This window comes from Phoca vitulina, unplaced genomic scaffold (genome assembly GCF_004348235.1).
Source record: "Phoca vitulina isolate PV1807 unplaced genomic scaffold, GSC_HSeal_1.0 scaffold20, whole genome shotgun sequence".
Lineage (NCBI taxonomy): Eukaryota > Metazoa > Chordata > Mammalia > Carnivora > Phocidae > Phoca > Phoca vitulina.
The window spans coordinates 19,068,307-19,139,036 of record NW_022589723.1 but is presented as its reverse complement, the minus strand read 5'-3'; the positions used below and the strand labels follow the sequence as shown (position 1 = coordinate 19,139,036).

General features: G+C 40.7%; 4 protein-coding genes across 6 annotated transcripts in view; 3 read left to right on the top strand and 1 right to left on the bottom strand.

Moving 5' to 3' along the window:
- Positions 1–11,663: 11,663 nt before the first annotated feature.
- On the top strand, positions 11,664–49,533 carry LOC116640576 (RNA polymerase-associated protein LEO1). The gene is made up of 12 exons (XM_032417653.1): positions 11,664–12,044; positions 21,574–22,326; positions 24,583–24,687; positions 28,192–28,286; positions 29,235–29,380; positions 30,127–30,211; positions 36,064–36,158; positions 36,728–36,862; positions 37,995–38,130; positions 40,309–40,495; positions 42,310–42,407; positions 49,295–49,533. The coding sequence occupies exons 1-12, from the start codon at positions 11,987–11,989 to the stop codon at positions 49,397–49,399; spliced, it is 1,998 nt and encodes a 665-aa protein (XP_032273544.1). The 5' UTR covers positions 11,664–11,986; the 3' UTR covers positions 49,400–49,533.
- Positions 49,534–51,923: 2,390 nt separating this feature from the next.
- On the top strand, positions 51,924–55,455 carry LOC116640785 (RNA polymerase-associated protein LEO1-like). Its single transcript, XM_032418007.1, has 3 exons — positions 51,924–51,977; positions 53,885–53,970; positions 55,153–55,455. The coding sequence occupies exons 2-3, from the start codon at positions 53,890–53,892 to the stop codon at positions 55,300–55,302; spliced, it is 231 nt and encodes a 76-aa protein (XP_032273898.1). The 5' UTR covers positions 51,924–51,977; positions 53,885–53,889; the 3' UTR covers positions 55,303–55,455.
- A 967-nt stretch (positions 55,456–56,422) lies between these two features.
- On the top strand, positions 56,423–67,482 carry LOC116640784 (RNA polymerase-associated protein LEO1-like). Of its 3 annotated transcripts, XM_032418004.1 has the most exons (6): positions 56,423–56,538; positions 57,665–57,759; positions 58,268–58,402; positions 60,534–60,669; positions 61,570–61,729; positions 66,776–67,482. In XM_032418004.1, exons 3-6 carry the CDS (start codon positions 58,317–58,319, stop codon positions 66,829–66,831), a joined length of 438 nt encoding a protein of 145 aa, XP_032273895.1. In that variant the 5' UTR covers positions 56,423–56,538; positions 57,665–57,759; positions 58,268–58,316; the 3' UTR covers positions 66,832–67,482. The 3 variants fall into 3 exon arrangements, with proteins under 3 accessions (XP_032273895.1, XP_032273894.1, XP_032273896.1); XM_032418003.1 differs by lacking the exon at positions 56,423–56,538 and having other exon boundaries at positions 57,324–57,759; XM_032418005.1 differs by lacking the exons at positions 56,423–56,538; positions 57,665–57,759 and having other exon boundaries at positions 57,924–58,402.
- Positions 67,483–69,697: 2,215 nt separating this feature from the next.
- The window catches only part of LOC116640522 (tropomodulin-3-like), a 69,249-nt gene continuing 68,216 nt past the window's right edge, over positions 69,698–70,730 (bottom strand). The window contains exon 9 of the mRNA XM_032417564.1: positions 69,698–70,730. This exon is cut by the window's right edge and continues 1,847 nt beyond it. The gene's annotated coding sequence lies outside the window, so the exon portion shown is untranslated.

Below are 70,730 nucleotides of genomic sequence, written 5' to 3'. Positions count from 1 at the left end.
TCTTGGAATCGAGCCCTGCATTGTGCTCTCAGCTGGGAGTCTGCTTGTCTCTCTGCCCTTCCTCCCACTCATGCTCACTCTCTCTCTCAAATAAATAAAGCCTTTTAAAAAACTATTTTATTTTTAAGTAATCTCTACCCCCAATGTGGGGCTTGAACTCACAACCCCAGGATCAAGAGTTGTATGCTCTATCAACTGAGCCAGTCAGGTGCCCCTACAATTCAATATATTTTTTAAAGATTTTATTTGTTTGTCAGAGAGAGAGAGCACAAGCAGGGGGAGCCGCAGGCAGAGGGAAAAGAAGGCTCCCTGCTGAGCAAGGAGCCCGACATGGGACTTGATCCCAGGACCTTGGGGGGTCATGACCTGAGCTAAAGGCAGACGTTTAACCGATTAAGCCACCCAGGCATCCCACAATTCCATATTTTTAACTATAGTCACCATGCTGTACATTACATCCCCAGGACTTATTCATCTTATAAATGGAAATTTGTACCTTTTGAGCCCCTTCACCTATTCTTCTCCCGCTTACCCTCCTTCCTAGACTCTGGCAGCCCTCAATCTGCTCTGTTTCTATGAGTTCTTCTTCTTCTTTTAATAGCTTCCACATATAAGGGAGATCATATAGTGTTTGTCTTTCTATGTCTGATTTATTTCAACTTTGCATAATGTCCTTAAGTTTCATCCATGTTGGCTATGGCAGGATTCCCTTATTTTTTTTTATTTTTTATTTTTTTTTTAAAGATTTTATTTATTTATTTGAAAGAGAGAGAGAGAGCACATGAGAGGGGGGAGGGTCAGAGGGAGAAGCAGACTCCCTGCTGAGCAGGGAGCCCGATGCGGGACTCGATCCCGGGACTCCAGGATCATGACCTGAGCCGAAGGCAGTCGCTTAACCAACTGAGCCACCCAGGCGCCCAGGATTCCCTTATTTTTTATGGCTGAATAATATCCCATTGTATATTTACCACACTTTCTTTATCCATTCATCTACTGATGGACACAGGTTTTTTTCCCATGTCTTCGCTATTGTAAATACTGCTGCAGTGAATGTGAGGGTGCAAATATGTCTTTGAGATAGCAATTTCATTTCCTTTGGATATATACCCAGAAGTGGAAATCATATGCTAGTTCTATTTTGAATTTTTTGAGGAATCCCCATACTGTAAAAAAAAAAAATCCCATTTTCTAACTGGTTTTGGCAATCCAACAATATATAATGCTCCTCTCTTCAATACACATTCACCTACCTAATCCTTCCCACTATTTCACTGCATGACTGCATTATAATTTATTTGAACAATCCTCCACGGATGGGTGTTTTGGTAGGTTACAATTTGGGGCTATTATAAATAAACTTTCAGTGAACATTTTGTTCATATATACTTGCATATCTGTCATTTTCTCAGGATAAATATCTAAACATGGAAATGTTGACTCAAAGTGCATATCCATTTACAATTTAAATAGATGATACCAAATTGCCCTTCCAAAAGGTTGTCTTATTTTTATACTGCCTTCACCAGTGTATGACAATGCCCTGAAAAACATAATTTTTTTTTTAAAGATTTTATTTATTTATTTGACAGAGAGAGACACAGCAAGAGAGGGAACACAAGCAGGGGGAGTGGGAGAGGGAGAAGCAGGCCTCCCGCCAAGCAGGGAGCCCGATGCGGGGCTCGATCCCAGGACTCCGGGATCATGACCTGAGCCGAAGGCAGACGCTCAACGACTGAGCCACCCAGGTGCCCCTGAAAAACATAATTTAAATGATTGCATAGGATTTCAGTTTATGGATGTCTGATAATTTATTTGATCCATTCCCTACTATGGTGTTTCCAATATTTCTCAATTCTATAAATAATGCTATAATAAAGACCCTTGTACATTTCCATGCAAATCTCTTATTTTCCCAAGATAAAGTCTTTGATATGGAATTAGAGAGTCAAAGGTAAGAATATGTTTATGGCATTTTGATACATATTATCAGATTCAGGTCAGTATTTGGAACTTAAGGTTTTTAAAAATCTACTTGCTGCAAAAAAGAAAAAAAAATTCTTCTAATGACTACTATTGCTTTTGGAGATAAAGTCTCGAGGCTCTCGAATACCTTTCCACTATTTTCCTTTTGTTTCTTCTTTAGCATTTTAGACCCAGGATTCTACCCTATTCCCCCTTCCAAATTTTGTTTCTGTGTTAAATGGCAATAAAAAGTATGCATATGTGTGTTTGCAAGTTGGAAAATTAAAGGGACCCATACATCAATATGAATCATTATTAACCTAAAATGTAAGCCATTTATGGGATTAACCCTGCCTGTCATTTCCTTAATGAGTAAGAAAATAAATTGCAGTCAAGAAAATAAAATCTTTACTGGATTCTAGGAAAATTTCATCTTACGGAGCCCAAGAAAAAAATGGAAATTTCCCAAAAATGTAATACTTTATTCAAAGGTATCACTTTATCAGTGGATACATAATAATCAGATACAGAAAGAATTTTCTTGGTGTTTACCAGTGTTAAGAGTACTGCTTTTGTTTTTGTTGTTTTCTAATTGGGAAGAAAAGAGAAACCAAATGGATAAGTACTTCTAAGTTTTGTTAAAGTAAGTGTTTTTATTATTATCTAAAGTTAGTGTTTTTCAAATCTCTTTTCTTCATGCCACTGTCCCTCCCCTAGCCAATTTTTTATTAAGGAAAAGCTGATAAGGGTGTGTGTGTGTGTGTGTGTGTGTGTGTGTGTGTGTGTGTGTGTGTGTTCTAGCCCCATTTTGCTGATGAATGAGGTCTCTCCAGGGTATACCATCACCATCTTGTGGCCTTTTGCCATATTACCGCTAAGGTTTTAATACGGGAATGCTTTTTTGCAATTTCAAGTGTGAAATACAGTGTACCTCCTTTTGGTGATCCCTCCGTGGATGAGATAAAATATGCTGAGGGCCAGATACCGGCTGCATGCCCGGAGTTCCCACTCTACAGTGAGATGCTATCTTTGCATTTGTACTGTGTTCTCACCTGATTCTAAAACAACCAATTGAATAAGGAAATCTAGTGAAGAGATTGATTAGCTTTATTGTAAAGTGACATTTTCAGTTTTGTTTTAGGTTTGAGCCCAATCTGTTTTGGTGGTTCCTTTTGATTTGTAAAAATACTGGTTGGCAGGGTAGTTGGTAAATCTCCTAACTTTTTTGTCTGTCTCTTTGATTATAATGTTGGGAGTGCTTTCCCACTTTGGTTTGAATATTCTCCCTACCTTAGTACTACTTTATTATGTTATCTAAAAAGAATTTTTTTCCCCATTCTCTACTCTTGTGGATGGTTCCTCCTTTCCCTTTGTCTCTTTAATCTATTTCTCCTTCCCTGTGCTTCTCATTTTGCTTCTTTGGTATCCTTGCCGCAATGGCTTACTCGGCTTCCTCCACTAACACCCACAAGCACAGCGCCCCGCCTCCCCTTTCTGTGTCCTCCTTTCTTTGTTCCTTTAATTCCTTCCCCCGGTAGTCAGTCGGTGTTCCGGCTCGTCTAGTGTTGAGTGCGTCAACCTCGTGTGCTCGCTGCATAGGTCTTTTAAGGACGTACCTCCCTGGTAACCCTGAAGCTTCAGGGAGAAACCTAAATCCTACCTATTCAAGGAAGACACTCTCTAAACCAACTTAGACTCAGGAGGAAAGGTTTCAAAAGGACAACCTTTGCTTCAGTCCTAAGAAATGGATAATTACCTGACTCGTTATTTTTCTTTTGTTCTTTTTTTTTCTCAACGTAAGTGCAAATTTTCATAGGCAGTGTACTGGGACATTTTCCAAGCTCGTATTTGCTATCCAAACTCTCATTTGCATAGGGAACAATTACTGACTAGTGCTTTGGAGTTGACACTTGATTAATGATGGTGAGAGAAAAGAGATGTGGGAAAAGGGCTGCTATCATTTTGGAAAACAGCTTAAATTTTACTATGAGATGTATATTTCTGTCTTTTTCTTGGTAGCCTGAAAACTCTTCCATGAGGTAATTAGCTTTACATTCAAATAACTTTTTTTTTTTTTAAGAGAGGACCTGGAAGGGGGGGTGGCGGTGGACAGAGAGGGAGGGAGAGAGAGAATCTTAAGCAGGCTCCAGACCCAGCATGGAGCCCAACTTGAGACTTGATCTCACAATGCTGAGATCATGACCTGAGCTGAAATCAAGAGTCAGACGCTCAACCCACTGAGCTACCCAGTCATTCAAATAACTTTTATAACTCCAACTGAGTAAACAGAGCTTCTATAAAAAATTACTTGAGGCCCACTGTGGATTATCACAATAACAACAACTGTCATTTATTATTAGCTGAAGAACCCAAGATGTACTCACTCTTCAGAATCTGAAGACTTCTATGGTCATAGGATCCTGGATACCAAAGTAGTAGGAAAAATATAGTTGAATGAAGAATGTACTTCTTAAAGAAAGATTTTTCCCCACTTACTCTAAAACTAATAAATGTTTATTGTAGAAAATTTAGAACACATAGAAAAGAACAAAATACACTAGTCCCCTCGTTGTCTGCCCCTAGTGAATGCTATATTGACACTCTGACTTTTCATGTACATATGTATCTAGATAAAGTACAACTTATAAATTAGGCAAAGTAAGAGATTAACAAAAACAACCAATAACTAGCATTATTAGTAATGCTGTAGAATTAAAATTTTTGTGTTCTTTCATTATTTATTGCAACATTTTTTTTCCTGCAGGATGACTATTTGTAATCTTCAGTTTGTTTACTCATTTTGCTGTTTTGGGTTTCTGATCTGTTTGTGTTAATTAATATAGAATTTTGTGTGAGTGTGGAGCTTCTGAAACAACTTTCACTCTTCTGACAACAATAAAAAATGTTAGTACAAAGAAATAACTAATAATAAAATAACAATTATAACAATGTACTAATAAAAGTTATGTGAATATGGTCTCTCAAAATATCTTACTGTGCTGTCCTCATTCTTCTTCTTGTGATGATGTAAGATGATAAAATGACTACATGATGAGTTGAAGTGAAGTGAATGACGTAGGCACTATGATGCAACGTTAGGCTCCTATTGAATTCTGAGGACACGTCAGGAGGGGGATTGTCTACTTCCCTCCCGATGCAGTTGACTGCGGGTACCTGAAACCTTGGGAAGTGAAAGCAAGAATAAGGGAGGACTACTGTAAAATAAAATCTGAGCATCTGGAGTTAACTAAGCAGTACTGACATTTTGGTATCTATCCTCTTACTATTTTTAAATTAAATTAAATTTAATCTTGAACACAGCCACTGGGTATAAAATTCAAATGTTTCGAAAAGTACATAGTGAAAAGTGAGGTTTCTCTTCTCCTCTCCACCAGTCCCTTAGCTCCTCTCCTCTGTTTCTGCTTCTGTTGCAGTCTTCCAGAGACAGTGTATCCATTTACATGTTATATACACACATTTAAAATTTGATGGTAGCTTTATGGGCGCCTGGGTGGCTCAGTTGGTTGAGTGACTGCCTTCGGCTCAGGTCATGATCCTGGAGTCCCTGGATCGAGTCCCGCATCGGGCTCCCTGCTTGGCAGGGAGTCTGCTTCTCCCTCTGACCCTCCCCCCTCTCATGTGCTTGCTCTCTCTCATTCTGTCTCTCTCAAATAAATAAATAAAAAATCTTTAAAAAAAAAAAAATTTGATGGTAGCTTTATATACACACTATTCAGAATGTTTTTTCCTCTGAACTCATGTGTCTTGGATCTTTCCATATGAAAACAAAAAAATAGTCCTCACTAAAATTATGAGTGTGTGGGTGACATTTTAAAAGTCAAATACTACACTAAACTCAGTGTTTACATAATTACGACCAAGCAAGTCTTATTAGCTGTGTAACCAAGGGCAAAGCTACTTAGGTTCTCTGTGTTTCCTTCAGGTTCCTTATGTATAAAATAGGAATATAATAGGATTGAATACTTAGTTCTGGCCCAGAAGCCCTTATTCACAATTCTGAAAACCAAAAAGCTCTGAAATAGAAAGTAGGTAACATTTGGTGGCAAATGCTGCATGAGGAACTGACCTAAAGCTATTTAAAGTTCTGTTTATCCCTCTTAGTTTGGATTTTTGTACATTTTACCATAGAAATTTAATTTTGATTTAGGATACTCCTCAGACCTAATTGGATGTGTTGAGTAATAAATTATATATGTGCTCTATTCCCTTTCTAAAATCTGGGAAAGTATCTGAATTTTGAAACACATATGGCTCTAAGAGTTTTGGATAAAGAACTGTGGACCTATATAAAAAGCACTCAAAACCATGCCTAGCACAAGGCATAGGTATTATGTGTTATGTTATTATTATTACCAGCTGGGCTACATAGCACTCTGTATGTACATTCATTTTCTTTTTCTTGGAGGTAATAATTGCCTTGGTTTTCTGTTTGCTTAGTTTTAATGTGTCAGGTACAAATATTTTATATACTAATTACAGAAAAATACCCATTCAAAATATTCAAACAAATCAGATATAAATATACAAAACTGAAAGTGTATTTATTCATAAATTTATTAGTATATTCCTTTATTGTGTCTCATCCTCCACCAAAATGCAAGTTTCTGAGAACGAGATGCTTGTCTATTTTCTTCTCTGTTGTATCTCAAGGGCCTACAATAGTTTCTGGCATAGAGAACACACTTAAATCCCTATTGGATGAGTGAATGTAGCAGGTATTCTATTAGCTTCGTTTTCTTCTCAGACTGTTCTCTCTTGGAGCCTTCTATCCTCTTGCTCCATACAGGACCAGCAGCCTTCTAGAATAATAGGGATTCTTTTTGCCTCTTTCTTTCTTTCCTTTTTTTTTTTTTTTTTTTATTAGCCTCCACACCCATCATGGGGCTTGAACTCATGACCCTGAGATCAAGACCTGAGATCAAGAGTTGGTCGCTCCACTGACTGAGCCACCCAAGTGCCCCATCTTTTGCCTCTTTCCAATCTTGGGTTTCCTTTTTCCCTAAAGCTTTTCTTTTCTTTTCTTTTCTTTAAGATTTTTTTTTTATTTATTTGACAGAGAGAAACACAGCAAGAGAGGGAACACAAGCAGGGGGAGTGGGAGAGGGAGAAGCAGGCTTCCTGCAGAGCAGGGAGCCCGATGCGGGGCTCGATCCCAGGACCCTGGCATCATGCCCTGAGCCGAAGGCAGACGCTTTAATGACTGAGCCACCCAAGCGCCCCTCCCCTAAAGCTTTTCTCTTCGTTTAGTTCATCATTTTGGTGGGTCACAATTCATAGATTGTAAAATGTTTTAGTAATTCTTCCAATTGCCATTGCTATATAACAAACCACTTCAAAACTTAGTGTCACTCTGCCACAACACCCACTCATTGTATTCTGGATTCTGTGAGATAGGAATTTCAGAAAGGCTCAGCTGGGCCTTTGTGGCCTGGGGTCTCTCACTGAGGTTGTATTCAGATGGAGCTGGAACCACAGGAAGTCTACAGCAGCTGAGGGCTGGTTAGGTCTCTCTCTCTTTAAGGTATTTCTTCTTATGTAGTTGAGGGCCTCTCCATTTTGTCTCTCTGTGTGTCTAGTTTGGGCTTCCTCACAGCATGGCAGCGTCAGGGCAATTAAACTGCTTACATAGAGGTTGGCTTACACAGAATATCATTATTCTTTCCTTGTACTTAATGATAGGTTGGTGGGTATAGAATTCTAGAATGGATCATTTCCCTTCAGGATTTTGTTTTCTTTCAGAAGTATTGTTGAGAAGTCCAATGTCATTTTCATCCCACATCCTTTCTATGTCAGCTGATAAATGTTCTCTTTATCCACAGTGTTTTGGAACTTCATGTAAATCAGGGCATAGATTTGATTAAACCAATGGAAGTTTTGCTTGGTTGAATTTTAAGTTCTGCTTAATTTTATATCCTGAAAACTGGGTTCCTTCCCATTACTTCAATAATCTAGCTTGAATCAACCTGAGTCCATTTGGACTGCTTTAACAAAATACCACAGACTGGGGAGCTTATACATAACAGAAATTTGTTCACACTTCTGGAGGTTGGGAGGTCTAAGATCAAGGTGGCAGAGTGACTGTGTTCTGGTGAGAGCCCTCTTTTCTTCCTGCTTCATAGCCAGGACCTTCTTGCTGTGTCCTCACATGTTGGAAAGGGCTAGGGAGTTCTGTGGGGCCTCTTTTATAAGAATACTAATCCTATTGATGAGGGCTCCACCTTCATGACCTAATCACCTCCCAAACTTCCCCGGGAGCCTCTTAATATCATCACTTTGTCATTTGGATTTCAACATGAATTTTGAGGGGACACAGATATCCAGACCAAGAAACCTTGCCTGACTAACCACCATTCATGTTGATCATTTTTTGGCTTTCCATTCTTCAGCACCTGTATGTAAAGTTTTGTTTTTCTTTTTAAGATTTATTTATTCAAGAGGGAGGGAGGGAGGGAGGGAGGGAGGGGGAGAAAGAGAGAGAGAGAGAGAATGAGTGGGAGGGGCAGAGGAGAGAATCTCAAGCAGACCGTGCACAGAGGATGGAGCCTGACATGGGGCTGGGTCTCAGGACTCTGAGACCACAACTTGAGCAGAAACTTTGAGTCTGACACTCAACGGGCTGTGCCACCCAGGCACCCCAACCTGTACGTAGTTTATAATTTACTTCTAAAACTTAAATTCTTCAGATGTTTTAGACTACATGTTTCATTTCCCTCAAACTCTTTACATATATATACATATACATATATATATATACATTTTTTTTTACATCCCCATAGCACTGATTGCAGGGCCCCAATACAGTAAAGAACCTAATAAAGGCAGACTATGAGTGAATGCTTCACATATTCCAAGAAATGAGCTGCCCCATTGTTGACTTACTGCTATAGACAGAAACTGCAGGACTTCTCTCTTCCTCTCTAGTTCAACAACCGTCCATTTTATTTAATTTTTAAAGAATTTTTATTTATTTATTTGACAGAGAGAGAGCACAAGCAGGAGGAGTAGCAGGTAGAGGGAAAGGGAGAAGCAGGCTCCCTGCTGAGCAAGGAGCCAGATGTGGGGCTCGACCCCAGGGTCCTGGGATCATGACCTGAGCCGAAGGCAGTCGCTTAACCAACTGAGCCACTCAGGTTCCCCAACCTGTCCCTTTTAAAGGCTAGCTCCTGGGGCACCTGGGTGGCTCAGTCGTTAAGCGTCTGCCTTCGGCTCAGGTCATGATCTCAGGGTCCTGGGATCGAGCCCCGCATGGGGCTCCCTACTCATGGGAAGCCTGCTTCTCCCTCTCCCACTCCCCCTGCTTGTGTTCCCTCTCTCGCTGTGTCTCTCTCTGTCAAATAAATAAATAAAATCTTTAAATAAATAAATAAATAAAAAATAAAGGCTAGCTCCTTCCACAGTATTCAGAAATAAGTCACATGATCCTCCTGTGGAGCAGCAGTTTACCATAAATGGAGTGAAATTTCAACTAATGCGTTGTTTAATCAAGCTGTTGTTTTCCCTCCAAGTCTTTAAGATGTTATACTGTTTTGCAACTTGATGTTAGCATATATTCTACAAGTCTTAAAGGTATTGTTAACCTTGTAAAAATGTCTGTAATGATACAATAATTGTGTTGTGTTGTGTAATCAACCTGGTTGAGTCTCTGTTCTTTGGGGATATCGTGGTGTCTCAAAAGTCACAAGTCTGAGGATCTATCTTCACCTTATAAAGGCAAAAAACAGGGAAAAAGAGACAACCTCTTAAAAATTTGGAAACAAGGTAAAGCTGCTCTGCAGTTGTTTTATTTAATTACACATCTAATAGATGAAATTCTCTATCCCTGGGAGCAAATCAAGAGATAATCTTAACACCCAAATTTAAATTAATCAAACACAAACCCAGTAGGATGAACTTCTCTGTCTTTGGTAGTAAGTGGAAAGATTATTTTAATACTCTAAACATCAATGAAAGTGACCTGAGTGTAGCCTCAGGCAAGCAGTACATCGATTGTGATTGATTTGGCTGAAATCTAACTGAATATATTGTATTCTGTATGAAGAAAGACAATGAATAGAAGAACAATGATCAGGATAAGGTATAACAAAAACAACAAAAAAAATTAAAGAACCAGAAGTTATTTGTTTTCCAGTATTCATATGAAATAAACACAAATTCTGTTAATCATAAATATAGGCATGGTGATTCAGTAGGCCTCACTATAATTCAATTTGGTGAGATTTAATAAGTGCACTTTTCAAAGATAGTACTCTGAATGAAAATGAAATTGAATCACAATCAAATAGAATACTTATTTTTCCAGTATTCCTGAAAGTTTTAAAGTGATCCCATCTACCCAGTCTTACATTTTCCACTTTATACACAACAGCTCTAGGATTGATAACATACCAGGTCCCACCTCTTGCCAATTTGAACCCTGTCAGGCACTCTTATTTGCAACAAAATTTTATCTCATAATCTCCAAACTAAAAATCCATTGTTGCCTGTCCAACATCAAAACTCTTATATGAGACTAATAAAATAATAATTTAACACAAGATGTACATTTTTAAAAACCAAAATGTAAGCTTTCTAAAAAAGACCTGATCTTTAACATGAGCAAGTCACTTCATTTCTTTAAGCTTCTATGAAGCAAGAGGGTTTACCTAGCACTATTGTGAAAATTCTCTTACGGTCTGATTTTATAACGTACAATGATAGCCACACTTCCTACCAAAATAAAACTTTTGCCAGCAAAATAAATACAATGGAATCCTCTGAACAGGGTTTTTCTAGCTCCAGTTTGCAATCCATTAGTAAAACATGAGAGCATTTAGTGGGCGTACCGCTTGCGGGCATTAGAACCAAAACAAAAGCTGAAATAGAATAAAAGAGAATAGTAAATCTCAGACTGTATTTTAGCGGTAAAGGAAGTACTGTTTTGTGAAATACTTATTTCATTTTATACATTAAGTGTGTACTGGGTTAAGATGGAAAATTTGTTTGAGATACACTGCTCTAAAGTTGCAGTTGTCAAAAAGCGGTCCGAGGAAGACCCTTTCAAGGAGTCTGAGAGATCCTCCCTCTCCTCAATTACGTACATATCTGTATGAGGCCAGATTTTCTTCATCCAAATGCTTCAACCAAAACCTTTCTCAGCAGATTTAATGTAGAAGCAGCTATGAGAATGGAGCGGTCTTCTTTAGAATCAGGCAGTAAAGATATAAAACGATTCCACTCTTCTTATTTTTTGGTTTGGGAAACAATATAGTCATTTAAAATTTTAAAATGCTATTCACGGGGCGCCTGGGTGGCTCAGTTGGTTAAGCGACTGCCTTCGGCTCAGGTCATGATCCTGGAGTCCCTGGATCGAGTCCCGCATCGGGCTCCCTGCTCGGCAGGGAGCCTGCTTCTCCCTCTGACCCTCCCCCCTCTCATGTGCTCTGTCTCTCTCATTCTCTCTGTCTCAAATAAATAAATAAAATATTTAAAAAAAAAATAAAATAAAATAAAATGCTATTCATGTTAATGTTTGTTATTTGAACACTTTGAATTTAAATTTAATATATGAATATAATTAATTGCTTTAATTACTAACACGGTAAATAGCAATAGATATAACCTACACGAGAAGCGCTTTGGAGCTCTCAACCATTTGAGAACAGCTGGTCAATATGAAACAAAGGACTTCAGGCCTGACTCGTGGCAGGTTTGACTCGGTCTGAGGCCCTTCAGCCGAGAGCCTCAAGCACCACCCACTCCGCGGACACCCAGACGGGGGACGCCCCACCCTCGGCGAGAGTCCTTGCAAACAGAAACAGATATCGACGGAAAGGGCAGGATTTGTCCCCTGTGTAGACGTATAACAGTGCACAAGTATAGGTTTCAATTGCAGGGGAAAACAGGTCACAGAAGGAAAGGAAGCTTTTAGCGAATCTTTGCGACACTGTCGCGTTTCGTTGGTTCCGTGCCGTAAAAGCAGTCGCGGAGCCGCCCCCAGCCGAGGCAGCGGCAGACGTGCGGGGCAATGGCGGATATGGAGGACCTCTTCGGGAGCGACGCCGACAGCGATGCTGAGCGTAAAGGTGGGATCGGTTGGGCTTCAGGGGAGGGGGTGCGTGTAGGGGCTTCTGCGGCGGGAGCCCGACGGCGGTCCAGTTCCGGGTCTGCGAACCCTCAGGCACTGCGGACCAGTGGTGCCGCTTCCTCCACTCCTTCCTCAGCGCCCCCTGCACTCCCGGCGGTACCAGCCTCCCAGGGCTGGCGGGAATGGAGGGACAGACAGTGTGAGCCTCGGGGTTCTTGGTGTCCGTGGAGCATGCGGTGCCTGGGAGCGTGTGGGGAGGAGGGGGGCGCGGGGCAGGGGTGGCGGCGCGGGCGAGCCTGCGCAGCCCGCGTAGGAACCTTGGAGTCCAGCTCTGTCCTGTCTTGCAGAGGCTAGCGCAAGTAAGAGCTGTTTGTGAATGAATGGACATTAGGTGCTCGGGAATATGGGGCTGGGATGGATGAATTTACAGAGGGGTTGGGAAAAGCCACTTGATTGAAACCAGAGTGTAGCGTGATGCGGAGTTTGAAATGTCTGGGTGAGGAAGACTGGCAGGATACCGCGATAGGACTGTACATAGGCGTTACGCACCGGAGACAATGTGTCTTCTGAGAGCCTGTGCAGAAACTGGAATTTCTTAAGTCTATGGTATTAGACTGGAGAGCGTATGGGATCAGTGTTTGGAGAGGAGAGATAAAGGATTTGTTGATGAAATGAATGATAATTGGTGCATGGAAATATTCCTGGCACAAGGACTGTAGATAGTTTGAGTTTGAGATATGAATGAGAGTTATTTGAAGTGAGAAAGCGCCCCAAGACCAAGTTCAGAATTCTTGCAACCCTCCAGGCTCAAAGTAACCTATCTTTTTTCCTTAGCAAAGTACGTTATTGAGGTTGCTCTTTTTTCCTCTAACTCCAATTTATTGTTTTTTTGTTTGTTTTGTTTTGTTTTTAAAGAGTGTAGTGAAGGGAGCATTAGGTGGAAATGTAAAGTGAGGGCTCTATGGAGATGCGCGTCCAGGAGGTTCTAGTCAGGATGAGTCTGGAAGTATAGAGTCCTGTATACTCTTGTTCCATTATCTTTGTTAAGGTTTTCATTTTCCCCTCATTTTTGTCTCCCTTTTGCCTTTCAAGGCACAGTTCCATGTGAACTCTCCCATGACTCACTATCATGAAATTGTTCATTCAATAAATACTTATTGATCCCCATATTATGTTCCAGTTACTTTGCTAGGTGTTGGGGATAGAATGATGAAAAGATTGTCTCCTCTTGCCCCACCAGCTTAGACGGATGTTTAATACATATTTGATAAATAGTTGGATGGGTAGAAGCAGTAGTTTAGTAAGTGTACCCTGCATTGCTTTCCTATTGCAAACTCAGTGTATGGGTAGTGACGTATGGAGGCGGTTGCTTCTCTGGGCTTCATGTTTTACTTTCTTGTGAGTCTGTTGCTGCTTTCTTCCATGTTATCATTAGGTAATAGGATATGATAGGATTTACTTCCAAATCTGTCCTCGAAGGTTGCTATTGGTCTTGAAGGTAGTATGGATGTGACAGGGTAATTCCGGTTAGGCCTAGCATATTTCATTATTCAATGACAGAGATAATAACTAAGAGAGTTGTGGAAAATAACTACACCTGACAAATTTCTTGCCATAACAATAGGTAGAATCTCTACCTAGGCCCAGCGTGTTTCTATGTGCAATTGTGCCAGGTGTCTTTAATTTCTTTCAACAATGTTTTGTAGCTTTAATTGTTTAAGTCTTGCACCTCCTGAGTTAAATTTATTCCTAAGTATTTTATTCTTTTGGATACTATTGCAGGCAAATTTGTTACCCTAATTTCATATTTGGATTGTTCATTGCTAATGTATAGAAATACAACTGATTTTTGTTCATCAGTCTTGTACCTTGCAACCTTGCTGACTGTATTAGCTGTAATTGTTTTTTGTGTGTGTGCATTCTTTAGGATTTTCTGCATATAAGATCATGTCATCTACAAATAGAGATCATTTTACCTTTTCCTTTCTAATTTGGGTAGTTTTATTTCTTTTTCTTGCCTAATTGCCCCAGCTACAACTTTGTGTACAATGTTGAATAGAAGTGGTGAGAATGGACATCCTAGTCTTGTTCCTGATCTTAGGGAGAAAGCATCCGTGCTATCACAATTACATATGTTAGCTGTGGGTTTTTGTAGATGCCTTTTATCAGGTTGAGGAAATTCCCTTCTGTTCCTAGTCTGTTGAGTAGTTTTATCATGAAAGGGTGTTGGATTTTGTCAAATGCCTTTTCTGCATCAATTAAGATGCTCACTTTCCTTTATTCTGTTAGTATGGTCATATTAATGTTGAACCACCATTGTATTCCTAGGATAACTCCCACTTGGTCATGGTGTATATCCTTTTAATGTGCTGCTGGGTTCAGTTTCCTAGTATTTTGTTTAGTATTTTAGCATTTGTATTCATAAGAGGTATTGGTCTGTAGTTTTCTTTTTGTGTGACATCCTGCCTGACTTTGGTATCAGGGTAATGCTGGTCTCAAAGAATAAGTTAAGTGTTCCTTTTGCTTCAAGTTTTTGGGAGACTTTGAGGATAGGCATTAATTCTTTAAACATTTGATAGGATTCACCAGTGAAACCATCTGGTCCCGGGCATTTCTTTGTTGGATTTTTTCTTTTTTTAAAGATTTTATTTATTTGACAGAGAGAGACACGGCAAGAGAGGGAACACAAGCAGGGGGAGTGGGAGAGGGAGAAGCAGGCTTCCCGTGGAGCAGGGAACCCGATGCGGGGCTCGATCCCAGAACCCCGGGATCATGACCCGAGCTGAAGGCAGACACCCAAGGATTGAGCCACCCAGGCGCCCCTCTTTTTTTTTTTTTTTTTTTTTTTTTGAGTAGGCTCCACACCCAACATGGGGCCTGAACTCAGGACCCTAAAATCAGGAGTCACGTCACATGCTCTACCAGTTGAGCCAGCCAGGTGCCCCATGTTGGAAATTTTTTGATTACTGATTCAAACCCTACTTGTTACAGGTCTTCGCAGATTTTTTATTTTGTCTTGAATCAGTTTTGGTACTCTGTTTCTAGGAATTAATCCATTTCATCTAAATCATCTAATATGCTGGCATAGAATTGTTTATAGTATTCTCTTTTAATCCTTATTTCTGTAGGGTTGGTGTTAATGTTCCCACTATCAGTAATTTGAGTCATCTTTTTCTTGGTCTGTTTGGCTAAAGGTTTGTCAGTTGTGTTAGTATTTCAAAGCACAAACTTTTTGTTTCATTGATTCTTTTATTTTTCTCTTCTCAATTTCATTTATTTCTGCTCTAATCTTTATTTTTCCTTCTGCTTGCTTTGGGTTTAGTTTTCTTTATCTAGTTCCTTAAAGTGAAAGGTTAGGTTATCAGTCTGAAAGTTTTCTTTTCTTTTCTTTTTAAGCTCTATGCCCAACGTGGGGCTTGAACTTATGACTCCGAGATCAAGAGTTCCATGCTCTACCGACTAAGCTGGCCAGGCTCCCCTTTTCTTTTTTAATGTAGGTGTTTACAGCTATAGATTTCCCTTTCAGCGCTGCTTTCTCTACATCCCTTACCTTTTGGTGTCCTATATTTTCATTATCTGAAAATATTTTTAATTTCCCTTGTGATTTCTTCTTTGAGCCCTTGATTGTTTGAGTGCATTGTTTAATTTCCATATATTCATTTTCCAGTTTTCCTTTGGTACTGAATTCAGTTTCATTCCATTGTGGTCAGAAAAGATACTTCATGTGTTTTCAACTTTCTTAAATTTATTAAGATTTGTTTTGGGTCCTAACATATGGTCTATCCTGGAGAATGTTTGATGTGCACTTCGGGGGAAGAATGTATGCTCTGGTGGTGGTGGAGTATTCTATTGTTATCTATATGTCTGGTTGCTTAATAGTGTTTAAGTCCTCTGTTTCCTCATTGATCTTCTGTCTAGTTCTGGCTCTTACTGTAAGTGGGGTATTGAAGTTTCCAACTATTATTTTTGGACTATTTTCCCTTTGTTCTGTCAGTTTTTGTTTTTAGGTGCCTATATGTGTGTGGTTTTTTTTAAATTTTTTAAATTAACATATGTATTTGTTTCAGGGGTACAGGTCTGTGATTCATCAGTCTTACACAATTCACAGTGCTCACCATAGTACTTATCCTCCCCAGTGTCCATACCCAGCCACCCCATCCCTCCCACCCACCTCCCCTCCAGCAACCCTCAGTTTGTTTCCTGAGATTAAGAGTCTCTTTTTTTTTTAAATTTTTTTATTGTTATGTTAATCCCCATACATTACATCATTAGTTTTAGATATAGTGTTCCATGATTCATTGTTTGTGCATAACACCCAGTGCTCCATGCAGAACGTGCCCTCCTCAATACCCATCACCAGGCTAACCCATCCTCCCAACCCCCTCCCCTCTAGAACCCTCAGTTTGTTTTTCAGAGTCCATCGTCTCTCATGGTTCTTCTCCCCCTCCGATTTCCCCCCCTTCATTCTTCCCCTCCTGCTACATTCTTCTTCTTTTTTTCTTTCTTAACATATATTGCAGTGGGGGGTGGGGGGGGAGGGATGGGGTGACTGGGTGATGGACACTGGGGAGGGTATGTGTTCTGGTAAGCGCTGTGAATTGTGCAAGACTGTTGAATCTCAGATCTGTACCTCTGAGATTAAGAGTCTCTTATGCTTTGTCTCCCTCTCTGGTTTTGTCTTGTTTCATTTTTCCCTCCTTTCCTCTATGATCCTCTGTCTTGTTTCTCAAATTCCTCATATCAGTGAGATCATATGATACGTGTCTTTCTCTGATTGAATTATTTCACTTAGCATAATACCCTCTAATTCCATCCACGTCATTGCAAATGGCAAGATTTCTTTTTTTTTTTTGATGGCTGCATAATATTCCATTGTATATATACACCACATCTTCTTTATCCATTCATCTGCTGATGGACATCTAGGCTTTCTCTGTAGTTTGGCTATTGTGGACATTGCTGCTATAAACATTGGGGTGCACGTGCCCCTTCAGATCACTACATTTGTATCTTTGGGGTAAACAGCGCAGTTGCTGGGTCGTAGGGTAGCTCTATTTTCAACTTTTTGAGGAACCTCCAGAGTGGCTGCACCAGCTTGCATTCCCACCAACAGTGTAGGAGGGTTCCCCTTTCTCTGCATCCCCGCCAACATCCGTCGTTTCCTGACCTGTTAATTTTAGCCATTCTGACTGGTGTGAGGTGGTATCTCATTGAGGTTTTGATTTGTATTTCCCTGATGCCGAGCGATGTTGAGCACTTTTTCTGTTGGTGCCTATATAACTGTTATATCTTCATGTCAGATGGACACATTTTTGATTTCATAATGCCCTTTTTTATTTTATAACAATTTTGTCTGAAGATTTATTTTGTCCAGGGGTGCTTGGGTGCCTCAGATGATTAAGCATGTGCCTTTGGCTCAGGTCATGATCTCCGGGTCCTGGGATTGAGCCCCACGTTGGGCTCCCATATCAGCGGGGAGTCGTCTTCTCCCTTTCCCTCTGTCTCTCTCCCCTGCTCTTTCTCTCTGTCTCACATGAATGCATAAAAAATCTTTAAAAAAAGATTTATTTTGGGGTACCTGGGTGGCTCAGTCGGTTGGGTGTCTGCCTTCAGCTCAGGTCATGATCCTGGGGTCCTGGGATCGAGCCCTGCATCGGGCTCCCTGCTCAGCGGGAGGCATGCTTCTCCCTCTCCCGCTCCCCCTGCTTCTCCCTCTCCCGCTCCCCCTGCTTGTGTTCCCTCTCTCACTGTCTCTCTCTCTGTCAAATAAATAAATAAAATCTTTAAAAAAAAAAAAGATTTTGTCTAATATTAGTATGACTACTATAGCTCTCTTTTGGTTATTATTTACATGAAATATCTTTTTTCATCTTTTCACTTTCAACCAATTTGGGTATGTGGTTCTAAAGTGAAACCCTTGTAGAAAGCATAGATGGATCATTTTTAAAATTCTGCCAATTTCTGCCTTCTCATTGAAGTTAATCCATTCCCATTTAAAATGATTACTGATAAGGACTTATGCCATTTTGCTATGTTTTTCTTAAGATTTTCTTTACTTTTTTGAGAGAGCACAAGCGGGCAGAGGGAGAGGGAGAAACAGACTTCCTGCAGAGCAGGGAGCCCGATGTGGGGCTGGATCCCAGGACTCTGGGATCATGACCCGAGCCAAAGGCAGACGCTTAACTGACTGAGCCACTCAGGTGCCCCCGTTTTGCTATTTTCTATGTGTCATATCTTTTTTTGTTCCTCAGTTCCTATATGATTTCATCTTTTAAGACTGTCTTTTAGGGTCCTGTTGATTTCCTTCCTGTTTATTTATTTTTTTTTGTATAGTTTTTAGTTTTCTTAGTTACTTTGGTGATAACATCTTAATTTATAATAATCTATTTTTAATTAATACCTACTTAAGTTTAGTAGTATACAGAAACATTTTTTTCTACATAGCTCATTCTCTCTTGCCCTTATGTTATTGTCACAGATTACATCTTTATACATTGTCTTCCCAGTAATGTGGTTTTATAATTGTTTTATGTTACTATGTTTTAAACCTAATTAAAAAAGGAGTTACCAGAAATACATTGATGTTGACTTTTATAATTACCTTTTTAGTTACCTTTACTGTTGTTGTTTATTTCCTCATGTGGATTCAAATTACTGTCCTTTTATTTCAGCTAGGAGGGTTTCCTTTAGGAGGCAGGCCTACTAGCAACCAACTGTTTTTGTTTATCTGGGAATGTCTTAATTTTGCAAATTTGTTTTTATTGAGGTGAAATTCATATAACATAAAATTACCATTTTAAAGTGAGCAATTCTGTGATATTTACAATGTTTCCATCTTTTGACTGAATAGTGCTGCTATGAACATTTGTGTACAAATATTTGAGTGCCTGTTTTCAGTTCTCTTGAGTATATACATAGGGGTGGAGTTGCTGAGTCCTATGGTAATTCTTTGTTTAACTTTTTGAGGAACAAGTAAGTAAACCATTTTCCACAGCAGCTGGACCATTTTACGTTACTACCAGCAATGTTTGAGAGTTTCATGTTTTTCACATCCTCAGCAACACTGAGTTTACTTTTTTTTTTCTTTTTAAGTAGCCTCCATGCCCAGCATGGAGCCCGACACAGGGTTTGAACTCACCACCCTGAGATCAAGACCTGAGTTGAGATCAAGGGTTGGACCCTAAACCGACTGGGCCACCCAGGCACCTCCACATTTTTTCTTTTTTTAATGTAGCCATCCCTCTTGGTGTCAAGTGGTATCTCATTGTGGTTTCAATTTGCATTTCCTAATGGCTAATGATGTGGAGCAACTTCTCATGTGCTCATTGGCCATTTGTATATATTACTTTGGAGAAATGTCATTTCAAGTCTTCTGTCCATTTTTTAATTGCGTTGCCTTTTTGTTGTTGAGTTGTAAATATTCTTTATATATTCTGGATACTAGACAGTTAGCAGATACATGGTTTGCAAATATTTCCCCCCATTCTTTTGATTGTTTTTTCAGTTTCTCGATGATGTCTTTTGTTGAATAGAAGGTTTTCTTTTTGAAGAAGTCCAATTTATCTATTTCTTCTTATGTCACTCATAGCACTTTCATTCTGAAGTATAGTTTTGCTGGGAATAGAATTCTTGGTTGACAGTCTTTCTTTCAGCACTTTGAATATGTCATGGTTTCTGATGAGAAATCATTGTTATCCAGGATTCCTTGTATGGGACAAGTTGCTTCTTTTGATGCTTTCAGCATTGTGTGTGTGTGTGTGTAACAGTTTGATAATGAAGTATATGGGTGTGGATCTCTTTAACTTTATCCTATTTGACATTCACTGAGTTTCTTGAATGTCTTTCATCACATTTGGGATGTATCTGGCCATTATTTCTTCAAATAATCTTTCTGCCCCTGTTCTTCTGGGACTCCCATTATGTATATGTTGGTACACTTGATGGTATCCCACAAATCTTTTAGATTTTATTCATTTTTCTTAATTTTTTTCTCTTCTGTTCCTCTTTTGATCTTAATTGACCTGTTTTAAAGTTTGCTGATTCTTCTCCCTGCTTACATCTGCTGTTTAGCTCCTTTAGTGAAATTTTCACTTCATTTATTGTATTTTTCAACTCCAGAATTTCTATTTGGCTCTTTTAAAATAATCTTTTTTTTTTTTTTTTTTTTAAATATCTATCTTTTTATTGATATTCTTTATCTGGTAAAACATTTTCATTGTCTGGGCTTCTTCAGGGACAATTTCTAGCCTTTTTTTCATACGTATGGGCCATACTTCCTTGTTTCTTTACATTTCTTTATACTTTTTTTTAAAAAAAGATTTGATTTATTTATTTGACAGAGAGAGACACAGCGAGAGAGGGAACACAAGCAGGGGGAGAGGGAGAGGAGAAGCAGGCTTCCCGCCCAGCAGGGAGCCCGATGTAGGGCTCGATCCCAGGACCCTGCGATCATGACCCGAGCCGAAGGTAGATGCTTAACGACTGAGCCACCCAGGCGCCCCTCCTTTTTTGTTAATAACTGGCCATTTTGAGTATTATAATGTGGCAACTCAGGAAATCACATTCTCCCCTCCTCAGGATTTGTTGTTGCTGTTTGTTATAGTAGTTCTTGTTTAGTGATTCTTTTAAATTAATTCAGTAAAGTCCACGATCTTTGTTGTGTGTGGCCACTAAAATCTGTCCTATTAACTTAGTGGTCAACTTGTGATTGGACAGAGATTTCCTTAAATGCCTAGAATCAAAAACAATAAAAAAAAAAAAAAGACAAAACAAAAAACTTCCCAGTCTTTGCAGAGAGGCAGTTTACAACCTGTTTTTGCCTTCATTTCTTGCTTGTGCAGAGCCTGAAGGTCAGCCAGAAGTGAGAGCTTAGTGCCCTCTCAATTCTTTCCTGAGCATGTGCACAGCCCCGGGCAAGTGTGTGGCCTTCCAGATCTCTAGTAATATGTGAGAGCTTTTAAAAGCCTTTACTCCCCATATTATGTAATTCTCCAGCCTTTCCTCCCAAGCTTTTTAGTTTATTACTTGCCCCAACTACTATCCATTGTCCCAGGCAGAGGCAACTAATACATTCACCTATAAATGTTTTTGACAAACATTCCAAGGTAATTGCCTCAGCCCTGAGAAAGTTCTAAGTGAGCTTAAGTCAGCCCTTTGAGCCAGTCCTTCAGTGATCCACCAAGCAGATCAAAATTAACAACCATGGTTCTTTGTGAATGAGGTGCCTCCTTCTAGTAGTGGTTCATGTACCAGAAATGTGGGTTGTCTTTAAGGCATTATGGAGCTGGGGGTTGAGGTGGAGGAATGGGGTAAGTTAAAACACCTTGAAGTTTTACTGAGATTCAGCTGGTTTTTCTTGTTAAGCATTCCCCCAGTTGCTGCAACTTTTGGTTAGTTTCCTGAGTAGAGAGAAAATTGATTCTGACAGTTTTTACATGTTTTTAAGTTCATTTTATGTTGAGATTGACTTTTGGTGTTCTTTACTCTGCCTTTTTCACTGACATCACCCTGTGTTTGTGATCTCATAGATTCTGATTCTGGATCAGACTCGGATTCTGATCAAGAGAATGTTGCCTCTGGCAGTAATGCCTCTGGAAGTGAAAGCGATCAAGATGAAAGGGGTGATTCAGGAAAGCCAAGTAATAAGGAACTGTTTGGAGATGACAGTGAGGATGAGGGAGCTTCACATCACAGTGGGAGTGATAATCAGTCTGAAAGATCAGACAATAGATCAGAAGCTTCTGAGCATTCTGACCGTGAAGACAATGACCCCTCAGATGTAGATCAGCATAGTGGATCAGAAGCCCATAATGATGATGAAGATGAAGGTCATAGGTCAGATGGAGGGAGCCATCACTCAGAAGCAGAAGGTTCTGAAAAAGCACATTCAGATGATGAAAAATGGGACAGAGAAGATAAAAGTGACCAGTCAGATGATGAAAAGATGCAAAATTCAGATGATGAGGAGAGGGCACAAGGATCTGATGAAGATAAGCTGCAGAATTCTGATGATGATGAGAAGATGCAGAACACAGATGATGAGGACAGGCCTCAGCTTTCAGATGATGAGAGACAACTGTCTGAGGAGGAGAAGGCTAATTCTGAGGATGAACGGCCCGCAGCTTCTGATAATGATGATGAGAAACAAAATTCTGATGATGAAGAACGGCCACAGATGTCTGATGAGGAGAAAATGCAAAATTCTGATGATGAAAGGCCACAGGCCTCAGATGAAGAACACAGGCATTCAGATGATGAAGAGGAGCAGGATCATAAATCAGGTAATGCATTTAGGAGAGCCAGAATGGTTTAGTAGAAGCACCCAGATGCAGCAGTGGCCCATTTATTCTTTCTGCCTTCCCACCTTTAGTGCCCTGTTTTTCTCTTCTATCCCTCCATTTCAGTCTTTTCTAAGTGTACATTTTGCTTTAAAAAATTTTTTGTAATGCATTTATTATTTCTACCCCCTTCATTTGTTAATTGATAGGTCAAGAAGAAAAAAAAGAGGACAGCCTAAGAGAAAGATATATGGTGCTTGAGTAGCTAGATAATGAATAGAGTTGGTTCCATTTTGGTGGATAACTGAGAAGCATGCCTCAGGTGAGAATAGATTTGCTTGGGGAAAAAAACCAATGCCTATGAAACGTCTCCATAGGGTAGCTGTACTGAGGTGTAAATACCATGTTTCAGCTCAGTTTTTTGAGATCCAAAATTTGATCATCCAGAGGTAATTAGGCTCCAAGGAGTTCACTCAGACTAATCAAATGCATAACAAACTAATTTATAAAAATCAAATTGCAGAATTATTTGTTTCAGGAGGATCAGTTATTTCTCTCTTGCCTTTGGGGAAAATTGACATTGGATGCCAAATGATAGTATCAGGAGGTTGCCTGGGAAGTATAACATCCAGAAAATGAAAACATGGCTTGCTGACCTCAGTGTGCTATGTAGCTTGATACATGCATCCTCCTAGAGAGATGTGCTTGGGTCAGAATATTCATTCCTTAGAGACTACAGGAAACACGTAGCCAAACTTTGGCTTCTTGTACCCTTTTTATAATGTCCATTTACACTATTCTCAAGTTAACACATTCTTCATATAGAATATTAAAGAAATTTAGAGGTCTTATTTCTTTGTATTGTAGAAGTAATCTTGATTAGGTTAGAATTCTTCTTCAAGTAATTCTTGGATTGTTTCATTTCCATAGGTGACTGATTATAATTACATATTGATCCTATCTTAGCTTATATATGGGGGAGGAAGTCTTTAACCCTGTAATACTTACCTCACAGGATAGCTTTCAAGACCACATTTTGGCATTATTTAGGAGAGGAGGCCAGAAAATTTGGAGAGATGGATATAGATCTATCTAGACTACTGGGCTACAATAAGTATTCAATAACTGGTTCTGGGTAGAGTTATTTTTACTGGTAGCAGAATCATTAAGGCTCATGCATTACTTCCCAATACTAGCAGAGTAACATAAGACTAGGGTTATGGTAGGGAATCTTATAGCTGGGCATTCTGCTTAACTCTTACCTAGATGGACAGTGATTTTCTTAAAGTTTACAATTAGATAAACAATTGTACCATCCAGAGATATGTTTATACAATTGACCCTTGAACAACATGGGTTTGAACTGTGTGGGTCCACTTATATGTGGATTTTTTTCATTAAATGCAGTACATTACTGTAAATGTACTTTTATGATTTCCTTAATATTTTCTTTTTTTCTAGCTTACTTTATTGTAAGAATACAATGTGTAATACAGATATAAAATATCTATTATTTATGTTATCGGGAAGGCTTCCAGTCAATAGTAGGGTATAAGTAGTTGTTTTGGGGGAGTCAAACATGGATTTTTGACTCTGGGTGTTTGGTGGGGGGTCTGTGCGCCTACTCCCCATGTTGTTCAAGGGTAAACTGTATTTGTCTCTTCCATTGCAATATTTTTACCTCTTTTTTCTTTTTTTTTGTAATGAGTCCTATAAATTTGGTCATAAGTTTAGTACTACTTTTCTCATTCTATCAAATTTTTCTGCTTATAGAAACCAATGTTCCTTTAATGAGTTTTAGTTTTAAATTAACTACAGTCTGTATGTGTATGTACGGTTCTATTAATGTTAATGCCTATGTTTGTGTAATCACCACCACAGAATAGTTCTGTCACTCTAAAAAACTCCCTCATTCTGTCCCTTTTGTAGTCACATCCTTTTTCCACCCCATCCCCTGACATCTCCTGATCTGTTTTATCACAGTAGTTTTGTTTCTTTTGAGAATGTCATCAGAAAAATGAAATCATATAGTATGTAGCCTTTTTTCTTTCATTTAGACTTGTTTCACTTAGCATTATGCATTTGAGATTCTTCCAAATTGTTACATGTATCCATAGTTCCTTCGTATTTGTTACTGAGTAATTTTCCATTGCATGGCTATACCACAGTTTGTTTATCCCTAGGGTTGCTTTTAAAGCACATAATTCAAAGCTAAGAAATGACTGTGATTATGAAGAACCTCTAATTCTACTCTTACAGAATCTGCAAGAGGCAGTGATAGTGAAGATGAAGTTTTACGAATGAAACGCAAGAATGCAATTGCCTCTGACTCAGAAGCAGATAGTGACACTGAGGTACCAAAAGGTATTCCAGTTACTTCTTTTACATACATATGTATATATTTCTGTCTCTCTTTCTGCATTTAACTGTAGCGCACTGCCAACTCTGGGCATTTACCCCAGACTGCAAGACCCACAGAGGAGTGTGCATACACTTAGTGTACACGGGGAGGTTGTATGGATATTGAAAACTGTTTGTGCTTAATCAGTTGAAGAAGAGCCTACTTCTTTTTTTTTTTTTAAATGTAAGCTCTTTGCCCAGTGCGGGGCTTGAACTCATGACCCTGAGATCAAGAGTTTCCTGCTCTACCAAGAGAGCCAGCCAAGAGCCCCTCTTTTTTTTTTTTCCTGCTTCATTTATAGTTAGATGAATGTGTTGCTAGGAGGCTGAGGCTCTGGTTGAGGTGGTAACCTCCATTCTTTAGTTTGAATACTGATAGTTTCAGGACAACTTGTTCTTAAGTCCTTAACAGGTTAATAACACATAAAGAACTTGATTCTTCAAGCTGTGGGTTAGATGAAGAATTTGTCATAAAAACCCAGGGTTAGGTAAAGTAGGTTTGTTGTAAGGATAAAAAATCTACCTATACATCTCTATGTATGACTCTTTCAAATGGCAGATTGCTATACAATAAAGATGTTAGTGTAAACGTTTCTACAAATACAGTTTTGATAGTTTGATTATGCACAACCATCATTGTACTGAATGGTAATTAGACAATGTTAAATAGCTTATATAAATTATCATAAGTAACACTACAACTAAAGTAATTAGAGGGTCAGCTAGAAGGAAAAGGAGAGGGCTGGCAGAAGAGCAAGCTCTGGATTCACTTAAAGACAGCTAGCAATTATGTGCCCGGACTTCGGAATCAGATGATCTCACTTAGAATTTTCATGGCTCCACTTTCTAGCTGTATGAGTTTGGTCAAATTAATTACTTACTACACTTCAATTTTCTTTCTTTCTTTTATTTTTTTTTAAATTTTATTTATTTATTGTCAGAAAGAGAGAGAGAGCACAATCAGGGGGAGCAGCAGGCAGAGAGAGAGGGAGAAGCAGGCTTCCTGCTGAGCAGGGAGCCTGTTGCGGGGCTCAATCCCAGGACCCTGGGATCATGACCCGAGCCGAAGGCAGACACTTAACCGACTGAGCCACCTGGGCATCTTTCTTTTTTTCTTTTTTTAAAGGTTTTATTTATTTGTCAGAGAGTTAGTTTTCTGATGTATAAAAGGGAGATGATGCTAATCGTCCTAGAGGGTTGAGAATTAGATATATTCATTCTTTCATTTTATTCAGTTATTTATTGAGAATCTACTGTGTAGTAGTACTCTTCTGGGCATTGGGAATGTAGCATTGATCAAAACAGATAAAGACCTTTTCCCTGTAGAACTCAAATGCTGATGGGGTCAGGATAGGTTGGGGTCAGGGTAGGTTGTTGACAACAACATAAGAAGTAAGTTAAATATATAGTATGTCAGATGGTGATAAGAACTAGGAAGAAAATGAATCAAGAAGGGACATGAGGGGTGCCTGAGTGGCTCAGTCGGTTAAGTGTCTGACTCTTGATTTTGGCTCATGATCTCAGGGTCCTGAGATTGAGACCTTGTCGGGGCTCCACGCTCAGCAGAGAGTCTGCTTGAGATTCTCCCTCTCTGTCTCCCCCATGCCCGTGTGCCCTCTCTCTCAAATGAGTCTTAAAAAAAAGGTGGGGGGAGGGACATCTGGGTGGCTCAGTTGGTTAAGCGTCTGTTTTTGGCTTAGGTCATGATCCCAGGGTCCTGGGATCAAGTCCCACATCGGGCTCCCTGCTCAGCGGGGAGCCTGCTTCTCCCTGTACCTGCCTCTCCCCCTGCTTTTGTGCACTCTTTCTCTCTCTCTCTGGCAAGTAAATAAAAATCTTTAAAAGAAGGAGGGAGGCAGGAGAGTGTTTGTGGGTGGGGTTTTCATTTTGATTTTACCATATAGATGAACTTTCAATACCCTGGCCTTCCTTGCCGCCTTTTTTTTTTTTTTTTAATTGTTATGGCTTTATTATTACTATTTTTTTAAAGCAGTTTAAGGTTCACTGTGAAATTGGGGGAAGATACAGAGATTTCCCATATACCTCCTGCCTCCACACATGCATAATCTCCCTCATCAACAGCATTCCCCACCAGAGTGGTACATTTGTTACAGTTAGTGAACCTATGTTGATACATCATATATCATCCAAGGCCCATAGTTTATATTACCCTTCACTCTGGTTCACTGTGGTGTTGTACATTCTGTGTGTTTGGGCACATGTGTAATCACATATATCCATCATTATGGTATCATATCTGGTATCATATGGAGTAGTTTCACTGCCCTAAAAACCCTCTGTGTTCTACCTGTTCATCTCTCCCTCCCCCTAACCTCTGGCAACTAATGATCTTTTTACTGTCTCTCTAATTTTGCCTTTTCCAGAATGTCCTATAGTTGGAATCATACAGAATGTAGCCTTTTCAGATAGGCTTCTTTTACTTAGAAATATATATTTTCTCCATGTCTTTTCCTGGCTTGATCACTTCTTTTTAGCACTGAATAACAATATTCCATTGTCTGGATGTACCAGTTTATCCATTCATCTACTGTAGGACATCTTGGTTGCTTCCCAGTTTTGGCAGTTATAAATAAAGCTGCTATAAACATCTGTGTGTAGGTTTTAGTGTGGACATAAGCTTACAACTCTTTTGGGTAAATACCAAGGAGCATGATTGTTGGAGCATATGGTAAGAGTTTGTTTAGTTTTGTAAGAAACTGCCAGGCTGTCTTCTAAAGTGCCCATAACATTTTGCATTCCTATGAGCAGTGATTGAGAGTTCCTGTTGCTCCACATTTTTGCTAGCATTTGGTGTTGTCGGTATTCTGGATTTGGGCCATTCTAATAGCTTGTCTCTTCTTTTTCAGTGATCTGTCCTCCCCCTTGTCTCAATAGCTCACTCTCCTAGTTTTATCCTAGACTGTGTCATTGCCAATAATTGTAACTTTTCTATAGTCCTGGTTGCAAGCAGTCTACTTTCTGACCACCTTCCTATCTTTCTTTTTACCCCCTCTTCTACCCTACCTTGGTTTATTGGTTTATTACAAATTATTGTTGTTTTGTCAAACCTAGGTGAAGTTCTGCCTCAGGTGGTAGGCCAGGGTCTGCAGTTTTAAAACTTGAGGGAGTATGTAGAGAATAGGCATGTATTGAGTGCTTAAGCCCCAAATGTGAGTATCTAGACTGTAGGAGGACATTTGGGCTCCCGGAAAGTAAAGGAAAATGGAAGAACAAGGTTGCAATAAATGAAGGGAAAAAGACGTCTTCTGTGAAGTTTTGCTTTTCACTGAATTTGCCCCTTCCCTCTCCACAGGCTCTCTGGTCCTATCTTTGAGACCCAGGTACAGAGTTGTGCTTGGGTGGTTTCCTGGTGCCTGGTCCAGAAACCTTGGGAATATGTGGAAGTGATAGCTTTGAAGAACCTTTGTTATAGATACTAATACTGTGACTTTTCCCTCAATATTAAAGATAACAGTGGAACCATGGATCTGTTTGGAGGTGCAGATGATATATCGTCAGGGAGTGATGGAGAAGATAAACCACCTACTCCAGGGCAGCCTGTTGTAAGTAAAATTGCCAGTGTGAACTGGGCCCTTACTGAAGGCTAAGTAGACGTTTCAGAGATTTCAGGTTGCTGTTAGGCCAAGAAGAGGAAGTTGCCAACTGATTTGCAGTATGAAAATACAAGAAACAGATGGCTTTCTTAGGTAGGGAAATCTTGTTTATAAGGGGGAGTAGAAGTAGCCGCCCTGGTACATCCATACCATGGAATACTAGTCAGCAATGAAAAAGATTGACGTATTGATATACACAAGAGCTTGGATGGAATTTCAGGGTATGCAGAGTGAGAAAAAGCCAGTCCGAAAAGGTTACATGCTGTATGATTCCCCTGGCATAGTATTCTTGAAATGACAAAATTACAGCAATGGAGAAGAGATCAATGGTTGCCTGAGATTAAGGAGGGATGAGGGTAAGAACGAAGTGGATGTAGCTATAGGAAAAGGTGATAGGAATCTTTGTGGTGATGGAAGTGTTTTGTATCTCATTGTATTAGGGTCAGTCTCCTGGTTGTGATATTGTACTATATAGTTTGTAAAAATGTTACCACTGGGAGAAACTGGTTGTAAAAACAAAGAAAAAGAAATAACAGCCCAGCAAGAGGTTGGTGACACACCTGAAGAGACAAGACTACAAGGATTTGTGATTTGAGAACCACTGATATTTAGGGTTTTTCTTGTTCATGCCAAGAAGTGTGCTGTGTGGAAAATCTTCTCTGATTTTAATTGATAGAGTGACTTTTGTTGGTGAATATATGGAAAACAGATTATCACAAAAGACATCTTTTGGTTTTTGGTGGGCAGCTTGGGTGGGTAGTGTAGAGACTGAGGGCTGCTTTAGCTCCGAAGTCTCAGTATGCTTCTTGTCTACCTAAGTCATTAAAGTGTGGAGGTTGAGCTAGACTAGAGCATTTCCAAAGTTCTTTCAAGCTCTGAAATTGACTCTTTTACTAGGATGAAAATGGATTGCCTCAGGATCAACAGGAGGAGGAGCCAATTCCTGAGACCAGAATAGAAGTAGAAATACCCAAAGTAAACACGGATTTAGGAAACGACTTATATTTTGTTAAACTGCCCAACTTTCTCAGTGTAGAGCCCAGGTAAGGGAGTCAATTAAAAGTGTTTCTAGATGTTGGATAGAAATATGTGGAATGTTGATATTTTTCTGATTTTACACAAGGTGACTAATCACAAAATGGTTAACTCACCATGTGTCTCTGAAAAAATAAGCATCATGTGGTGGAAAAAGTATGGACCATGGGTAAAGGAGACTTAATGCTTGTAATTGTTTTTAGCAGTTTGATACTTTCTTATGAATTAACAGAAATCACCAGCCTTTGGTTGTTTTTGACTAGTGCAGCCCTGAAAAAGCTGAAATCCAGAGTGGCAAACTTTGCTAGAGAAACTGCAAATGCACACTGTAGCTGCCATTGTGGATCTAGAAAAGCTAACGGTTTGGGACAGTTAGTGTTGATGGCTGTTATTCACTAAGTCACATGCAAGCTGTTGTGAGATTTAAATTTTTTTTCTCTGGGCAAACTGATGTGGAAAGCTAGAGCATGTGTGGCCTGTTCTTTGGAAGACTTACTAAAAATATTCTTTACTCTTACCTATTTAGCCTTACCTTTCAAGCAGTATGTGTTAACACCAACTTTCAAGAAGGTGTAGAGATTTGAATACTTCCTTAAAGTTGAACATGAAGATATTTGACCATTATGACTTAATTTTTAACTTTTAATTATGATTTTTAGTATAACGGTGTCTATTAATAGAGATGTTATTATATAGCTGTAATAATATTCCTTAGAAATATGATTAGTAAGTTTATTTTAAAAACATTTTGTAGACCTTTTGACCCTCAGTATTATGAAGATGAATTTGAAGATGAGGAAATGCTGGACGAAGAAGGTCGAACCAGGTTAAAATTAAAGGTACTCTTCCAGTCTGTACTCATTTAGTTTTTTCTTTTGTAAAGTAAAGCCTGGGGATAGTCACTTGAGACTTGAGCTTTTAAAAAAGATTTTTTTATGTTTTTTGTTTTACAAACAAATTGTCTTTTCAGAATATTCGTAGGAAGAAAATATATAGCTTTTTCTCTGTAAAAGTAGCATTTTTCCATCTTTTCCACTGTTACACTATTTTGATGCTTTAAACAAATTACTAGCTTCTTCCTTCGGAGTAAGTAGCACTGTGGTTTGGTGTTTACAGTGACTACCTCCGTGTGTACTGTGGGTCACGTTCTAGCAACTTCCTGCAAGAGGAAATCCTTCAGGCTCCTTGATCTGTGATAGAAGAATCGTAGACAAAAGGAGAATCTACTCCTAGTGCCTTCCAGTTGCTCTTTTTGACTATTAGGAGAGATTTTTATTGTACTACATTCCTACTAATGTTTCTCTTTGATACCTTATATTAGCTGTCTGTCTGTGAAGGGCCTCTAATCTTCCTTTAATCAAGGAAGATGTAGGTTAAGCAGATGCTTTAAAGCTGAGTTGTACCAGAGAATGAGAAGCAGTTGAACTCGTGGTATTATAATTGGAGCTATGCTTTTTGAATTCTTAAATCCAAAAGATTTCCTGTAAATACTTCATTTTTTCAGTGGATATTGTATATGGTGTTTGAATGTTAAGAAGTAACAGTCTGGCATTCTTAGAATTCAAGGGCTGAATTTTTAGAATAATTCCATCTCTTCAAGTGTGATAGATCTACAAGTATCTAAAGAACCTTATACGAGATGGTTTCTATCCAAAGTGCGTGGGCTTCCAAAGCTTTTCAGTGAAATTTCACTACTCCTTCATCTTTTTCCCCCCCACTACTCCTTCCTCTCAATGAGAAAATGGAAATAGACACCAATAACTTGCTCCAGGACACAGAATTAATAGGCGTAGTTCTTAGACTATTATTTATTTATTTTTTGCTGTCCTTTTCCTTGCCTCTTCTCTTCCCCCATTAGCTCACCCGCTTATATTTTTCCTTCAAGCATGTGTATCTATTGATATAGGGTTAACAGTATGAGTTTTTCATGCCTGTTTCAGTGCCTCTGATATTCTGCTTTTCATTATTTCTCATCATTTATATAAATTAATGTAGTAGGGGCGCCTGGGTGGCTCAGTCGTTAAGCGTCTGCCTTCGGCTCAGGTCATGATCCCAGGGTCCTGGGATCAAGCCCCACATCAGGCTCCCTGCTCCACGGGAAGCCTGCTTCTCCCTCTCCCACTCCCTCTGCTTGTGTTCCTTCTCTCACTGTCTCTCTGTCAAATAAATAAATAAAATTTTTAAAAAAGAAAAAATGTGTTCCTCATTTACTCTTTATTGGTTTTTGCATTTTTGCCTTACCTTCTATTAGGGTACAGCAAATATCAATATATCTATTTTCAGGCCAAAATCAATATGTCTATTTTCAGGCCATATAATATCAGACTAGTATAGGCATCAAAGATTAGAAATGAGTATTTCTCATTTCTCTCACCAAAACCTTGGTGCTTAGGGGCACCTGGGTGGCTCAGTCGGTTAAGCATCCTGCTCTTGATTTCAGCTCAGGTCATGATCTCAGGATCCTGGGATTGAGCCCCACATTGGGCTCCCCATTCAGCGGGGAGTCTGCTTGTCTCCCTCTCCTTCTGCCCCTCCCCCTGCTCATGTGCTCACTGCCCCCCTTAAATAAATACTCTTTAAAAATATATATATAAAACCTTGGTGTTTAGAGTACCAAAGGTCGATGTGTAACAGACTGCTGTTTTTTAAAGCCTTGGTGTGTGATGGAAAATAACCCTGGACGCTTTGTTTCTTGAGTGATGTTCCTGAGACTAGGATGACCGTTCCTTTTTTTTTTTTTTTTTAAGATTTTATTTATTCATTTTTGAGAGCGAGAACACAAGTGGGGAAGGGAGGGGTGGGGAGAGGGAGAAAGAATCTGAAACAGAGTCCGCACTGAGTGCAGAGCCTGACGGGGCTCAGTCTCACAACTGCAAGATCATGACCTGAGCCAAAACGGAGTCAGATGCTGAACTGACTGTGCCACACAGGTGCCCCTAGGAAGACTGTTCTTAGAGAGTCAGTTGGTGGTGTAATTAATTCTTTGAAGAATAAGGAACCAGGGTGCCTGGCTGGCTCAGTCGGAAGAGTTATGCGATGCTTGATCTTGAGGTTGGGGGTTTGAGCCCCATGTTGGGTATAGAGAGTACTAAAAAAAAATTTAATTAATTTTAAAAATAAACTATACCTGGTTCCTTATTATTTATGTATCTCTGTAGGTCCTCCATCTTTAAAGCTACTTTACTGTGTCTTTCATCCCAATAGGGTAAGACCTAGCAGTATATCCTGTCATAGCATTATTATAATTTGAAACATTTTATATAATAGCATTTTTCAAAATGGCTTCTCAGTCACTAATGGCCTATATGTGTGTGCATATTTGTGTGAGAGGGAGGGTAGGAATAGTGTAGATTGTTTTTATCCTTTTATTAAGGAAAATTTTAAACACATTACAAATATAGTGAGAACCGTATAACGAACTCTGATGTACCCATCACTCACTCCATTGGTTATCAGGTTGGACAGTCTTGTTTTATCTATATTCCCTACCACACCTTATCCAGACTTTTGAAACAATCTCAGATATGATGTCATATTTAATTAATGAATTTGATTTTTTTCATCAGCCAGCTTCATGGTTATTTTTTTTTCTTTTTTCTTTTTTTTTTAGTTTATTATTTTAGTAATCTCTACACCCAATGTGGGGCTCGATCTCACAACCCTGAGATCAAGAATCACATGCTCTTCCAACTGAGCCAGCCAGGCGCCCTCATAGTGTTTATTTAGTGAGGAATAAAGAGGAAAGGGGAAAAACTGGAAGAGAACCATTAGGACCCTGTTGCAAAGACAATCACAGCTAACGGTGGGGATCCAGAAAATCTAAGTGGGAAAGGGAGCCGCTGCTTTTCAGGTTGATGTTTGGGGGATAGGCATAGGGAAGCATGGGCTTAGATCTGTCAGTTTTCAAAATGTTGACTTTGTTGCCATCTTGATTTATATTCTCTTTATCTTTGTGAGTATATCCTTTTTTAATTTCTTCATTGCCATTTCAGTGGGTTTCCAGGATGCAGCAGTGATAAACTACATGCGTTTAACGTGCTATATTTTCCTGGTAGTCCCATTGAGTTTTTTGTTTTTTTTTTTTTAAGATTTTATTTATTTATTTGACAGAGAGAGACACAGCGAGAGAGGGAACACAAGCAGGGGGAGTGGCAGAGGGAGAAGCAGGCTTCCCGCTGAGCAGGGAGCCTGATGCGGGGCTCGATCCCAGGACCCTGGGATCATGACTTGAGCTGAAGGCAGCCGCTAAATGACTGAGCCACCCAGGCACCCCAGTCCCATTGAGTTTTGTTTGTTTTTTAAAGATTTATTATTTTTATTTTTTAACTTTTTTTAAAATTTTGTTTATATGTAGTGCAGTATTAGTTTCTGGAGTAGAATTCAGTGATTCATCACTTACGTACAACACCCAGTGCTCATCACAACAAGTGCCCTCTTTAATACCTATCACCCATCTAGTCCATCTCTTACCTACCTCCCTCCATCAACCCTCAGTTCCCTGTTGTTAAGAGTCACTTAAGGCTTGTTTCCCTCTCTCATTTTTTTCTTTACCCCCTTCCCATATGCCATCTGTTTTCTTTCTTAAATTCCACGTATGAGTGAGATTATATGGTATTTGTCTTTCTCTGACTTAATTCACTTAGCATTATATACTCTAGCTCCATCCATGTCATTGCAAATGACAAGATTGCATTCTTTTTGATGGCTGAATAATATTCCATCATGTGTATGTGTGTGTATATATACTGCGTCTTTTTTTTTTTTTTTTTTTTAAGATTTTATTTATTTGACAGAGACCGCAAGAGAGGGAACACAAGCAGGGGGAGAGGTAGAGGGAGAAGCAGGCCCCCAGCCGAGCAGGGAGCCAGATGCGGGGCTTGATCCAGGACCCTGGGATCATGACCTGAGCTGAGGGCAGACTCTTAACGACTGAGCCACCCAAGTGTCCCGATATACTGCATCTTCTTTATCCATTCATCAGTCAGTGGACATTTGGGTTCTCTCCATAGTTTGACTATTGTTGATAATGCTACTATAATTATCAGGGTGCATGTACCCCTTCGATACCCCTTGTAACCTACTTAGTAGTGCAATTGCTGGATTGTAAGATAGTTCTATTTTTTAACTTTTTTAAGTTAAAAAGTTTTCCAGAGTGGCTGCACATTTGTATTCCCACCAACAGTGTAAGAGGGCTCCCCTTTCTCTACATCCTCGCCAACACCTGTTACTTCCTGTGTTGTTAATTTTAACCATTCTGACAGGTGTGAGGTGATACCCCATTGTGGTTTTGATTTGCATTTCACTGATGATGAGTGATGTTGAACATCTTTTCATGTGTCTGTTAGCCATCTGGATGTCTTTTTGGGGAAAGTGTCTATTCATGTCTTCTGCCCATTCCTTAACTGGATTATTTGTTTTTTGGATGTTGAATTTGGTAAGTCCTTTATAGATTTTGGATACTGACCCTTTATCAGATAAGTCATTTGCAGTTAGCTTTTCCCATTCTGTAGGCTACCTATTAGTTTTGTTGATTGTTTCCTTTGCTATGAAGAAACTTTTTATCTTGGAGAGGTCCCAATAGTTCATTTTTGCTTTTGTTTCCCTTGCCTTTGGCAACATGTCTAATAAGTTGCTGTGGTCGAGATCAAAGGTATTTCTGCCTGTGTTCTCTTCTAGGATTTTGATGGTTTCCTGTCTCACATTTAGGTCTTTTATCCATTTTGAATTTATTTTTGTGTATGGTATAAGAAAGTGGTCCTGTTTCTTCTGCATGTTGCGGTCCACTTTTCCTAACACCACTTTGTTGAAGAGACTGTCTTTTTTCTACTGGATATTCTTTCCTGTTTGTTGAAGACTAGTTTACCATTTAAAGATTTATTTATTTATTTTAGAGAGAGAGTGATTGGGGGTGGGAAGGAGGAGCAGGGGGAAAAGGAGAGAGAGAGAATCTCAATTAGACTCCCCGCTGAGTGTGGAGCCCTAACACGGGGCTTGATCTCAGGACCCTGAGATCATGATCTGGGCTGAAATCAAGAGTCAGATGCTTAACTGACTGAGCTGCCCAGGCGCCCCATTCCCAATGAGTTTTTAATTTCAATAGGTTTTCATTTTAGAAGCTCTTGAATGTTTTCCAGACCTGCCTGGTATTTCCCCCATATGCAATCAAGATAAAGTTAGACTCTAAACCTCCTCAAACACCTGGGTTTTAAATCTTCCTAGGGTGCTGCATTTTCCTTCCCCATATTTTGGGAGTTTCCCTATTTCCCTGGGCAGAGGTTTTTGGTCCCATATTTATTAGGTTGTTAGCTCTGTGAGAGAACCTGCTTTATAGAGGGAGCCTCAGGCCTAAATTGCTACTTCCTGTGGTCTCAAGTCTTATTTCCTGTCCTCATAGCTCTTACCATGAGTTCTTTCTTAACATATCCCAGGGCTACTATGGATTTAGCATTAACTCAAATGCTCTGGCACTCAGCTTCCTTTGTGATTCCAGCACTAGGAGTTCAGGAGTTAAGCTAACTGGTTTTTCTGTTGTTAATTTATTCAACATTTCTAGATGATTAAAACAAGAGGATTTCAGTGTTGTCTGTTTTTCTGTCACTAAGTGTGTGACAGAAATTCTATGATTATGTGTCTTTTGAGGAGAAAAGAAGCATAAACTGCAGCATTCTAAGGCACTTGTGTTTTGAACCAGGTAGAAAATACGATAAGATGGAGGATACGCCGGGATGAGGAAGGAAATGAAATCAAAGAAAGCAATGCTCGGATTGTCAAGTGGTCAGATGGGAGGTAAGCCCAAAATGCCTTGAAGAGCATTGAAATACCTAGAATGTGGCTAAGAGGGGTCAGACTTTAGAAGAAAACCTTATTTGGGGGATACGTCTTATTAAAGTGTTTCCATTGCTTGGTCTCTGGCATTGCACAGAAGACCTGAGAGAAGTAGATAGGTAGTTGAGGGTTGGACAGGCTGGTGAAAGGCATTAGAAGTAGGCCGAAAATGTGATCATTCTGTCCTGCCACAGCATAGTAGTTTGGAAATGTTAGACCAGCTCCCCTCCTCATCGCACGCTGCTCACTCTCAGGTGACAAGTTAGAAAAAGTACCTTTCACTGGGAAAGTGGTAGAGAATGAGTACCCATCAGAGCACGCCTTCCTTCTCAACATGCTTTGTTTGTAAACAGAAACCTACTACATGTTTTACTCTGTGTAGGTGGTTTCTCACATCATGCCACCTTTTTTCTTCCCTTCTGAACTCTGTGTAAGGAGAGAAAGTAGCAGTTGAATCACAATTTAAGTAAAGTGAAATGATAGAATGAAAGCTTTATGACTTTAAAATGTGAAGTGTTCCTTCTTTTCAGCATGTCTCTGCATTTAGGCAACGAAGTGTTTGATGTTTACAAAGCTCCACTACAGGGAGATCACAACCATCTTTTTATAAGACAAGGTACTGGTCTACAGGGACAAGCCGTTTTTAAAACCAAACTCACATTCAGGTAACTATTATGAACTACTATTTTTACAGTAAAAGCAGTGACTATAGCTATCGTCCAAAATACTTGACTCCTGATTGACGTAACCTGTATAGCTCACCAAAGACCGAGGTGTGGTTCTCAGCTCTGAGGGTTCAAAGGCTGTGTGTCCAGTGCACTAAAAATTGCTGTTTCACAGGGAAACCGGGTCATGATGATAAAACTTACAAGAGACTGTTATATAAACCACAGTGTTAATTTATTAATTCCAGTGAGTACTATAACTGCCAGGGGTCCAGAATATTTGCTGGTCAGTGTGTCTTTTTGTTTGTTTTAATAAAATTGATCTGGAAGACTAACTGAGAACGAGGTTGGTAGTGTGCATGCAATCAGAGGAGAGGCAATGAGTTGGGTGTGAAGGCTGGGGTCATCCCGTTCTTGAGGCTGCTGCACCCAGTACCTCTCCAGGTTTGTGTCCCCCAAGCAGCCCAGGACACTCAGGTCAGCTGGTGAGAGCATTCCCCGTCTTTAGACTGGTAGGCACTACTCTGAAATGTGTGTATTTTTCTTTTCTTGATTCGAAGCAGATCATCCTCCTTGGGTAATGTTTATCTTTAAAGAGGGCACAACGATCTTGGTTATGACTTAGCTTTTTGAGAATTGTAGTGGTCAGAAGTAGAGGATTCAGAATCAGATAGACCTATATTTCTGTCTCATTTCCCTTTGTGTGACCCTGAGCAACTTTCTCAACCTCTCTGCCTCCCACTTCCCTGATACATAAAATTTAATAATTATAGAGTAGCTGTGACTGGGAAGTCATTTAACCTGTAAAACACAAAGCATGTTGCTTGGCACTTAGTTTTCAGTAAGTGCTCCTCGAATCTATGTATTTACTGATTCTGGAGGGTGATTGTGCCTTGCAAAGACTTTTTTACTCGAGCTTTTGTTTTTTACTTTACTTGTAAGATAAGAATGTTTCAGTGAGCCACAGAATGAAGTTTGGAATCCCTCACCTAGTATATGTAGTTGAGTGTTCCTGCCTATTTTTTTCTAGAGAATAGGAAATGGTCTCTGGTAGCTTGTTTTTGTGATGTTGATGATATGACTGGTTCACAGATGTATGTGGTAAACAGGCATTTTTGTTCATTTCCTGCAGACCTCACTCTACAGACAGTGCCACACACAGGAAGATGACCCTGTCACTTGCGGATAGATGCTCAAAGACACAGAAGATCAGAATCTTACCAATGGCTGGTCGTGATCCTGAGTGCCAGCGCACTGAAATGATTAAGGTGCGTTGGCTAAGCTTTATCCTGGGACTTTTGGTACAGCCATACCTCAGAGAAACTGTGGGTTTGGTTCCAGACCTCTGCAATAAAGTGAATTTCACAATAAAGTGAATCAAATGATTGTTTTTGTTGTTTCCCAGTACATATAAAAGTTATGTTTACACCATACTGTGCAATAGCATTATGTCTAAAAAAAATGTACATACCTTAGTTTAAAACTCTTTTTGCTAACCATCATCTGACCTTCTCAGCAAGTCATAATCACTCATCACAGATCACCATAACAAATAGAATGAAAAAGTTTGAAATACTGTAAGAATTACCAAAATATGATACAGAAACACAGCAAATGGTGCTGGAAAAATTATGCCTATGGACTTGCATGGCGCAGGGTTGCCACAAACCTTCAATTTGTAAAAAACAGAACAAAACACAGTATCTGCAGAGTGCAATAAAATGAGGTATAGCTGTATGTTAAGAATAGCATTTCCCAAAACTTTCTCATCTCTTACTGACGCACCTTTTCTCTCACGTGCCAGCATGAACAGGGAGCTGGATCAATTCCCGAAGCATTTGCCAGACAAAAGTGATGTGGCGGTGGTCACAAAACAGACGCAAGGGCTTGGGTTTCTCTCACCAGGTCCTGACGGTTCAGGAACAGACTGGGGGACTGAAAGGATCTGAACTTTGGTATAGAATTTCAAAGATGATTCAGTGAGCTCTGTCTGGCTTAGAATCTGTGTTAAAAATTCATGGAAATGCTAGAGATGTAGTCTGAAATAGAATAAAAATAAACGGGAAGTTTGGGAACATGCCTGAGGAGAATGGAGCGAAGATCCGTTTATAATGTCCTACCTGTTAGAGTTGCCACAACTACCAGGGAGGCACAAATGTATTCTGGGGCGTAGTCCCTCAGTGATGGGGGGGGTGTCGACACCATGGTCCTTTGGTGCGGCACTTGCTTTAAGAAGCTGAATGCAGCCAAATAGTTTCATTCTCTGATACCTGCTAGATTTCACGCATTGCCCTGCCTGCTTCATGGGACTCCGTTCCCTAGGGCACCAGGGCACAGTGAGGCGAAGACGCTCTGGTTGCCTCCGGGCCTTTCTTACCGATCTCACTGTCAGACTCTGCTGATGGTCTGGCCCTGGCCCCCTGCTTTCTCTTCTCCTATTTCATTCATGGAAGCAGGTTAACTAAACCGGATTCATAGTAGTGCCTAGCCCAGTGGTGTGTAGGTGCATTGGCTTTGGAGCCTGACTTCTTGCTCCATTTCCCTGCCTTTTCTCCTCAAGCCAAGGTAGCTACAGGAACCTTCAGACTCTGGTCTCAGCATTATTGGAAGAGCCCTCTGGACCACCTTAAAAGATCCCCCAAGCCCTCCTCCACTTCCCCAGTGTCCATGGAAATGCATAAGGAATGAGCTAGTTTGTTCTTAATCCCGGTTGTACCAACAGTTATTTTTACTCTGTACTCCGTACAACCTTAATGAAAAATTTGCTGCATAGAATGTCGAGCAACGGAGCTGTGTGCAGTCATAGAGAGCAATTAAATGAGGAATTCAAAGAAATGCCATACTATCCCTGTTCTCTCATATTCTGCTCTACCTTGTGAACACCAGTGTGTGGATTGGCAGGCGGAGGAAGGGCGTGACTGTTCTGCTCGGGGGCTCAGGGACCCTCCCCTACCAGCGCCTCCCCGTCCTGTCATTGGGAGCTCTGGGGAAGCTCTCTGGGGGGAGGGGCCCGGATAGGAACCTCTGGGCACCACTGTAGTTGGTGGAGCCCGCGCAAGCCGGGTGTCTGTCTCAGGGGTTAGCAGACACAGCCTCCCTCAGGTGTCCACCGGGCATGGCCGAGGTTCCTCAGGCTGGTTGCTGCTCTCTGGGCTCTGGCTGGCCGCCCCCCCGTGCGGCTCCCAAGGCCATGTCTGTGCCCGTTCTGATGGGGCAGTTGGCGCGAGGGAGTCTTCTGCCCCTTCACCCTGTGTTGCCTTCACGCCTTAGAACTAAACTACACAGAGTGATCGCTGTGTGTGATAACAGGTGTAAAATGGAGAGAACTGCAGAAATAGGTTTATCCTGGGCTGGGCATTTACATGTTCTTTATAGTAAAAGTAGTTTAAGTGGGCAGTAAACTAGTTCATTTTTTAAAGTTCAGTATTTTATTTGCTTCTTTACAGAAAGAAGAAGAACGTTTGAGGGCTTCTATTCGTAGGGAATCTCAGCAGCGCCGAATGAGAGAGAAACAGCACCAGCGGGGGCTGAGTGCTAGTTACCTAGAACCTGATCGCTATGATGAGGAGGAGGAAGGCGAGGAGTCCATAAGTTTGGCTGCCATTAAAAACCGATACAAAGGGGGCATTCGAGGTGAGTGTGCAGAAGTTAAATTTCATAATTTTGGGGTTCAGGAATTTATCTTTGCATTTGGCCTACTCTGAATGCCCAGTCACTGGATATTTTGTTTATTTTTTTTTAGAGAGAGCAGGGTGGGGGGAGGGGCAGAGGGAGAGAGAGAGAGAGAGAGAGAGAAAATCCTAACCAGGCTCCACACCCAGCACAGAGCCTGACCTGGGGCTTGATTTCACAACCGAGATCATGACCTGAGCCAAAATCAAGAGTTGGACACTCAACCAACTGAGCCACCCAGGTGCCCATGGACTTTTTATTTTTGAGGAACCGGTGTTAATGAGTGATATATTTCAAGGGCTACTGAACTAGACATTGCAGAAGGGCGGGAACTGCTGTCTTGTTCTTATTGAGGGAACAGAGACTTTGAGAGGTTTAGTAACTTGCCCAAAGATGCATAGTTGGTAAGCGGACAGTTCTTGAAACAGGGTCATCTGACTTCTGAGGCATCTGTCTCAACCACAGTACTGTATCCAGGGATTTCCCCACAGCCCGCAGACTAAACCTGAGGTAGAAGACTGGCCTGGTCCCTGACCTGACCCTGCCTGCTCTCAGTTCTGCCACTCTTTAGTTGTATGACTTTTCAAAGTTATAATACCTACCTTCTGTTATTCCATCAGAAAAAAAAAACCAACCTATTAATATTGATAGTACTTACAAAGTGAGGTTGTTTTGAGAATTAAATGACATAGTACACGTAAAGTACTTTGCCCAGTACCTGGCACATAAGAGTACTAAATAAACGTAACCTAAAACCATTGTTACTATTCTTACCAGTCATCAGCTTCAGGCAAGTGACTTCATATCTCTGAGTATTGTGTTCCCCATCTGTGAAATGAACTTCCAGTCCTCCCTAGATGAACCTGATAGAGTTTTGGGAACCACTGTACAGTACATGTAAGGTATACCACGGGGGTCCATGCATCCTAGTTTTGTCCCCATCAAGTGACAGATTTTAAGAACACTCAAATTTCCCCTCTCTACCATCCTATAAAACTCCTTTCTCCTTTTCTTGCGGTGACTGCATTTGTTCTCGTGAGCTCTTACACGCTTCTTGCCTGTTGTTTATTTTGGTACTACAGTACAGAGACTTTTTTTTAGTGCTAATTTCCCACAGAAAAGATTAATTGTGGAAATAAACCACATAAAAACTAAATAAAAACAAAAAAATTGAGGCTGCTTTTAGGGAGAGAGATATATAATATTCAGTTCACCAGAGATTAAAAACCTGACAAGTTCGGTTCCGGGGAAGACTCTGGGTTCCCTTGTGAAAGGGTTGGTCTAAAGTCAGCTGTTCTTGGTTCCATCCTGAGTTTCACCTTGGCTGGGGCATCAGAGCAGAATGTTACTCATCTCCATCTCCTTTTGAAAGGTCCATATGGCAACAAATGGTCTTTACAGGACCGGGAAGCCACCACTTGCTTTTATCTTCAAAGCTTATTTTGGAATTAACAGTTACCCCATGAAAGAATGACTCGGGTGTCAGTAGCTTGTTCTGGAAGAGTAGTGGTGTTTGTGTCTTTAGTGACCTTGCACACAGCCTTTTTAATACTTAAAACTGGTCGGATGAACCATTCTTGTATTTTGAGAGGATAAGTGCTTCACTTCAACATATTAAATCTTATATTTATTTTTAAATAAAAAAATTTTTAATGATTTGTTTCTTCTGGAAAAAACGTACAGAAGGAACTAAAGATATTCATCAGAAGAAAAATCCAGAAATGAACAGATCACCGTCTTTGAAAGTTACTCACAAATCATTCCTTTGCTTTCAGAGGAACGAGCCAGAATCTATTCGTCAGACAGTGATGAGGGATCAGAAGAAGATAAGGCTCAAAGATTACTCAAAGCGAAGAAACTGACCAGTGATGAGGTAAAACCAAATGTATTCAGTGCTAGGAGTTTACCCTGTGTCCTCGAGTCCGCTCACAGCCCAGGAGCACAGACAGATGTCTGTAGGCTTCACTGGAAGTCAGTGAGGTAAATGCAGTGACAGGAGCGGGAGCGGCCAGAGGAGGGTCTGACCCCTGTGCTCCGGCGGGTGTTGGAAGGCTGCTCAGAGGAGACCTCTCGCTGGGTGTGGACAAAAGTGTCTGGTGGGCGTCCTAGGGGGATGGAAAGGCCTGTGAGAAAACGTGCGGGGTCCTGCACTACCAAGGCTTGACTAGAAACTGGAAATCATTCAGCGTGGGTAGATCAGGGGGTTTATGTCTTCTTTCTTTCCTTTTTGTTTATTTTCAATATATTTTTTTAAATTATAGAAATAATTCTTATGGTAGAAAAACCTGTTTTTTTCCCTTTAGATGAAATAGTATTTGAATAGTATTGAGTAATTCAATAAATTAAAATAAGTTTCTATCAAAATAATAAAAAATTATTTCAAAGTAATTTAAAAGTATTTTAACTTATATTTTTAACAGTATCCTTTCCAAATGATAAGAGTACAGGTGCTGAGAAATTTTAAGTCTTTTTTTTTTTTTTTTTTTTTTGAGTTGTAACTGACATGCAACGTTAGTTTAAGGTGTACAATATAATGATTGAATCAGTAATTGTATATATTGCATAATGATCACCACAGTTAGTCTAGGTAACATTCATCACACATAGGTACAAACTTTTTTTCTTGTGGTAAGAAATTTTAAGGTCCTTTTAAGGTCTAATAGACTATTAGCAATTTTCAAATATTCAATACTGTATTTTTAACTATAGTCACCGTGCTGTACCTTACATCCCCAGGATTTCTTTTAGTTGAGTCTTTTTAGATATTTTTTTTATCTTTGGTGTTCTTGAATTGTACTGTGATATCTCTTTGGTATTACCTTTTATTTTTCTGATTGGGATTTGTTCCTAAATGTGAATTCATCATCAGTTCTGAAAATTTCTCAGTCGTCAATTTTTCAGATATTACTTCTGTACCATTCTGTCTTTGTGAAACTGATTAAATGCATGTTTCCTTCTCTGTCCTTTACAACTCTCATATTTCCCTTTGTCTCTGCATTCTATGATATTTCTTTAGAGCCTTCTTCTAGTTCACTGCCCCTTTGTTTCAGCTGTGTCTCATGTTGTTAATCTGTCATTGAATTTTTACTTTAATTGTTCTAGTTTTCATCTGTAGAGGTTTAGTTTCTCAAATTGGCCATTTAAAAAATGTTTAGTTGTAGTTTCTTTTTCAAATTGGTCATTTTAAAAACTCCTTCCCCTAACTCATATTTCCAGTTTCTCCTTTTTATGTTTTTAAATGTTTTAAACCTATGTATATGTAGTCTTTTATGTCTAATAATTCCAGTGTCTGAAATCTTTACATGTGTGATTTTATTGCCCATTTACTAGCTCTGTTTCTTGATGACTTATTTCTCTGTGTGTCCTGAGATTAAATGATTGATTTACTTAGCTCAGATTAATGGGAATTTTTGAGGTGTCCAGATTGTTGGGTTCCTATAAAGGTGATTTATATTTGCCTCTGCCAGGTGCATTGGGTATCAGCCACCTGGGATCACTTTATTATTTATTTTATTTATTATTTATTTATTTATTTATTTATTTTATTTATGAGAGGGAAGGGAGAGTGCAGGGGGGTGGGGTGGAGAGAATCTCAGGCAGGCTCCATACCCTGTGTGGAGCCCAAGGCAGGGCTTGATCCCACAACCCTGAGATCATGACCTAAGCCGAAATTAAGAGTCAGATGCTTAACCGAATGAGCCACCCAGGTGCCCCAGCCACCTGGGATCATTTTAAAGTATACTCTAGGAATGAGGCCTTTTTAGATTACCTGGAAGAAAGAGTTCTGACTTGATGTTATGAATTTTCCTAGAATTAATTGATTTTTTCTGTTTTATAATGATGACTGATACTCTGTGATGCAATCAGTAGCTTTAACTCTCATTGTCTGAAAACAGCTTTCTCGTACTACTTGGTTCTAGGTTTTTTTTTCCTCTAAAATCTTATTCATTCTTTGAAGAATTCAATTACATACAAGCTTATATATGTGAGAAAGTCAGGAATGCCAACTTTTTGTTTTAAGTTGAAATATAGTTGACACACCATGTTATATTAGTTTCAAGTGTATAATATAGTGATTCAGTAACTCTATATATTATGCTTGGCTCATACACACTTGCTCATGGCAGATGACAGCTCACTAGCCTGCCAACTGTTTTTTTTTTTTTTTTTTTAAGATTTTATTTATTTATTTGTCAGGGAGAGAGAGAGAGCACAAGCAGGGGGAGTGGCAGGCAGAGGGAGAAACAGGCTCCCTGCCGAGCAGGGAGCCCAATACACGGGACTCGATCCCAGAATCCTGGGACCATGACCTGAGCCAAAGGCAGACGCTTAACTGACTGAGCCACCCAGCATCCCTGCCAACCATTTTTTTAAATAAAGTTTTGTTAGAAACCAGGCATGCTTATTCATTTACATATTGCCTGTGAATGTTTTTTTGCTACAGTGGCAGAGTGGAGTAGTTACGACAGAAACCGTGTGTCTTAACAAAGCCTAAGATGTTTATTATTTGGCCCTTTTACCAGAAAAATTCCCTGACCACTGCCTCACAGAAGCGGGCCTGGGCTTATTTCTGGTTTGCCTTTATACTAAAGATGTAGTCCTTTGGGGTCTGCTATTAATCTGCTCCAGTTGGCCTTTGTCCCCTGTCCTCAGCAACCGCGGAGCATACAAACCAAAGCTGATGTTCACAGTTTGGTGAAGGTCTTCAGGGAGAAAGCGTGCCTTAGTGCTCTACTTATCTCTTGGTTTCACTTAGGTTTTGGCCTCTGATTATGCCTTATTTTCTTGCGATCGCACTGATTTGTTTATATTTTCCCATTATTGTTAGGTATTTTCCATGGTAGGGAGGGATTTTTTGTCATATTGAAGGAAATTGATGATGTGTTTCTGTTATCCATGGTTTTAATGTATTTTGATCATTTTGGTTTTCTGTGAACTATGAACTTCCGTGAGGCTCCTATGTGAAGCAGAATTCTGTGTTGCATTATTGTTTGTTAATCACAACATTTAATGTTTCCCAGTCATTGTTGGAAGTGGCGTGCTATGGAAGATAACTGGACAGAAATTATCAAATTATTCTGCAACGTATTTGTTTTAAATTACATAGGAAACATCTTAATGATGATTTTATAGTGTGTTGCACTGTTGGCAAACGGGAATCCTCATCTAAGCAGATGCTATTTTATTTCTTGGCAAGCAGAAACTGTGAATGAAAATTGAGATTTGCCATGGAACTTCTGTTTATCTCTAGTATTCTCAGAAGTGAGATTTTTAAATGTGATCCATCCAGTAGCCTTCTTCTAGGCTGGGAAGACCTGTAACTGCCTGACTTACAAATGCCTCTTGTGAATGCCTCCTAACTGTCTATTATGGGAACTACCCTCTTCCTCACCCTAATACTCTGCTAGGGTTTCCTGTACCCTTCCCTTCCCCTTTCATGACAACAGAAAAATCTTCTGCCTGGACCTCCCATGCCCTGGCCACTTGCTTCTCACTACTCAAGTCCTGGCTGTGGGTTGCAGCGGGAGAGAGAAGGTAAGGTGTCAGACCTGAACTAGGTCCCTCTCGCTGTTTGTGCACTAAGCCCCGTCCAGACGCCATGAGCCTGGGTGAGATGCAGCAGAGCTTGCAAATTCTAAGTTCCCAGAGAAGCACCATTATCAGCAGAGCTTTCTGTGATATGGGGGGAAAGGGCATGAGTCTGGATTATAGTGAACTGGATTATTGAATCTTGGCCACTCGTATGGCCTTGATGAAGTCATCTCATTTCTGTATCTGTTTCCTCATCTCTTCAATGGCATTTATGCTTGCTGCTTGCAAAGTTGTTGCATGATAATAACAGATTCGGAAGTGGGTAGCACGGTAACATGTAGTATCTGAACAGGAAATGCTAGTTTCCCTTCCCCAACAGGGTCTAAGTTACAAAAAAGGAGAAAAGTAGCTTTTTTATCATCCCTTATTTTTGTAAGCAGTAAACAACTTTAGAAAACCTATATAACTTGGAAGGTAGAAAAATGGGTAAGAGGAGAAACTGTGGAAAAAGGAAAGACCCAAGTAGAAGAAACATGAAGACAACGGAAAGGAAAGGATCATGACCAGTCCTCAGCTTTCTTAGATGGAGCAGGTGACCTGCTGAGAAGGATTACTTAGAAGGTAGTACCCAGTGGTCTGTTCCTCTCCCAGCTCCCCCTCGTGGAGCCTCCATTCCCCACCTTGGCAACCCTGCCTTACCTGTTAGAGGTCCTTGCTCTCTGTTTATGGGACCATAGGTGACTTGGAACTAGCATAGCCCCAGCTTGCCCTCTAGTATAGGATTTCCCATGATAGGGATTCTGAATATATTTCCCTGGAAGCCTTTGACATTCTTGGTGTTGGTCTCTCATACTTTAAGACACTCCTGTTTATATATATTCTTAGGTATGTTTTGTGTTAAATAACTCTGGGAGCTGGCTTATTAGTATGAAAAAAATCAATTAGTTTTAAAAACAATTACAATTAGTTACCATTAGTTTTAAATTGTTGGAAGATAATTCCTTCAAAACTGCTGCCATTGCTTTATATGGACTTGCATTCATGGTTATGTTAGCAAACTTCAGTCTAATAGGAATATTTCTGTCATTTGTTGCATTTATACATGGCACTGAGATTTATTCCAGCGCAGTTCAGTAGAGTAGAATCCCACGTTTTTAGTTGCACAATATGAGGTCTCCTGAAGGATGCCATTCCCTAAGTCCTGCATTCCTTTGCTGTGCTTTACTGTGCTTGCCTGTAGCTGCTGGGGAAATCAGTCCCGGCAGGATTTCCCAAGCAGAATGCTGGAGCGTTTTACCCCAGACCGTGGATTAGGATTGGTGCCAGTTAGACCTGTTTGGAGAGCCCTGATCATCTCTAGTGTGCTGGGCCCTGCCCTGCGTCCTTGAGGACAGGCTCTACCACCTTTTACTTACTTACTTATTTTAAAGTTTTTATTTAAATTCCAGGTTATTAACATACAGTGTAGTATTAGTTTCAGCTAATTTAATGATTCGGTACTTCCATACAACACTGTTCTCACCACAAGTGCACTCCTTCATCCCCATCGCCTATGTCACCCACCCCCCTGCCCCCCTCCCCTTTGGTAACCCTCAGTTTGTTGTCTGTAGTTAAGAGTCTCTTTCTTGGTTTCAGGCTCTACCACCTTTGAGAAGTACCATGCCAGTTCTTTAGTTCACTCAAACTAAACTCCTACAGAATTTTAGAGCTGAAGATGTTTAGAGCTGAAGAAAAAACTGACGTTTATGTAGGGAAGGTTGCCACAAGCGGGCTTGCATGTAAAGTGTTTAAAATAAGACTTTCAGTTGAAAATAAATGAAAAGACCAATGGTAGGATTGAATGTCCTCTTTGCCTTTGCTGATGTTGGGTTGGGAGAGAAGGGAAGTATCTCGGTTTGCTCCAGGCTATAGAAGTAGAAACCAGCGAGCACTAGTCACACCCTGGAGGCGGGATCCATATTCCCGCTTTGCTGTTTGGATAACTTTACCGTTGCCGGCTAGGAAGTAAGTGCAGGAGGACTTCTGGATCTCTTTCTGGATTCATAACCTTCTCCTTTGAATTCTCCTATGGCACTTCAGGTCTGTGGGGTTGCGTTTGGGATAATAAGGCAGGAAGCAAGTGTGGGATGGTATCTTGCTCCTCAAAGAGCCAGTCATAGGGACCATCAGAAAAAGTAGATGATAGGCCAGCTTGTACATCCAGAAGCATTCTCGGGTCATAGCGAGAGCTGCCCGGCCTTCCCCAATTTCAGCCTTCAGACTATCCACCCTGTTTAATTTTTGGTGAGGAAGCCAGTGAAGGCAATTCTGCAGTGTCATATTTTGTATCAATTCATTTTAGTCAATATTTGATATTATTTAGGTGTTGATATATTGAGTTCTATCTGTAAAAATTCAAAACTGAATTGTTTGTTTCTATCAGAACATCGTACATGATTTTAAGTAATGCAGACTTGTGTAATAAACCTTTAACTTCTTCAAATATTTTTAAAACCTTTATGATGTGAGTTTTTAGTAAATCCAAAATAGGAAATCATTATTTTAAAAAATTAATGGTCTTTAAAATACTGAATGTTATTTTTTTTTTAAGATTTTATTTATGAGAGAGCGCACGAGCAGGGGGGAGGGGCAGAGGGAGAAGCAGACTCCCCACTGAGCAGGGAGCCCGATGTGGGGCTCGATCCCAGGACCCTGGGATCATGATCTGAGCCGAAGGCAGACCCTTAACCGACTGAGCCATCAAGGCGCCCCTAAAATACTGAATTTTAGATAAGAGGTGAAATGCTGAGGAAGCAGAGGAAAAGTTTAATCAGTCACCTGATAACAGTAAAAATATTCAACAGGATCAGTGGTTATAACAGGCAGACTTCTTTGGAGAGCCCTGACCCTTCCCAGGGCAGACCTAGTTTCCAGTTCCCTTCTCCATGTACAAGGTCTCCCTTCCAAGAGATTGCTTATAATTTCCTAGCTCCTCCTTGCAGTCCTGAAGTTGGGTTGTTTTATAGTTAGTTTATAATTAGCTCTAGATAGTTGTCATTTTTTAATGCTTCTAGTACTTGTAGATTTGGAAACTAGCACTGGTTTTATTCATTTGGTGAATGTTCTTATTTTAAAAATTATTTGATTTTGTGTTTTCAGAGGATCATTCAGCTCAGAGCTACTTTTGATAAACCTTCCTAGAAATATTTCCTATTGACTTTCAGATTTTTAAAAATTTTATTTGTCTAGGAAGGGGAACCCTCTGGAAAGAGAAAAGCAGAAGATGATGATAAAGCAAGTAAAAAGCATAAGAAGTATGTGATCAGTGATGAAGAGGAAGAAGATGATGATTGAAGCACAATGTGAAAACATTTTATGTATTTTTTGTACAGTTTATTAAATACGATGTAAACATGAGTTATTTTGATTGAAATGAATTGATTTGCTTTTGTGTAATTTTAATTGTAATAAAAAAATTTTTAAAGCAAGTCTCTGTTCAGGAAATCTACTTTACCTAAAGCAAGTTGATTCTGTATAAATAGCTTCACAGGAAGTCTTAGGTTTCATTGAATTCGTGCTGCTCTGCCCCTCCCCTGCCCCCCACAAAGAAGCCTCCTAGTCGGGGCCAGGGGAAGCAAGTTGAGGCATTCCTCTGGGGTGCAGAGTTTAAGGGGCCCAAAAAGAGCTTCTGTACTTATTTCAGTTTGCTATAAGACAGTACCACAAACTGGGTAGCTTAAAACTGCAGAAATGTATTCTCACAGTTCTGGAGCCTAGAAATCCTGAATCATAGTATTGGCAGGGCCAGGCTCCCTCTGAAAGCTCTAGGGAAGAATCCTGCCTTGCCTTGTCCGAGCTTCTAGGGGCTCCTGGCAGTCCTTGGCTTTTGGCAACAGAACTCCAGTCTTTCCTTGGTCTTCACATGGCTCATTTCCTTTTGTTTGCTTTGTGTCTCTGTATGTCTCCAGGTCTTCCTCTCCTTATGAGGACACCAATCAGTGGGTTTAAGACCAACCCTAATTCAGTAGACTTCATCTTAACTAATTATATCTGCAAAGACCCTACTGCCAAATAAAGTCACATTCTGAAGTTCTGGGTATATATGAACCTTTGTGAGAGGGTCCCTATTCAGTCCATTATAGTAATCAAGATAAATGGTATTGTGATACGACATTTAAAAAAATTGGAACTAATGCAAAAATCCATGATGAACAAAATGTCAGGATTTTACGTAAACAGGATCTGATGGCTGGAATTAGGGTAAGGCAAGTGAGGAGAGTTGCACAAGTACAGAGCTGGATGGATCCTTGCTTTTCTTAAAATTTTGATATTTTGTTCATGGGTTTTTCACATGAAGTTTTAAAAAACATTGTATTGGGGCGCCGGGGTGGCTCAGTTGGTTAAGTGGCAAACTCTGGATTTCTGCTCAGGTGATGATATCAGGGTGGTGAGATTGAGCCCTTCATCGGGCTCTGTGCTCAGCAGGGAGTTGGAGCCTGCTTGAGATTCTCTCCCTCTCCTTCTGCCCCTCTCCCTGCTTGTGTGTGCACTCTCTCTAAAATAAATATATTTTTTAAAAAATAAAAAACATTGTATTGCATTATCATTGTCTTGATCACAGAGATTTGGGTACCCCTTATATTTTTCACTCAAGGTGAGTGTCTCACTTTTGCATCCCAGTCCTGGCCCTACTTTCTCACAGCATAATGGCTGGGATCCAAAGATGAGCACCCTAAGAAAGGGAGTCAGGTAAAAGCTGTATGACCTTTTTGAGGTTTTATGGTTAGCATGGAAAGTCACATCAAAATCCGACACCTGTTCATTAAAAGTGAGTCACTGATGTGTACCTGTATTCAAAGGGAGGGAAATTTGACTCCTCTTGATGGTTGGGATGGCAAAGAAGTTGCAGGTATGTTTTATTTTTTTATTTTTTATTTAAAGGATTTCTTTATTTGGGGGGTGGGGCTCGTGCGCTCACAAGTGGGGGGGAGGGGCAGAGGGAGAGTCTATCTAGCAGACTACCTGCTGAGCATGGAGCCTGACTCCGGGGGCTTGACTCGGGGCTTGATCTCACAACCCTGAGATCATGACCTGAGCCGAAACGAAGAGTCAGACACGTAACTGACAGCCACCCAGGCGCCCCTGCAGGTATGTTTTAAATTTACCACACGCATTTACCATTTGTCTTTTCTGTGGTGTTCTACATATACTAATTAATCTTTCCCTTATGAATGGATTCTACCCTACTTTCTAATGCTGTTGGTACAGTCTGGGAGTGCTGGCTGTGGGAGGCTTACCTGAAACCTAACTATAGAGAAAGAAAAGTGACATTGAAAAAGAAGGTCCTAAATCACCAATGTCCCTTTGCTTTTTTTTTTTTTTTTTTTTAACATGCCACTTCCCTAACACCAAAACCTTCAGTCTCTTGCTGTTTCTTGGCTTATCAAATTGTTGAAACTCCTATGCCTGGCTTTTAAGAGCCTTCGTGCTGGCTGTCCTTTTTAAGGCAATATACTTTGTTTCTGTTTTTTTAACTAGTAGACATGTGTATCCATAATTAAGCTCTTATCCTTTCATCTCCAAACCCACCCTTTTATACCAAGCTCAGTGATGCTGGGGCCAAGATTCTGCGAGCACATTACATCTTTGCCAGCTGCCCCCTGTTAGGGGGCGCTGGAGGGAGACTGGAAGACTGAATAACAAAGAAGAGATTGCTCCTTCCTGTTTATTCATGGAATTTCTGGAAGCTTCCTGTCAACTTGCAGTTTTTCTAAGGGGGTCCACAAACACCTTCACCTCAGCAGAGGCAGTTCCTTCCTGCAGCAGCTCATCCAATTTGCAGCTTTACCAAAGCTTGGAGAGTCAGCTTCATTGTATTTCCCCCCTCCACCCCCCCCCACATCAGTGCCAGCTGGATACTTCTCTTCCTCAGGTATGAATTTCAGCTCCATACTATAAGTTTTTAAGTTTAATAATTCCACCTCTTCCCGTTGTTCCCTCATTTCTAAGGGGGTAGAAACCTGAGTAAAAAAATTTTTTTAATTAAATTCTATCCGTATAGACAGCCGATATGTTTTCTGTTCCCCAACTTGGACCTGACTGGGTAGTTCAGGAGACACATCCTCGAAGATGTGATTTGTAGGTTAGTTTGGGTTTGAATGCAGGTCTGAGCTCCTCACCAGTGAAATGGGATACTGGTAATGCACGGTGTGGTGGCATGATGAATCGGGAGTATCCCCTCTGGTTGAGGGCTCAGGTGGCTGCCACGCTTGTTAGGCAGTAGTGATGATTACGCAGACTACGGTGTGGGGTGGTTACTTCCGAGTGCCCTGGAGCACTTACGGAAGAATATTACAAGCTTAGGTCTTTAAACATTCAGCTCAGGTCAGGGTTGGAGAACCAGTGAGCTTTCCTAACAGCCCTAAAAGAATCTCCTATCTCGCAGTCAGAGGGCTGAGGTAGCTGAATATTAAACATTCACTTTTGCGGTTGCAGAATTGCAACATTAGTTGAATTCACAGCCTCTTGAAGTCTCTCATGTGAAAGGACATTGTTTGGACTCAGATGAAAAATTCAATTTCCTAGTCACTCTTCCTTGTCTGTGAGAAGCAGTTTGCTTCCCTGTGTCTGGGGAAACTGGTCTTTCCTTGCTTGAAAACACTGTAATAACCTCACCTGGGGCAGTTTCCATTCCCCTCAAGACTTAGCTAACTGCGTGCTGTCTGACCCACTTGTCACCAGTCGACCCATCACTAGGATCTTTTCATACTCTGACAAAGAAAGCACAAACTCCCAACTGAAGAAGAAATAGCTTATACCCCAAAAGAACTACAAGGTTTTGCTGATATAGGGAGAAGCCTAGGGAGTATGTATGGAAATATATTTTAAGAATGTGAGATGAAGGACAGACTGTAACACTAGCTTGGGCCAAACTGACTGGTTTGGGTGCACTTACATATTCAGGATCTGATGTGTTAGCACATAGAGCAGGACCGGGCTCCGGGGCTGGTTAGCTACAGCAAACTCAGTGCTTCCCTGGCATTATGGGGAGGGAATCCAAAGGCTTAGGGAGATCAGAGGGCATTAGACGTAATCTTGTGTTACCTGCATACCACCCCTCACCTTCTCCAGGTACTTCTCCAGGTACCCCTTCTCCAGCTACTCAGCTTCTCCCGAGAAGTGTAGATGAGAACAACTAACATTTAACATTCCACAATTTCTGAGGGTCATGATGGGCTTAGCAGGGTAGTTGTGGCTCAGGGTCTTTTGATGAGGCTGCAGTCAAGATGGTGGCTAAGAATGCATTATCTACGGGCTTGCCTGGGACTGAAGGATCTCTTTCCAAGATGGCTCACTCGTGTGCCCTTGGCAGGAGGCCTCAGTTAGTTGCCACATGAGCCTCTCCAGAGCAGTTTGAGTGTCTTCGCGTCTTGGCAACTGGCTTCTCCAGGGCAAGCGGCCTAAGGAGAGAAAGAGTGAGGCAGAAAAGCCACAGTGTCATGGCCTAGCCTTGGAAGTGAGGTTGTATTCTATTGATCACATAGACCAACCATGACACGTGTTGGAGGAAACTGCAGGGGCAGGAATACCAGAGGCAGGAACCACCAGGAACTACGCTGAACACTGGCTATCACGGCAGCTTTGCCTCCCAGCAACCAACTTGGCCACCTTCCTTCTCCATAGATGCTTCTCACGCTTCAGGGGGCTAGGCTCAGGGAGCCAGTTCAAGGTTGGCTTAGTGGAGGTGTGGTTTCTGAGTCTTGGGATGTTGAAGTGAAGAGCTAAGAACTGTGGGAAGAAACTCACTGAGAGAAATTAATACTGTATATTTCCTCCCAGGCTTCATGGATCTGTTTGGAGACATAGATGACATTTCTTCAGAGAGCGATGGGGACAGTGAACAAACTATTCCAGGGCAGCCTGCTGTAAGTACAATCACTAACCTCAACGGGTCCCAGTGTTCGAAGTTAAAAAGAAAGTTTTTTTTTTTAATTTTATTATGTTAGTCACCATACAATACATCATTAGTTTTTGATGTGGTGATCCACGATCCATTGTTTTCGTATAACACCCAGTGCTCCATGCAGTACGTGCCCTCCTTAATACCCATCACCGGGCTAAAAAAGTTTCAAAGGCTGAAGGGTCTGACTCCTATGGAGAGAGGACATTGATAATTGAGTAGCGGTCTGAAACATCTGAGGAATGGGGGACTTTCTCAGCTAGGTTGGGAACTGCGGGTATTTGAGGGCACAGAAGGGACTGCTCAGAATGAGGTGATGCCAAACTTTAGGGGCTAAACTGTGAGGACTCGTAATTGAAAACCTTTGATTTAAGTTTTTCTTTTCTTTTCTTTTCTTTTAAAGATTTTATTTATTTGAGAGAGAGACAAAGAGATAGTGAGAGAGGGCATGAGCAGGGAGGAGAGGAAGAAGCAGGCTCCCTGCTGAGCAGGGAACCCGATTTGGGGCTCAATCCCAGGACCCTGGGGTCATGACCTGAGCCAAAGGCAGACGCTTAACCGACTGAGCCACCCAGGCGCCCCTTGGTTTAAGTTCTTCTTTCTTTCTTTTTTTAAGATTTTATTTACTTATTTGTGTGTGAGAGAGAGAAAACACAAGCAGGGGGAGGGGCAGCCTCCCCACTGGCTCCCCAGATGCAGGACTCGATCCCAGGACCCTGGGGTCATGACCTGAGCCAAAGGCAGATGCTTAACCGACTGAGCCACCCAGGTGCCCCTGATTTTTCTTAATGCAAACCTGTGCCAGAAAGCATGTGCTATTTGACTTTCTTCTCCGATTTTAATAGTTACTTAGTACTGTGGGGTTGTACATTTTCACAGTTCTGTCATTTAATGTCTTATGCAAACCAGGTATGTCGACAAAATAAATATTTTTTCTGGTAATGCAGGCTAACAGATCTTTTTTCCCATGGTGGTAGTTTTGGGGGAGAGGATGAAATTTTAGGAAGAGGCCTGGAGGGGTTGCTGTTTTGTTCCGAAAGTGGTGTCTGCATTTATTTTCGGTCACCCCTGTATCTCCTAGTACTCTAGAAGAGCTAGAGCAGTTTTAATTTCACTTCAAGCTCTCACATCCTGATTCCTCTCTTAGGATGAACATGGAGTGCCTCAGGACCAACAGGAGGAAGAGCCGATTTCTGAAACCACAATAGAAGTAGAAATCCCCAGTATCAACTCTGATTTAGGAAATGAATTGTACTTTGTTAAACTACCTAAATTTCTCAGCATAGAACCCAAGTAAGAGGACTGATTAAAGTTTTTTTTCAAGATACTAAATTAAAATATGTGGAATGTAAATGTTTTTCTTATCATAAGTTGGCTAATTATAAAGATAGGAGATTCCTCATATACCTCTGGAAAAGTAGGTTTAGGATGTGCTGTGGTAAAAAATGATGAATTACTGGTGTGAGAATTTTATTTTTAAAGATTTTATTTTATTTTATTTTAAGATTTTATTTATTTGTCAGAGAGAGAGCGAGCCTACAAGCAGGGGGAGCAGGAGAGGGAGAAGCAGGCTCCCTGTTGAGCAGGGAGCCCAGTGCGGGACTCGATCCCAGGACCTGAGGATCATGACCGAAGGCAGACACTTAACCCACTGAGCCGCGCAGGTGTCTCTAAAGATTTTATTTATTTATTAGAGAGAGAGAGAGAGTGCATGAGAGGGGGGAGGGTCAGAGAGCGAAGCAGACTCCCTGCTGAGTGGGGAGCCTGATGTGGGACTCGGTCCCGGGACTCTGGGATCAGGATGGGAGCTGAAGGCAGATGCTTAACCAACTGACTCAGACACCCAGGCGCCCCTTGTGTGAGAATTTTAATGTGAATGATTCTTCTAGCATTTGGCACTTATAAATATAACACATGAGAGTTGACAGAGGTGTTTTTCACTAGTGTAAAGCTGAAAAATCAGAAAATGAGATTGAGAAAGTTTGCTAGAGAAATCATAAATGTTCAGTGCAAAAGCCACTGTGGCTAGAAAAGACAATGATTTTGGACAACAAAATAGTATTGATGGGTATTTTTCATGAAGGTTCATGAGTATAATAAGCTCTTGTGTAATTAAACAGTATACTTTTCTTTAAAAAAAAAAAGATAGACCATTGTCTTATTTATATTTTAGAAGACATATTTCTTCAAACAAGACTTTGAATTATTAGTCACACTTGGATTTTTTTTCAGATAATGTTTTATTTATTTATTTTTTTTCAGATAATGTTTTAAAATCAAATTTCAAGAAACTACACTAGTTTGCATACTTTCTTGAAATTTTACATGAAGTTATTTGTCTACTGTGACTTTTAACATTGGTACATGTTATAAAGATGATTATTTTATAAGCATTAATAATATTCATTACTAAATATGGCTAACATGAGATTAAAAAACGATTTTTAGACCTTTCGATCCTCAGTATTATGAAGATGAATTTGAAGGTGAGAAAGTGCTTGACGAGGAAGATAGAACCAGGTTAAGATTAAAGGTACCATTCTATACTTGATTTTTTCTTTTTCTTTTGAAGTATTTTGTTAAGGAAAACAGAGATAATGACTTGAGACTTGAGATTATGAAATGATCTTTTGTGTTTACTCTTCAGTCAATAAATAACTTTAGAACAAGGACTGAAATGTCTTTTCAGAATATTTTTAGGGGAGAGGTTACATACCCTTTTTTTAATCCCTGTAATTGTCACTTTTCTAACTTTTTTCTCCCAGTTGTAATTTTTCAATGGAAGTAACAATACAAATTCTTGAAAATTGTTAGCTACTTCCTTTAGGTTAAATATAGTTAGGTGTAGGGAGCTGCCTCTACATTTTTTATAGTGGGTAGATCCTCACAACTTCCCACAAGAGATAACTCTCAGGCTCTTTACGGAATTCAGACTATGTACAAAGAGAGGCCTTGTCTTCAGGCAGTTCCTCTCAAGAAGGCCTGGGATGGCAGGACATGCCTGTGCTCTCACAGGGCTGTTGTCTTCTTGCTTGGGGTTGGGGATGAGCTTCTGCTGGGGCAGAACCAATTTTTAGGCTACCTTTGTGATTTGGAGTTCCCTACTACATGGGTAGGACACATTTGAACTGAAAAACAGAGCAAAGTGGAAGTCTCAAGTTTAAATTGTTGTTGATTTCTTAATTGTATAGTCTTTTTTTATCTTTTTATTTTTAACTTAATGCCCAGAGCTTCCCTGTCTTACTAGGTCAGGCTTAGTAGTCCCTCCTTCATTGGGTTCATAGCCCTTCCTGCGGACGTGCGGTAGGCAGAGGTCTCCATTTTAACTGCCTAATGCCTGTGGACCCAAAGCCTCATCCTCTCTTCTTTGGAGCTCCCAGTGTGTGTGATAATATCTCCATCCTGCATCGTACTTAGCTTCTGCTTCCACTGCTGTGAACTAGAGCTTAGGAAAGCTTTTAACAAAATGGTTGGTTTAACCAGTACCTCTAGGTATTTGTAGTGGGAGGGTTTCAGTGTTGCCTGGTGGGCTAGTTCTTTTGTGAGCTTCCTTTACCACTACATACGAATTCTTGGCACGTGATTATAAGTCCCTGGAGGAAAAAAGAACATGCAGTTTAGTTACATTGGTTTTCTAATGCCTTTGTGTTTTGAACCAGGTAGAAAATACGATAAGATGGAGGAAACGCCGGGACGAGGAAGGAAATGAAATTAAGGAAAGCAATGCTCGGGTGGTCAAGTGGTCAGATGGGAGGTGAGCCCATAATCCCCGGAGGGCACTTGAAACCCAGAGGGGTACCTGGGAGGAACGGGGTTCCCTGTGCAGGACCTTACTTTGGGGCCATCTTTCATTAAAGAGTTAACGAAATCTAGGCCTCTGGGAGGACACTTTAGAAGTGGGCCCAGGATGTGATCAGATTCATGGTAGCTGCCGTCTCCGGGGGAAAGCCTAAGGCTAGCTCACATGTATGAGGTACTATTGGGCAGTATACACTGGTATTTTGGGAAAAAATTGTTTTTATCTTACTAATGAAGTGGTAGAGATTGGGAGAATGACAAAACAATTAGATTTCAAGTTAAAGGAAGGATGAATTTTAGCACCTTTTGCTTTAAAAGGGAATACCTTATTTACAGTGCCTCTGTTTTTCTCATGAATTCAGGACACAGTTCCACAGCATTTTAAGTAAAGCCGATAGGGGAGAATGGAAACTGTGGGATTTGTTGAATGTCCACCCCAGTACTGAACACTTTCTCGTTTGCAGCCTTTCCCTGCATCTAGGCAGTGAAGTGTTTGATGTCTACAAAGCCCCAATGCAGGGCAATCACAACCACCTGTTCGTTCGAGAAGACACTGGTCTACGGGGACAAGCTGTCTTTAAATCCAAACTCACCTTCAGGTAACTGTTCATCGTGACATGTTGTTACTGGTAGTTAAAGAGCAGCAAGCAGACAGTCGTGCAGAAAGCCTGACTCAGCCCTGACTGACATGATTTCACGGTGCAGCTCACCAGGGATGTGGTCTGGTTCCCATGCTATTTTTTCACTTTTACTACAAATTGCTGTTTCTCAGGGAGCCAGTTCATGCTGTCAAAACCAACCTGCGACACTGTATAAACCAGAAGACCAGTGAATGGATTCACATTGGTCAGTGCACCTGGTAGGAGGCCTAGAAGACTGGTCTTTGCCGCTCAGCCGGCCTGTGTCCTTTCCCTTCAGTGGAGTTTAGCTGGGAGGCCGGCCGAGCATGAGCATGTTATTGGCGTGTGCACCCAGTAGAGGAAAGGGCTAGATGACGGGAGGGGCTGTGGCCTGACCCCAGGCAGACCCGTGCTTCATACCCACGCTGCCACCTCTTCGCTGGATGCCACTCGCTCCGCTCCTTCACATACCTTCCCTCTAAGGACACCAGGCTGTTATCCTTCATGCGGCTCTCCTCAAAGTGGGCACTTAGCAGACTAATGGTGTGCACAAGGTTTCTTTTTGAGGTCATGGAAATGTTCTAAAATCAGAGTGTAGGAGTGCCAGGGTGGCTCAGTTGGTTAAGCATCTGCCTTCAGCTCAGGTCATGATCACAGGGTCCTGGGATCGAGCCCCTCATCGGGCTCCCTGCTCAGCGGGGAGCCTGCTTCTCCCTCTGCCTCTGCTCCTCCCCACCCCCACTTGTGTTCTGTTTATCTCTCTCTCTCAAATAAATAAATAAAATCTTTATTAATAAATAAAATCATATTGTAATAATGGTCGCACAACTTTATAATTTAAAAAAATTGTTTAATTGTATATTAAAATGACTGAATTTTATGGTATGTAAATTACGCTCAATAAATCTGTTACTCCTTTTTTATTTTTTTTAAGATTTTATTTATTTATTTGACAGAGAGAGAGACAGGATAGAGGGAACACAAGCAGGGGAAGTGGGAGAGGGAGAAGCAGACTCCCCACTGAGCAGGGAGCCCAATGTGGGGCTCGATCCCAGGACCCTGGGATCATGACCTGAGCCGAAGGCAGACGCTTAACGACTGAGCCACCCAGGCGCCCTGTTACTCCTTTTTAAGGACAGACAGCTTTGAGGTTGTGTCTCACTTCTGTCTAAGCTTGAAGGAGAGTCTCAATCTCACTTCTTTTTTTAAATTTTTATTTTATTTTTTTAGAGAGAGAAAGTGTGTGTGACTTGGGGGGAGGAGCAGAGGGAGAGAGAGAATCTCAAGCAGGCGCCACGCTCAGCACAGAGCCCGAAGCGGGGTTCGATCTCACGACCCTGAGATCATGACCTGAGCTGAAATCCAAGAGTTGGACGCTTAACTGACTGAGTCAGCCCAGTGCCCCACACTCTCACTAATTTTTAGTTTCCTTATCTATAAAATGGAGATAATACCTACTTCACAGGGATGTCTGTCAGTTAAGTCAAATAATACATAAGAGGTCATGCAGTGCAGAGACCTGGCATAATAAATGCTGTTCAAATCCGGCCTCTTCCTGAGCTTTCTCGAATGGTGGTGTAAGAGACAGACGATTCCACGGCGTCCTTTTTTTCCACTGTGCTCCGAGTTCCACATTCCTTACATCCCATCTCTCTCCAGTCTCAGAGACGTTCTCCTAAGGATCTCCCTTTCTTCTTTCTGATGTACTGAAAACATGCCTCCGTCCGGTCAGGAATGTACTGCGTTCTGCCCCAGGGACTCCCATTCTCGCTGCTACTGTCCTGCGCTGTCCTGAGGCCTCCTTGCCTTGACCTTCCCTCTAGTCGTTTGCAGATGGAGGGACGCCTCTGTAGTTCTTGAATCACGGCTCCTGGCCTCTGCCTCACCCTCACAGAACCGAGATTTCCCATCCCTTCTTTTCTCTCTGATGGTCCTGGGGGGGGTGCTGCCTGCTAGAGTGAGGGCGCTCCGAGCGCCAGGACCCGCGGCCCGGCCTCCCGCATCCGCTGAAGGGGAAGTGGCCACTGTCCGCAGCCGTCTGTGCCGTTGATGTAATGGCCTCTCCCTGTCCGTAGTCTACAGCGAGCCATTCTTGTCTGTCTCCCAGCAGACCTCACTCTACAGACTGTGCCACACACAGGAAGATGACCCTGCCACTTGATAAGAGATGCTCAAAGACACAGAGGATCAGAGTCTTACCGATGGCTGGGCGTGATCCTGAGTGCCAGCGCACTGAAATGATGAAGGTGCGTCGGCTAAGCTTTATCCCGGGATTTTGGGGGTATGAAGAGCTGTACTTTTCAGAATACTAATTCACAATTTTGTATCGCCACAACCAATTTATTTCTTGTTGTGATTTATCAGGGAGCCAGCTCAAACCCAAGCGTGTGGTGAACCATAGTGATGTCAGTGACCGCTGGTGAGATACAGCAAACCAGACACTCCTGTGCTCTCTCTTCAGTTTATGAGATTTCAGGGGAAATCTGATAATTTAGAAAATGTAACCTTTGACAGATATCATAAAACTTTGTCAGCCGGATAGGAAATGGCTAGGAAGGTCAAAAAGACATTCCTAACTCCTGGACACCAGCTCTGCCTTGTGAACACCAGTGTGTGGATTGGCAGGCGGAGGAAGGGCGTGACTGTTCTGCTCGGGGGCTCAGGGACCCTCCCCTACCAGCGCCTCCCCGTCCTGTCATTGGGAGCTCTGGGGAAGCTCTCTGGGGGGAGGGGCCCGGATAGGAACCTCTGGGCACCACTGTAGTTGGTGGAGCCCGCGCAAGCCGGGTGTCTGTCTCAGGGGTTAGCAGACACAGCCTCCCTCAGGTGTCCACCGGGCATGGCCGAGGTTCCTCAGGCTGGTTGCTGCTCTCTGGGCTCTGGCTGGCCGCCCCCCGTGCGGCTCCCAAGGCCATGTCTGTGCCCGTTCTGATGGGGCAGTTGGCGCGAGGGAGTCTTCTGCCCCTTCACCCTGTGTTGCCTTCACGCCTTAGAACTAAACTGCACAGAGTGATCGCTGTGTGTGATAACAGGTGTGGAATGGGGAGAACTGTTCTCTGAAGACAAGAAATGTAGTAAATGTAGGTTCAAGTGGGCACAAAGGTAGTTCATTTTTTCAGTTAAAAAGTTGATTTCCTTCTTTACAGAAAGAAGAACGTTTGAGGGCTTCTACTCACGAGACATCCCGTCTATGGGAGAAGCAGAACCAGCAGGGGCTGAGTGTCCCCTACCAGGACCGTAACAGTGTCCGTGAGGAGGAGGAAGACGCCGAAGCCATTAAAAACCATTACCAAAGGGAGCTCCAAGGTGAGTTGGGCATGGAGGTCACATCTCATCTGAGGGCTGCAGAGGCTTGCCCTGCTGTGATTTACTTAGGGCAACAGTACGAAGGCCTTTTATTTTTACTATTTTTGTTGGGGCCACTTTCCCACAGAAAAGCTTAGCTGGGAAAATAAGGCACCCCCCCAGATAAAATCAATTAAATAATTTATGTCCTTATGGAGGAAAATGTGGTAATGAGCAGTTTGCCTGCTTATGTAGTTGACCCAGTATTTAAACTTTGTAGTTTTTAATGTTGGCATAAAACCTCTTGGGTGTTCAAAAGTGATGACGCTTTCAGAACAAAACCTCTCAAATCAAAGTCATTTCAGCATGTCTGACAGTTATATATACCTTCTCATCAAAACTTTAAAAATGTTGGGACGCCTGGGTGGGTTTGTCAGTTAAGCCTCTGCCTTCAGCCCAGGTCATGATCCCAGGGTCCTGGGGATCGAGTCCTGTGGGAGTCTGCTTCTCCCTCTCACTCTCCCATGGTGCTCTTCCTCTTTCTCCCTCCCTCCCTCTCTCTCTCTCAAATAAATAAATTAACTAATTAATAAAATCGTTAAAAAAAAAAAACAACTTTAAAAATGTTGTTGGCTCCTGAAGGGATAATGTACAGTGGGAAGCAACAACATTCAGGAGAAAAACTCGGGAATGAACAGGTCTTCATCTTTGAGGGTCAGTCCCATGTCTGAAGTTCCTTTGCTTTCAGAGGAACGAGCCAGAATCTATTCTTCAGACAGCGATGAGGGATCAGAAGAAGAAAAGGCTTAAAGATTACCGAGAGCAAGGGAACTTACCAGTGATGAGGTAGAACCAAATTTATTCAACTCTGAGGGGTTTGTTCTGAACCCAGGAGCCAACTCCTGGACTGAAGAGTAGCTCCCAGCCCAGGAGCACAGACAGATGTCTGTAGGCTTCACTGAAGTCAGTGAGGTAAATGCAGTGACAGGAGCGGGAGCGGCCAGAGGAGGGTCTGACCCCTGTGCTCCGGCGGGTGTTGGAAGGCTGCTCAGAGGAGACCTCTCGCTGGGTGTGGAAGAAAGTGTTAGCTTGCAGGGCACACGGGCCTGGTGGGCGTCCGAGGAGGATGGAAAGGCCTGTGAGAAAACGTGCGGGGCCCTGAGGCACCACCACGCCCGAAAGTAATTCAGTGTGGTAGAGCAAGGGGCGTACCGTGGTCCTCGTGGTAACCGGCCGTCTTTATTGTTTGGGTGTAATAGTAATTGAGGGTTATTCCATTTTCACATTACTAAAATACTTTCCCTTTAATTATCTCCTTTTCCACTTATGTCGTAAGTACAAATACATTTTAAGTCTTAAATATACAGGGAATCACTATATTATTGCCCACACACCATTTAATTGATTCACTGTTTTCTGAATGTTTAATATGCTTTACTCTAGGTTTAGAGTCACAGATTGGTAACAGTAACATCACAGTAACAGAAATGTTAAGCATGTCAGTTAAGCACGAGTCACCTAAGGGAGGCATTCATTTTTCATATAAAAATATATAAAAATCTTTAAAATATATATATATATATATATATATATATATATATATATATATACACACACATATATTTAAAACTTTAGGGGCGCCTGGGTGGCTCAGTTGGTTGAGCATCTGACTCTTGATTTCGGCTCGGGTCATGAGCTCAGGGTTGTGAGATTGAGCCCCAAGTAGGGCTCCATGCTCAGTGTGGAGTCTGCTTGAGATTCTCTCCCCGCCCCCACTTGCTCGCTCTCTTTCTAAAATAAATAAAATCTTTATTTTTTAAAAATATTTTTATTAGAGCGAGAGAGAACAAGCAGGGGGAGCAGCAGAGTGAGAGGGAGAAACAGGCTCCCTGCTAAGCAGGGAGCCCGATGCAGGACTCGATCCCAGGACCCCAGGATCATGACCTGAGCCAAAGACAGACACTTAACCAACTGAGCCACCCACGCACCCCTAAATTAAATCTTTTAAAAAAATAAAATAAAACTTCAAAAGTATACTGAGAAAGCACATAAAATGCAAGCAGTCCTTTTTAAAAACCCACAGGCTTTAAAATATTGAATTCTAGATTAAAAAAGTGAAATAGTGAGGAAGCAGGGGAATGTATTTCAAGTAATATGATTGCAATGTCAGTCAGTGTAGAGTGAGGAGGAAGCGTCTCTTCTGCCCTGACTGCTGCCCAGGGAAGCCCAGGTTCGTGGGACCTGACCGGCTGGAGACAGTGTCTGTGGACATGGGTTGCTCCTGGGGGGTGGCCTTCTGATGTGAAGGGCTGGCTCCCCCATCAGCTCAGAACCACTTTATTTAATTTTTTTTTTAGTTTTAACTTTAATTCCAGTTAGTTAACATACAGTGCTATATTAGTCTCAGGTGTGCAATATAGTGATTCAAACTTCCATGCAACACCCGGTGCTCATCACAAGTGCCCTCCTTAATCCCCATCACCTGTCACCCCCCGTCCCCTCTGGTAACCATCAGTTTGTTCTCTAAGGTTGAGAGTCTGTTTCTTGGTTTATTTTTTTCCCTTTGTTCATTTTTTTGTTTGTTTCTTAAATTTTACATGAATGAAATCCTAAGGTATTTGTCTTACTGTGACTTATTTCACTTAGCATTATACTCTCTAGCTCTATCCACATCATTACAAATAGCAAGATTTCATTCATTTTTACAGCTGAGTAATACTCCAGTGTATATACACCACATCTTCTTTATCCATTCATCTAGCGATGGACACTTGGGCTGTTTCCATAATTTGGCTTTTGCAGATAATGCTGCTATAAACATAGGGATGCATGTATCCCTTTGAATTAGTGTTTTTGTATTCTTTGGGTAAATACCCGGTAGTGCGATTGCTGGATCACAGGGTAGTTCTGTTTTTAACTTTTTGAGGAACCTCCATACTGTTTTCCACAGTGGCTGCACCAGTTTGCATTCCCACCAACAGTGCAACAGGGTTCCTTTTTCTCCATATCCTCACCAACACTTGTTTGTTGTGTTTTTTGATTTTAGCCATTCTGACAGGTGTGAAGTGATAGCTCGTTGTAGTTTTGACTTGCATTTCCCTGATGATGAGTGCTGATGAGCATGTTTTCATGTGTCTGTTGGCTGTCTGGATGTCTTTTTTGGAGAAATGTCTGTTCATATCTTCTGCCCATTTTTTGATTGGTTTATTTGGTTTTTAGATGCTGAGTTGTACGAGTTCTTTATATATTTTGGATACTAACCCTTTATCAGCTATGTCATTTGCAAATAGCTTATCCCATTTAGTAGGTTGCCTTTTAGTTTTGTTGTTCCTTTGCTGTGCAGAAGCTTTTTATTTTGATGAAGTTCCAATAGTTCATTTTTGCTTTTGTTTCCCTTGCCTCAGGGGACCTATCTAAAAAAAAAAAAATTGCTATGGCCAATGTCAAAGAAGTTACTGCCTGTGCTTTCTTCTAGGATTTTTATGGTTTCACGTCTCATATTTAGGTCTTTAATCCATTTTGAATTTAGAAAGTGGTCGTTTCATTCTTTTGCATGTAGCTCTCCAGGTTTCCCAACAGCGTTTGTTGAAGAGACTTTATCCCATTGGATATTCTTTCCTGCTTTGCCGAAGATTAATTAACCATATAGTTGTGGGTTTATTTCTGGGTTTTTATTCTGTTGATCTGTGTGTCTGTTTTTGTGCCAGTACCATACTGTTCAGATTGCTGCAGCTTTGTAATAGAACTTGAAGTCCAGAATTCTGATGCTTCCAGCTTTTCTTTTTCAAGAGTGCTTTGGCTATTCAGGGTCTTTTGTGGTTCCATACAAATTTTAGATTTATTCTACTTCTGTGAAAAATGCTGTTGGTATTTTGAGAAGGATTGCATTAAAAGTGTAGAATGCTTTGGATAATATACACATTTTAATAATATTTGTTCTTCCAATCCATGAGCATGGAATGGCTTTCCCTTTCTTTGTGACCTCTTCACTTTCATCAGTGCTTTATAGTTTTCAGAGTTGAGTTTTTTTTTTTGTTTTTTTTTTTTACCTCTTTGGCTAGGTTTATTCCTAGATATCTTATTATTTTGGGTGCAATTGTAAATGAGATTGTTTTCTTAATTTCTCTTTCTGCTGCTTCATTATTGGTGTAGAGAAATGCAACAGATTTCTGTATATTGATTTTGGATCCTGCAACTTTACTGAATTTGTGTTATCAGTTCTAGCAGTTTTTTGGAGTCTTGGGTTTTCTACGTCCAGTATCATGTCATCTGCAAATATTGACAGTTAATACTTCATCCTTACTGATTTGAATGCCTTTTCTTTCTTTTTGTTGTCTAACTGCTGAGGCTAGCACTTCCAGTATTATGTTGAATAAAAGTGGTGAGAGTGGCCATCCTTGTCTTGTTCCTGACCTTAGGGGAAAAGCTCTGAGTTTTTCCCCATTGAGGATGATGATGTTAACTGTGAGTTTTTCATAGGTGGCCTTTATTACATTGAGGTACGTTCCCTCTAAACTTATTGTTGGTTTTTATCATGAATGGATGTTGTACTTTGTCAAATGCTTTTTCTGCGTTAACTGAAACAATCATACGATTCTTATCCTTTCTCTTATTGATGTGATGTATCACATTGATTGACTTGCAAATATATTTTTTAAAGATTTTATTTATTTGACAGAGAGAGCACAAGCAGGGGGGAGAGGCAGAGGGTGAAGCAGACTCCCAGCTGAGCAGGGAGCCCGACGTGGGACTTGATCCCAGGACTGAGCGAAAGGCAGATGCTTAACCAACTGAGCCACCCAGGTGTCCCGATTGACTTGCAAATATTGAACCACCCTTGCAACCCAGGAATAAATTCCACTTGATCAGTTGGTGAATGATTTTTTAAAATATATTGTTGGATAAAAAAATTAAAAAAAATTACTGGAACCCCCCCCAAAATATATATATATATTGTTGGATTTGGTTTGCTAGTATTTTGTTGAGGATAGCTCAGAACAAATGTAGACAAAATTTCTAGAAACGTTTGATACTGAATTTTACATCTTATCTCTTGTATCTGTTCAGGAGGTGAGGCCTCCAGAAAGAGGAAAGCGGGGCGTGAAGAGGAAGAAAACGACTGAAGTATGAAATGTGCCTTCATTGTATACATTGTACTGACTCTTGAGGAACACAGGTTTGAACCGCACGGGTCCACTTACAGCCTTTTTTTTTTTTTGATAAATATGGTACAGTGCTGTAAATGTATTTTCTCTTCCTTATGGTTTTCTTAATAAATTTTCTTTAGCTTTATTATATACATTTAACAAGCAAAACAGGTATTAGTCAACAGTTTGTTATCAGTAAGGCTTCTGGTCAGCAGTAAGCTATTAGTAGTTAAGTTTCTGGGGAGGCAAAAGTGATAGTCAGATTTTCAACTGTGCAGGGAATTGGCGCTCCTAACCCCATTACTCAAGAGTCAGCTGTATATTGTTTTCAACAGTTTGTTTTAAAGCAATGATGACATGACTTGTTTTGACTGAAATGATGAGTGGAGTCGCTTTCGCATAATCCTAGTTGTGAATAAAAAATGTTCAGAAGCAAGAGTCTGTGGCTTTAGAAAATCCATTTTTCCCTGACAAGAAGCTTATTTTGGTAACTGCTCTGGGTCTTAGGTTTTTGTGCATTTTGGCTACGCTGGCCCATCTCATCCTCCTGGCTGGGCCCAGAGGTGGGCTTCTGCTCAGGTCAGGTATCGCCTCTTCGGGGATGGCCTCCTGTCCTGCCAAGCTGGGTTTGGGGCCCATCTGTGCTTTGTCATTTATTTCCATGGGCATGGTCATGATCTCAGCGTCGTGGGGTCGAGCCCCACATTGGGCTCTGCCCTCAGCGCGGGGTCTGCTTGCGACTCTCTCTCCCTCTGCCCCTCCCTCCTGCTAGCGTGCTCTCTAAAATACATAAAATCTTTAAGAAAATATTTAAAAGACCTCTATCCAAAGCTTTTTCCTCCCAAGTAAAAAAACATTTTAAAAAGATTTTATTCATTTATTTGGCAGAGAGAGAGAGAAGGGGGGAGGGCACAAGCGGGGGAGTGGCAGGCAGAGGGAGAGGGAGAAGCAGGCTCCCTACTGAGCTGGGACTCGATCCCAGGATCCCGGGATCATGACTTGAGCCAAAGGCAGACAGTTAACCGACCGAGCCACCCAGGCACCCTGGAAAGCTTCACATTTGAAGGACAAAAGATGTTTCGTGATTTTGGACCCACATATGGTCGGCCACCCTCATCATTTGGTCCCTAGAAGAGCAGGGGCCACCGTGCTGGGCATGAGAACATTGTCTCCTCAGGGCCACGCAGACGCACAGGAGCTGGAGGTGCCCTGCCTTCCAAGGACAGGCATCCAGACCTCTTGCAGGAGGAAGGAAGCCCAACAGCCGTCCTTGGAAGGCCGGCCAACATTAAAGATACAATGGGAAGGTCTTCATTCCCCTACGTTTCACAACTGTGAAATTTTTAAATTATTTGACACTTATCCCTAAAAGCTTCCTCAAACCCATGAGAACACATCTCACAGATTTTCTCTTTTGCTTGGTAGATTTGGGTGACTGGTTCAAGAGATGTCTTTGAATTGCTGTAAAAATCATCTCTCGTTTATTAGGATTGGCTCCCATCAGGTCCACAGGATTCTGTTTCTTCACATTTGTCAATTCACCTTTATGGCCAGACCAGACCAAGACCGGACGGTATTTCAACCATGTGAAATTACTATTTTTATGGGTAAAAATGGTCAAGTAGTGACAATTTTATATGGCTTAATGTAATAGACTGGGATAGAGTAACTATAGGAAATAAACTTGTTCCCGAAGGGGTATGTAAGATATAACTTTAGAACATAAGAACTAAAGGGATATTTCAAAAAGTCCAAGTCTATAGAATATTTGATAAACTTTATTGAAATTACCTCAGTATGACGTGGTAAGTTCTAAATGCCCATAGTACATAGTCTTCAAAAGAAACTTCACTATTATGAATCAAGTTTAATAATACAATATTTAAGTATATTTAATATTAATCAGTAATATTTGAGTATCAGACTTATGGAGCTGAATTCTAATGTTGAATAGAAGAATGACCAAATAAAAACGACATAAAAATATAAAAAATCTTTGCTTATAAAAACATTTTCTCAAAAATAGTGAAGCATTTCTTTGGTAAGCAAGTCTTATGGTGAGAATGATCTAGAAACATGAATGCTCAGTGAGAGTGGACAGAAGACAGACAGTTCGATAGATGGTTAGACCCAAGAACTCACACCCTTGTCCAAGGGCAATAGTAGTGGTTCTGGTACATCCGTGTGTTTGGTTTCCGTGGGTGCCTTGTGTTCAGCTAATACTATGCACAAGTTAAGTGGCCATAGGGGCATTATGCTAAGTGAACTAAGCCAGAAAAAGACAAATACTGTATGATCTCATTTATATGACTATCTAAAAACACTGATCTCAGAACAGAATAGCCAGGTGGTTACCAGAGGTAGGGGTGGAGAGTGGAGGACACAGGTGAAGGTGGTCAAAGCTACAAACTTCCTGTTAGAAGATGAATATATCCTGGGGACAGCATGGTGATTATAGTTAACAATACTGTATTACATATCTGAAAGTTGCTAAGAGAGTAGATCCTAAAAGTTCTCATCACAAGGAAAAATCATTGTTTTTGTGTGAGCTGACGGATAACTCGGGGTAGATATTTCATGATATATATATGTATGTCACATCATGTTGTCTACCTTTAATACAAAGTTATATGTTAATTATATCAATATTAGAAAAACATTTTTTTTAAAAGAGTGAAGGGGTGAAAGGACAGGACTGAACTCGCAGAGGAAGGAAGCTGCTGGGCCCACCGGAGAACGACCCACCCTCTGGTCTGCGGGAAGGGGCCTGTGCTTCCCGACTCCGTAAGGGCCAGGGAGACACACCCTGCGAGCACAGAACTAAAACTAGCAGAATTTATGCAATCTCATGAATCTTTTCAACTTACTTATTTTAATGGCAGCAAGGATTAAATATACTGTACGAATAGAACATGACTAACATTTTATCAAAACATTTTTCTTTTATAATTTTTATTATACCATGGAATCCCCTTTATAAGTGAAAATACATCAGACACTGTCAAAGGAAAAACAATTTACAAAGTTCTATTTACATGTAACTTTTCCAGAGTGTACCTATTGCACAAAATGAGTATGTGGGTTACTTCATTCAAATAACAGGAATTTGCAATTTAATAAGTGAGATAATTCTCCTTGAAATCTCTAACAATCTGCTAGTTTTTTTAAACGCAAAATGTTTATTTGGTCTTCTAAATGACAGGCACCCTTACGAAATGTATTTCACCTATACTTAAGACTTCTACTAGATTTAAGCTACAAGTTTATAGCACCAAAATCCATTTTAATAATACCAGTATTAATATTGCTTTTTTCAATACGTATAATTTCATGTAGACATACCTGCAAAATCAACTTCAAATATGAATGTAAAATTTTACAAAATGGGAAATTAAAAGATTTTTAAAAACAGCAATTTAAAAATGCAAAGAATATTCTTTGATTAGATAACCAGGTAAGTTTAAATTGGTTAGCCTACAGAATGTTTTAAGGCCTTAGAAAATCTTTGGTTTAAAAATCAAGATTATTTCAGATCCCTAATCTATTATAACGTTTTAAAGCTATAGAGAAATACGGTAAGTTACTAAAAGGTTAAGAGGTGCCAGAACTTTAAAGATCAAAGTAAACATCAGTTTTCTCCCTTGTAATTATAATTGATTTTCTGTATTCAATTGGATTGAATGGTCATCTTTAAAGATATTTATGAAAAAATGTTTCCTTCAATTATATAACTGTCATAGCTCAGAACTGGAATGGTACAAGCAAAACACTTCTTCATACTTCAGTAAGTCATAAATGAAAAAGATACTACCCATAAGTACGATACACATACTGGGTAGGGCCCCACCTACCTATATTAAAAAAAGAAAACTTAC

Coding starts and splice junctions, on each gene's coding strand:
- LOC116640576 (XM_032417653.1), top strand. CDS start 11,987: ATGGCGGATATGGAGGACCTCTTCGGGAGCGACGCCGACAGCGATGCT. Junction 22,327..24,582: donor GGAGCAGGATCATAAATCAG/GTAATGCATTTA, acceptor CTACTCTTACAG/AATCTGCAAGAGGCAGTGAT. Junction 29,381..30,126: donor TTTCTCAGTGTAGAGCCCAG/GTAAGGGAGTCA, acceptor AACATTTTGTAG/ACCTTTTGACCCTCAGTATT.
- LOC116640785 (XM_032418007.1), top strand. CDS start 53,890: ATGGATCTGTTTGGAGACATAGATGACATTTCTTCAGAGAGCGATGGG. Junction 53,971..55,152: donor CTATTCCAGGGCAGCCTGCT/GTAAGTACAATC, acceptor TTCCTCTCTTAG/GATGAACATGGAGTGCCTCA.
- LOC116640784 (XM_032418004.1), top strand. CDS start 58,317: ATGCAGGGCAATCACAACCACCTGTTCGTTCGAGAAGACACTGGTCTA. Junction 60,670..61,569: donor AGCGCACTGAAATGATGAAG/GTGCGTCGGCTA, acceptor CCTTCTTTACAG/AAAGAAGAACGTTTGAGGGC. Junction 61,730..66,775: donor TTACCAAAGGGAGCTCCAAG/GTGAGTTGGGCA, acceptor GTATCTGTTCAG/GAGGTGAGGCCTCCAGAAAG.